At 43.3% G+C, this 72,089-nt stretch overlaps 1 pseudogene; it reads right to left on the bottom strand.

The window, feature by feature from the left end:
• Positions 1–46,395: 46,395 nt before the first annotated feature.
• On the bottom strand, positions 46,396–48,676 carry LOC146785608 (metastasis-associated protein MTA3-like; annotated as a pseudogene).
• Positions 48,677–72,089: the final 23,413 nt, after the last annotated feature.

Genomic DNA, 72,089 nt, shown 5'->3' with positions numbered 1-72,089 from the left:
TGAATAAACATGGAACAACCTACCTGCGATTTTGAGAGCCTCTGCTAACCTGTCAACATTCAGGAAACATCTCAAAACCTGTTTTTTCAAGAATTATTCACAGTTCAGCGATCTACCACTGATTTCCACCTTTGGTGCCAAGACACTCTAGCTTGAGTAGCTGTGCGCTATATCAAATCTGCTACATTCATTCATTGTTTATTGAAATACCATGTGAAAGTAGAAGAACACATACAACTGTGCATATGATCTTCCATGTGCTGCAGCTACCCTACTCACTTTTAAATATAGAGTAAAATAAAAATGCTTTGGGATGTCGGGCCATTTTTCCTCCCTACTGCAGGTGATTGAAAACATGGCTGTGAAACTCATATGCAACCAAGAGAGGTACAGCTCTGCTTCTGCCTGCCTTAAAACCCTGCACTATCTACCTATCAGATTTAGGGCTAAATTCAAACTTCTGTGCCACACACATAGGGTGCTTCACAACACAGGTCCTGTGATCTAAAATGTTTTTTTAAACCCTCGGCAAAGAGGTTCCTCTACATGTAGCATTAACGGCAGCCAAGATATCATTGGCAACTCTTGTCTTGCCATTAGAGTCTTTGAATACATTCTGGTCCCAATAATGCAAATTGTTGTTAAAAAACTGGACACAATAATATGAATCACACACTATAGGCATGGGGATTCCAGGATCCATATGTGCCAGTGCAAGTAACAAGGCTTTCAGTTCAGCTAACGGTGTAGTACAGTCCCCTAAGGACTGTGAGAGTTTTTTGTGGTTGAATTTCCATCCAATATTAAACCAAGTACAGTGGTGCATGCCGCTGAATATTGGTGCTTAGTACCTATAGCAGGTTGGGCTGATCCATCAGTATAAGCAATATAGTTATACTGCTCAAGAGGCAAAATATTGCTGGGCATGGGAAAAACATGCTCATTATGAAGAAACTCTTGTTTCTGTAAAGAGGGATCAAAGACAAAGTCTACATCAAAAGTTGTCAACGATGTTGCCCATAGTATCTATTTAGGATGGAGGGCTTTAGCATTAGGAATGCTAGCTTTTGTGACAACCTTTAAGGCTGAAATGGAAGTAATGACAATAATGTGTGTTCCTGTGCAAGTGGCTTTTCTTTAAGTATAGCCACCTGCACTACAGTAAGTATTTTTTCAGTGCATGAAAAATGCATTTACAAACTGGAATATAAATGCAATTTATATGCAATGGGTACTGTTTCACCTTCTTTAAAGGTGACGTAAGTAAAGCCAATGGCATCCGCAATTACATGGATGACCAGGTTTGTTGTGTTGACACGTGTATGTAAGTGTTGTTTTGTGAGCAAATCAGATTGTAGTGATCTGTGCATGTCTGTGTGTTCTATTGTCCAATGAGAACTGGAAAACTCAGGGTGAATCAATTCATGCAATGGTTTAATGTGCTGTGCATAATCAGGTATGTAAGTTCTGCCAAAATTAAGAAATCCTATCAAGGAATGCAGTTTCCGTAGTGTATTAGGAGGTTACAGCAGAGCACACTTCTCCAGGAAGTATGGTACAAGGCTTTTACCTTATGTGTAAGTTCATATCCCACAAAGAGGACACCCAGAAATGCTATATTACACATTGAATTTATAGCCAGCTTCGGTTAATCTCAAAATTAGGTAATCAACTCTGGCCAAATGTGTGTTTAATTCATTATCCGTCAAGCAGATGGTATCCACATAGGACAATGTGTCAGGGTCAATTTCTTGTAGAATTGACACTATGCCGGCAGCAAACAGTCCAGGGGCCCTTTTATGTAAAGGCAGCCATTTCCCTGTTTGCACCCGGCACACTTTACAAGTGTGCAAGGCACAAACAGGCAAAGTGCGCACTATTACTTGGAATGTGCTGCCCCCAGGACAGTCAAAAACAGTGCTGCACATGCTAAAAATAAAAATCCGATTGGCCGCACTCTGCTAGTCCTACCAGCGTGTTACCCCAAAGTATTGTGGTCCATGAAGTAGCGTCGGCGGGTACGCCTATGCCAAAAGTTTAAAATGAAAATAAGTGTCCCGTTAGCCATCCCTGGACACGTGTTTCAAGGTAGTTGCCTCTCGTCAGCAGAGAGTAGGTATGTGTGTAGGGTTGCTGCGTAGGCTGCCAAAAAATATTCTTAGGTAAAGTACCACTCAAGGCGCGCAGGTGCGTAGCCATGGGCTCGTCAGCCCCACCGGCTCAAGGGAGCCTGAATGTAAACAAAAATCCGATTGGCCGCACTCTGCTAGTCCTACCAGCGTGTTACCCCAAAGAATTGTGGCCCATGAAGTAGCGTCGGCGGGTACGCCTATGCCAAAAGTTTAAAATGATAATAAGTGTCGCGTTAGCCATCCCTGGACACGTGTTTCGAGGTAGTTGCCTCTCATCAGCAGGGAGTAGGTATGTGTGTAGGGTTGCTGCGTAGGCTGCCAAAAAATATTCTCAGGTAAAGTACCACTCAAGGCGCGCAGGTGCGTAGCCATGGGCTCGTCAGCCCCACCGGCTCAAGGGAGCCTGAATGTAAATAAAATCCGATTGGCCGCACTCTGCTAGTCCTACCAGCGTGTTACCCCAAAGAATTGTGGTCCATGAAGTAGCGTCGGCGGGTACGCCTATGCCAAAAGTTTAAAATGAAAATAAGTGTCGCGTTAGCCATCCCTGGACACGTGTTTCGAGGTAGTTGCCTCTCGTCAGCAGGGAGTAGGTATGTGTGTAGGGTTGCTGCATAGGCTGCCAAAAAATATTCTCAGGTAAAGTACCACTCAAGGCGCGCAGGTGCGTAGCCATGGGCTCGTCAGCCCCACCGGCTCAAGGGAGCCTGAATGTAAACAAAAATCCGATTGGCCGCACTCTGCTAGTCCTACCAGCATGTTACCCCGAAGAATTGTGGTCCATGAAGTAGCGTCGGCGGGTACGCCTATGCCAAAAGTTTAAAATGAAAATAAGTGTTGCGTTAGCCATCCCTGGACACGTGTTTCGAGGTAGTTGCCTCTCGTCAGCAGGGAGTAGGTAGTGCACATGCTGATCTCATACTGCCCCTTGCAGGCACTGCTTGGGATCCCTTTCACCCCCTCCAGAGGGTTGCCATGAGGAGGCGCACTTACAGTTGGCCACTTTTAAGGTTAGTTTACCTCTGCGCCCTCATCTATAATACAGCGTGGGTGCAGCGGCAAACGGATTCCCTCATTTGCATGAGGCTACACCACCATGCAAATGAGAGTATGTCCTCTGGAGATAGAGCTGGTGCTTTATGTGCACCAGCGCTATTGGTATTACAGAAGGGGGTGCACAATTGTCTGTGGCCCTTTCTGTAATATCAAACGGCCCCAGGGGCACGTAAAGATTGTCAAACGCCCGTTGTGCCCCCGGGGCACTTCCATAATACAGCCCCAGGACTGTTCTTGTAGCCCATAAGGAGTGGTGGAAATGTTGCTGAAAGGTGAGTGCAAAAAGGCAGTCCAAACTCTGCTTTCAGGCACTATATTTTGGCCTAAAAAAACATTGAAAATGTCCATGATTGTTTTGTTAATTTCCCCGGCCTATAATATTGATGTGTTGTACTGTGAGTATTTTGAATTGCAAATGTGCATGTATGATTGTATAAATGTCTGTAGTCTAAGACTATGTTATATGAATGATCCAGTTCCAAAACAGGAAAAAGAGGATTATTAATTTGTGAGAAACGGAATTAATTTACTCCCCGGTACTCTAACTGGGAGAGCATTTCTCTAACTGGTGCTTTAGCACCCCGTTTTATGGGATATTGTGTTTGCACGTGTGGGCTGGACCTTATAGGTATTATATGATAAAGGCAATCCATATCCCAGCTGTGGGAAAGTAGGATCTGCTACTATGGCTACCCCAGCTTTTTGCCTAGTGCTAAGCTGTTACTGACTAGTCTGACTGGGATCCTGCTAATCAGGACAACAGTCTATCTGCTTTCTCCCTAAATTGTTATGTCCAGTACTTAGGTATAACCCAGAATGGATATTGGGGTACCCTTATAAGTCCCTAGTATATGGTACTAAGGAACCCAGGGCATAGGTACCCCACAGGTCTCCCATGGGTTGAATCGTGCATTATGCCCCCCATGAGAGACCATTAAAAATGGAACTACATACCTGCCACTGCAGCCTGTGTAAGTAGATGCTAGCACCATGTACTAAAGATATAGGTTTCCGATATCTAGGGTCACTGCACTTAAAATCTATGAGTCACCCCTATAGGAGGCCTTTGCAATCCTGCAGACAGGGTGCTTGGTTCTAGGTGAGAGGGTGCCCCTGCATGAGCAGGACACCCCTGCAGCCTACGGATTCCATTTTCCCGGGTTGTCAGTGAAGCAGCCATATACTCTATAGAGGGGCACTGTGTAATTACGTGATGACCATGGTTGCTGCCGACCAGAGACACATTTCTGCCCTCCTGCTGCTGAGCCAAGTTCGAGCAGGGGAAGGCAGAACAATAGGCATCCTGTCACAGGGAGGTGTGACCACCTCCCAGACAGGATTTAGTGTATTGGGACCAGGTGGGTGCTCTTGCCAGTGCCAAAAAGTCTGCATGAGGGGCACATTTGGAGTCCCTGTGCATACTCCAGTTCAAACCAGTCCTGGGAGCCATTGGCTCCCACTCTGGTGTAAAACAGGACAAAGGATATGGGAATAATGTCCCCCCGGTCCAGACCCTCCCCTGGGAGGGTCCCCTGAATTTTCCCAACCCTTTCCCAAGGGTACTTAAGGGCTAACCTGGGTGTAGGTCCCTAGATTCGTCATGGGATAAGATTCAGCTCAGACACCACGTCTGGGCACTCTGGACTTTGCTGGAGTTTGTTTGGGCCTGACTTCATCTCCCTTCCAGTCTGCTGCTTCATCTGTGCCTCTGCATCATACAGAAGCCTTCCAAGGCCTGTGAAGCATCAAAGACACTTGAAGAAGTCTCCTTTGGAGTAAAGGAGTCACTCCTCTGCATTCACAGGCACCGCAACTAAGTTGACCGGTCTGCAGATCTTGAGCTCCTCCGGACTCCGTGGGATCTGCAACACAGGTGGTGGTCCACAGCTCCTGAGGCCTGCCCTGCCCTGTCACCAAGTTTGAAGCCAGTATTCCTTGTGGGGGTTGCAATAACCAAACCCCTGTGCACTGCGTCAAATTGTAGTTGCAAAGGCTTGTTGACTTCTTTCCAAGTAGATCTTTGGGCTCTAAGTAGCCCCACCTCCGAGCATCTCCAGTGACTGGAATCTTTGGCCACACCACAGCATGTGCATCGTAGCCTGCATCTTTTGGTGAGCTGCTTGAGGTCGTCTTGCGACTTCAGTGCCTCCAGCCTGTGGGTCACTTGAGGGTCACACTTGTTTCTTTTGGGCTCCCCAGATTGCTTTGACTCCCCTGCCTTTGGTGAGTCCCCTGGACCCTGCTGGTGCCGACGTTGCCCCTTCTTTGATTCCTGCATGGCTCGCCTTTGCCAAGGCTTGTTGGTGCTCCCGCTGGACTCCGAACCCTTAGCACTCAACATCCTTCATGGAACAGCTCGTGCATGGCTCCTGGTCCTCTTCAGCACCGCCTGGACCTCACAGCTGCAGAGTCAAGGTCATTGTCATCCATCCTGCAACACCCAACATTGCAATCCAGAATGGAATTTCTTCACAATTTTTATGAATTTTGCCCTTAATTGAATGAACATTTACAGCACTTATGGTTGGCACAGGAGGCAACTGATCCTGCCCCGCCAGGTTAGTCCTTGATGAGACAGCCAAAATGGTAGGCAAAACATTCTGGGTTAAGCATCTATATAGTTTAACTAGACAATTGTACAAGTGGTGCAGCTCATTAACATTGAGACCTTGCAGATTAGGATATGTATACCCAGCTAATGCTGGCTAAGTGACTGCTTCAGTACTGAGGATACTCATGCATACTGGTGCAAGTACATGAATAAGGGTGCCTCTGAACTAATTTTGATGTTCCCAGTGTGAAAGTGGACCTTCTAAGGGCAAATAAACTCAGTAATGTTGCTGTGGGGGTGCATTAGTGTATGCATAAAAAGTGCCTGAATTACCACCCACAGTCGTAAAATTGACCCAGGAGTAAAATACTGTCGTGGGCTCCACCCATGAAGATAAAGTCACTGCCTGCAGCGCCAAGCCCATGCAAAGTTACTTGTGCAAAGAGTGCAGGTCTGCAATTATCAGCAATAGTATAGGTTGTAGCTGCGCCATTAATAAAACAGTTGTGGAAAGAAAGTGCAAAACCTAGTATTGGTAATTCTTTTAAAGGTTCAAGCTTGAACATCCAACAGAGAGAGATTAGGAACTTCCTAAAAATACTGTGCAGGATATATCCCAACAGAACAGATGTCTCTGGTGGTAGATGTGAGCATATATGGACACATACAAGCACTGCTCAAGAGACCCATTGAATTAGTACCAGACCATCAGTGGTGGAACCATGTTACAGGGATGCTGTTAAGAAACAGAACTGTGCTTGGAAAAACAAGACGTCAGAATGTAGGGACTGAGTCTCTCTACTACATTAGTACCTGTAGGTCGAAATCCGACTAGCTCACAGTGCCTCACCTGAATTCCTAACTTTCCAGAGTAGCAGGTGATTTCGGAAATCTAGAACATGAACTTCGAGTTCCCAAGGGACCAGTGGAAACCAATCATCACCCTTTATTCTCACTCATGCATGTCCATAGAAACCGAAGAAAGACATGAAGGAAGTTTACAATATTTTTATTGAAACTATTGTAGTTTATTTTGAAGCAAGGGTGCTACGATTAGTAGACAAAAACAACTTAGCAACATAATCAATATTACGAAAAGACTGTACACAATGAAAAGCCCAACCATTACAACTGATATATCTATCTAGGCCTACCCTCACTATGTGAGTAAAGGGATATATTAGTGATCTCTGGGATTTGCACCGGACCCGATACCTGGTGTGTGTAGTTAGGTGGTCTGTATCATAGGTGTAAACTCAGTTTACACAAGGCTGCTGCCTGCATTCCAAGACTGGTCTCCCTGTTGGAATTTACCACCCACTCCCCAAGGGGCTAAGCCATACATTCCATGTTAAGAACTATTGCAGTAAAAAACTGCAGCTGTGCTACTGTGTTATGTCTAAAAACATTAGGAGATGTTGCTGACAGGGAACAAGAACACAGTACACCATGTTGTTCGACCTTGTGTGAAATGTTCAGACTGAATCCCAAGAAGAGTAATTGAATAATAAATGATATGCACAACGTATTTCTAAAACATTATCATGTCATAAAAGCAAATGTATTATGCTTGACTGTGTGAAGCAAAGGCAGCATAAAGCTGCTAATAGATGTAGCCAATCGACATCCAAAGTGGGCCCAGAAGGGGAAATACACAGTAGAGTGGCGTACAGTGGACTAGCATAGAGTTGGGTGGCATAAAGTGGACAAGCCTAGAGTTGAGCGGAATACAGTTGAATGGCATAGAGTGCAGTGACATAGAGTGGATTGATGTGTTGTAGAATAGAGTGGAGTGCCAAAGAGTATAGTGCCGTAGACTGGAGTGGCATAAAGTGGAGTAGTGTGTCATAGAGCAGAGTGAAATGGCATAGAGTGAAATAATGTAGAGTGGAGTAGCGGAGAGTGGAGTTGCAAACAATGGAATAGTGTAGGGTGGAGTGGCATTCAGTACAATGGTGTCGAGCAGAGTAGTAGAGTGGAAGAGCATAGAGTTGAGTGGTGTAAAGTGGTGTGAAGTACGATGGAATAACATAGAATGGTGTATATTGGTCTGATGTATAGTTAAGTGACATAGATTCACGTGGCATAGAGTAAAGCGGTGTACACTAGAGTAGTATAGAGTGGAGTGACATAGAGTGGAATAGTGTAGAGTGAAGTGGCGTAGGTCGCAGTGATGGGGAGTCGAGTGGCATAGACTGGAGTAGCGTACAGTGGAATAGTGCACAGTTGAGTATGTTAAGTGGAATAGCGTAAAGTGGAGTGGCGTACAGTGGAGTTGAGTACAGGAGAGTGTCATACAGTAGAGTGCATGTCATACAGTGGAATGGCATGTGTTGTACTGAAGTGGCGTGTTATACAGTGGAGAGGCATGTCATTGAGTGGAGTGGCGTTCAGTGCAATACAGTGGAGTGGATTGTCATAGAGGGGAGTGGTGGGTTGTACAGTGGAGTGACATAGTCTAGGGTGCTGTGATGTAGAGTAGAGTGCATGGAGTGTAGTGGCCTAGAGATTGGTAGCATAGATTGGAATAGCGTAGAGTGGAGTGCCATAGAGTGGTGTGGTGTGGATTGGAGTGGTGTACAGTGGAGATCGCAGATTGGAATAGTGGTGTGTGTAGGGTGGACTAGCGTACAGTGGAGTGGCAGAAAGAGGGGTGGCATACAGAGGTGTAGCATAGAGTGGAATGGTATGTCATAGAGCAGAGTGGCATTTGGTAGACTAAAGCTGTATCTTGTAGAGTGGAGCGACGTGTCACACAGTGGATATACTCTTATAGTGTTGAGTAGCGTGTTGTACCGTTGAGTAACACACAGTTGAGTGGTGTGTCATAAGGTAGAGTGGAGTAACATGTCATAGAGTGGTGCATGGTACAGTATCGTGGAATGGAAGTGCCGAGTGTGGAGCAGAGTAGAATGAATTGGAATGTCATAGTTTGGACTTTCATAGGGTGCAGTGACATGTCGTATTGTGGATTGGCATGTGGTAGACTAGAGTGGCATTTCATAGAGTGATGTGGCTGGTCGTCAAGTGGAGTGGCATGTTGTTGAGATGAATTTCGTGTGGTAGCATGGAGTGGCATATCGTAAAACGTAGTGGTATGTCATACAGGGCAGTGGTGTAGACTGTCATACAGTGTAGTCGAGTGCTGTAGAGTGGGTTGTTGTACAGTGGAGTGACATCTCGTAGAGTGGAGTGGCATGTTGTGCACTAGAGTGGAGTCTGGTTTTGTTGCCTTGCGTGTTGATTAAAGATAGGTAGCGTATAACTGTCTGTACGGATTTAATTGAAATGTGTTTAAAATATAGATAGGCGTTCCTGTTTTCAGTTTCTATTTTTGGTAAATTCTTGTGTTTTTTTCTTCAGTGTTTTCAATACCTTGAAAAAAAAGGGGTTATCAATGGTTATAGAACAAATACACTATCCATGGGTCTAAAAGGTCTAAGACAGACCATCCAATAGGCAGAAAACCTAGTGCGCTGTGTTGCTGTCGTCAGAGGACACTACCTACAAAGAGGGGAACAAAAATTATTTCTTACAAACAAAAATCCTTTAAAAAGGACGGATTTTTATCACTCACCGAAGTGACATGCTTCATCATCTGGGTTCTCCTTCCTGGTTACTCAATAGTGTAGCCAGGGGCTACAACCATCTCACTGAGAGAGGGGACCTCTCAGATGTGTTCAATATAAAAAGGTGAGTGAGAAAAGCTACAAATGTGAGTAGATATTCTATGTATGTGAGTGATGGATGCAGTGCATGAAAGTGAAAAGTGATATTAAAATTGGTAGTAGAAGAAAAAAGTTTAATAAGTATCTTCTGCTATCCAAATTAAAAACAGTGCAACAGCAGTTTTAACAAATTAAATGCTTAGATGTAACCGGTTCTGGTCAACATGTATCAGCCTTTGGGATATCAATTTATCCTTGGCATTCCTCAGGACCACAATAAATATTTGCTACTCCGTGGTGAAAAATTAAGAGCTAGTGAGTGAAAAATACAAGGTTGGAACAAATACAACCAAACAACCTGATTTTCAGATGTGAAGATCCTCCGCAAGTTACAGGATGCTGTTAGCTCCTGAAATAAAAGGGTGGTATTAGGATACAGAACACTACGTCAAATGCATTTCACATTTATCATTCTACAAAAAGTGGTGGCCTAGTAACCATCTCTTTACATACATCTCATTATGTATTACCAACAACATCTATTTAAAACATTTTGCTTACCCGTGCCTTATGAGGAATGGACCTCACCTGACCTGGCAACAGTTCAGGAATAGAGGCCCTGCTCTGTCAACAAGAGGGAGAAAGTCTAAAAAATGATGTACAAGAAAAGAGTGACTACCCTCAACCGTCCATACATTAACCTCTAATTTGAAAAAACTCCTGCATAAAGTGACACCTACTAGAACTGAGAAGCAAGGAGAGATAAAGGATAAAACTCACATTTAGGATATGTGATTTAAGGTAAGTTCAGATTTGTATACCTATCCATTATACTCATGTTTTAATTGAGCAATAACTGGTTAGTCATCTTAATTGTTGCAACTAGTCATGCACTGCGTCCATCACTCACATACTTAGAAAATATACTCACATCTGTAGCTTCTCACTTACCTTTCTATATTGAAAATATCCAAGAGCTCCCCTCTCTCAGTGAGAAGGTTATAGCTCCTGGTTACACTATTGAGTAACCAGGAAGGAGAATCCAGATGATGAAGCATGTCACTTCGGTGACTGATGAAAATCTGTCCTTTTTTAAGGATTTTCTTTTATAAGGAATACATTTTTTCCCCCTCTTTGTAGGTAGGGTCCTCTGACGACAGCAACACAGTGCACTAGGTTTTCTGCCTATTGCATGGTCTGTCTTAGACCTTTTAGACCCATGGATAGTTTATTTGTTCTGTAAGTATTCTTAGGGGAATATATCCATGCATGGTCTCTAAATATTCCCTCAAACCCTCTATACATTGTTTGGTTGATTTTGTTATCAGTGGTTACACATTTTTGCGCCAATATAAACAACAGAAACTGTGTTTTTCCGGTGTTTGGACTGTTTTGTTTTTATTATTGATTGTTTTCTGCACTGACAGTGCATGTGTATAGACTGTGTCCATACAGGGTATATGAGGTTCAAATACATTTTTACAAATCAAACATATTGTAGTACATCATACAATACCATTTTAGCTTCATTGTCTTCAAATGCCATGGTTGGTGAAGGGACATTTCAATGCATCATTGGAAGCCATTTCTCATGCACTGTAAAATCGAATTTCCCGAATTGCTCCTCAACGTGTCTTTTCTTACTAAGTGGCAAGAATTCTAACATGGAACATGTTGCAGTTCCAAAGTCACTAAAAGTATTGCCACTCTACTCTCACAGAGATGTTTCACATCCATACCAATTACACTGAACACCTGGTAGACAAGGATGTTTTTAAACTCTAGTTTTTGTTATTATGTCCACTGCATCAGTCATGTTTTCAGTAAAAATTTAAGAATATAGTAGAGTGTACTTTTTTTCACATCGCTATCAATATGTGACCTAAAATCCTCATAATTCTTGCCTTTGGCATCATCACTAATTGAAAATTCTGTTAACGGTTGCCACATGGATAATATAGCATTCACTGCCTCTAGGACTGTGAACCACTGGTTAAATGACACAGTTGGGATGACTCTTTCTTTGATGCTACGCAAAGTACAAAATGAGAAATATCTGCATTTTGATTTCCCACGCAAAACAGTGCACCAAAATAGACTGCAAAGTCAATAGCATTCTTAATTAACTCTGAAGATAGTAAAGATGCTTTCAGCACACCATCTAGCAAGGATCTCTTACAGGGAAGCACTTCAGCTCAGGTATCGATTTTGAGAGGTCATCACACAACTTTTTCATATACGTAGCTGAATTACTGCAAATACAAACAATACCACTGCAATCTTTGTTGAACTTGGTAAGAACTTTTTGCAGCAGCATTCCAAGTGACACCGCGTTCCATGATTTCCAAACATATGTTGTCATGTTTTCACCACTTTCTCAGATGCTTGGTGACAGCACTCTTTTCACATATGCTTGTCACTACACCTTTCATTGAATGTTTAAAGCCTGGGTTGTTGTCAATTCACCTACCATCAATACTGACTCGCTAGAAAAGGGGACTGATGTATCAAAGAGTTTTACCCATTCTCTGCCTGTGGGTAAATGTGATGGCACATATTGAGAACATACCTTAGCAAAGCAGCCATTCTATCAGTGAAAGAATCAAACATAGCCAAAATATTAAGACCACAAAACGAAAAAAGCAAAAGGAAGAAACAATAGTTTAGTGACATCCCTAAACAACAAAACGCAAGCAGAATTATGTTAGCCCAGTCTTTCTTGCTGCTGCCTTGTATAACAAAGTACAATTTTATTGACCCCTTCAAGAAGAAATAAAAATGACTCCTTCACTCATCTTTTCCTTTCTTTGAATGGCATTTAGTTTGTGGTTGAGAAGGTGTTTTCAGTGTTTACATGTTTACACTGGTGAGGGCTGTTTCCCTTATAGTGGGGTTATTATAGGTTTCATCCTAAAACTGGATAGCCTAAATATAAATTATGGGGTGTAAAAGGTCCTTTTTGGTAGTACATCTAAATTGTTTCAGTGGCTTTAAAGTCATAGGGCTTAATTAACAAACATAAACCTACACTTAAGGGTAAGCTTACTATTGCTTGCTATTCATAGAGGTATTTTAGGAGTAATATCTTTAAGACTGGGGAGTCTCCACACATAAAATGACAGGCAATGTTGCGGTGTACCATGGTACATCCCAGAGAAAAAACACTTTGACTGTGTTCTGGCTTTTTAGTGTAAATATCGGGGCAGATTTACAAGCCCCTTGCGCCACTTATGCGTCACTTTTTGTAACGTACCGGTGGCACATTTTACTACTCCATATTTACAAGGACAGGAAAAGCCACCCTGCATTACTTTTCCTGTCCTTGTAAATATGGCCCCTTTACACGCAGCACTTTGTGTGAAAGAGGCGTTCCATGGGTGTTGCTGTGGTTGTCCCCATGCAACACCCATGGAACAAGACACATGTCCAGATTTACGAGGAATCGTAAATCTGGAAATGCAAGTGAATGCTACACCACCCCAGGGGAGGCATTGGGAGGCACAACAAGGAGAAATGTATTAATTTCTCCTCAGTTTTTTTCCTGTTTCTATGCGTGCTGCATTCTGTAGCACACATAGAAAGAGGAAATCACCTTTAATGATTGTTTTTGTTCAGGAAGGGTTCCCTTCCTGCTCATAAACAATCATTGAAACAAAGCTGTTTTTCAAGTTCTATGTGCGCTAATGCAGCACACATAGAAGTTGAAAATGGCATTTCAGATTGTTTCTGTGCAGGAAGGGAACCCTTCCTGAACAAAAACAATCTCCACACGATGCAGGCATCCTCGCACCATGGTGCAAGGATGCCTGCGCCGGCGCATGGCAGCAGTTTGTGCGCCAGCGCAAGGGGGAATCACAGAGATGTGACATATTGTTGTAAATATGTCGCATCCCTGTGCTTTGAAAGTGACTCAGTGCGGTGCAGCCAAATGGCTTTCAGCATGCACTGAGTCACTTTCATTGTAAATCGGCCTCATAGTGTTTAAATATTGTATAAATGTAGGGGAAGGAATGAATTTATATAAGTGAGTAAGGGTAAAAGTTGTTTTTTACTGTATATATTTGAAATAAAGTTTGTGGAGTATCTCAGCACTACTATATTGTTTAGACCTCACTAAGGGCCTCATTACGATGCCGGTCAAACCAACCATCCAACTGCGGTGGCAAAGGCCCAGTTTTGACCACTGAGACTATGAAGTTTCCCCGCTGTATTACGATGAATGCAGGCCCAACCTCCGACCGTTGTGATCAGTTTGTTCTCCGCATGGGCTGTGGTGGTAGGAGTAGTCTTCGCATGTGCCACAGCTGTTGGAAAGGTTGCTTCTAGGTACTATGACACCATCAGGGCTGTGGTACAACCACCAAACAGATCACAAGAAAACCATTGTTCTGGCTGTCCCTCGTTGGTGGTTTCACAACAGTGCTAGACCGCCGCCACTAAGGCTGCTGCAAAGCACCATAACAGTGCCCATCGGATGCAGTAAAATTCTGCACAGCTGATGCCCATTGCCAAAGTGGACACACCCACAAATCACACTATAAAATGCACCCCATCCCATACCATGATCCTTTGCCACTACACTGCAGCACAGCAAGATAGACAGCACTGTTGGTGCGAGAAGGCAGCCCTTTTCACACAATCCCAACACACACACATTATTTGCACTATTCTCATCACCAGTCCTTGGTGTAAAGCCATTTTCAGTTTTCTTCACTGTCACTCACTGTATTTAATAAACATGTCACCTGTAAAAAATGTGTGTTTCTCTGACATCGCGTTGTCAGTCATGGTGGATGAAATCATTAGAGTAGAGCCACAATTGTTTGGAGCCCAAGTCCAACAAACTCCTCTTTGTAAGAAGAATGAAATGTGGGACTGGATAGTCAACAAAGTGAATGCAGTATGTTTACCGTGTGCACAAAGGAAGAGGTGGCAGGAACTGAGGATGAGGGTGTAGAACCTGCCTTACAGGCACCATCGGCAGGAACTCACATCCTGGGAGGAGAAGGTGGATGCTATCCTGCATTCTGAGGGCGTGACAGAAATGCCTGGGGGAATGGCGTCTGGTAAGTAACATCTCACCAACTGTTACAACATTTCAATGTTCTGTTTGCATACATCTCAGCCCCTACTATAGTTTTGTCCATCTACTTTTCCAATATGCAGTAGCCAAAGTGTCAGAGACTTGTGATTGTCAGTTACAATCATTAGCCCTGCACATCAGATCACATGTATCAATCTCCATTACCTCCCTCATGTGGAAATGCTTTCTGTAAGTGTGTTACCATCAAATTAACACTCCAGGACTCATAATATGCACAAATATATAATAGTATGGCCCAGCACAATTGCATTTTGCAAACAGGTATGCAACACAAACCCTTGTCAGCCATGTGATTACTGATGTTCACCTCACATGCAGTTAGCCAGTGGTCAAATGCGGGGTATGAGGCATTGAAATGACTACCTCTACCATGAGGCCCTGTAACCTATAACTCTGAACAAGAGGCACCAGTGTGTTTTGTCCTACTCACTTGTCAGCCATGTGACTACTGATGTTCACCTCACATGCCGTTAGCCATTGTTCAAGTGTGGGATACGAGAGATTGAAATCTCTACATCAACTATGAGGTCCTGTACCTCTAACTCTGAAGAAGAGGCACCAGTGTTGTTTGCACACACTCACTTGTCAGCCATTTCACAACTGATCCACTGGTCATATGGACTGAGCACTCTACACAAAATGCTTTGCTCAGGCTTATGTCTGCCTACTCAGCCTGAACTTGCCCTGGTCTCCATAACTGAAAAGAATGAGGCCAGGAATGACACCATACTAAGTGTGTACATGAAATATCAGTTATACATGAAGGTAACCTAGCTGATTAGAATTGGTTGCAGACCCATTGACACTGCACAACACAAATGATTACCAATGCTAAATCTACTTCCAACGTGTGTGTACTCCTTTATTGTACACAACTAGGACTTGGAATGTGCAAATACACATGTAACTTTTACAATGCGTTGGGTTCAAGTTATTGGAAGATAGCATGTCCATTCCTCATTTCAAAATGAAGAATATCAGCACAGCAAATGATCAAGCCAATACCACTTCATGAAATGGATGTCTCCAAATGTCTTGAAAACAAGTCAAATACAACAGGGATAGATCACAATGTCAAACTTCACCCCTTCTGTCCCTCACAGACCTGAATGCACTGTGTCCCAAAATGGTGTGGATGTAGATACCACATTTACAACAATACCAATCTACTCTATGTCTGAACAGGTCGATCAGAAACAACATCTGGCCGGAGTCATGACACCACCCAGACTCCAACTTCACCCCCGGATCAAGCCTCGAGTGATGCAGAATGTCCAGGAAACATAGACGCGGATGACCTACCTGGCACATCTGGTCAGCCTGGCCGAACAGCAACAGTGAGTCTCACTGTTCCCACAACACCTCCCACCCTAGCTGCAGCATCTTTGCTGAGCTCTGCCCTAACATCTGGTGGACCTAGCATGGGCATCAACAAGTCCTGTCCCTCCAGAGGTGAGGATCAACAATACTTTCATTGAGGATGGAGGATCCAGTGGGAGGGGGCAGGCTGGCACAGGGGCACAGGCTTGTGGGGGAAAGGATGGTGGGAGGGAAACTGTAAACCCATCCAGTTCATTCACATTGCGGACTTAGCCAATGTGAAGGGAGACTAGCATGATTTGGCCCAACAAAAACATTGTGTTGAAGCACATGATGACACACATATTGCAATAGGACCACCACATGACAGGGAACAAGTCCAATTGATGTTTTGCATCTTCCACCCTATCGGTGTCCCAGCTGGCTTGGTACCAGAGAAGTACATCCAAAGTCTGTGCCAGACAATCCCAAGAATAATCCACATTCACTTTGTACATTGAAACAGCATCATATACCTGCTGATGTCACAGCTCTGAAATGTTGAAATGAAGCTGACGTGGTGAAGGTACCTAAAACAGACCAATACAAAGAGATTAGCTAGGAAGCCATACAAATGATGCCAATCACAGTCAACTTCTGGAATACACAGTACATGGGAAAATGTCACTCACACACAGCAATATCAGCAACGTGTACAGGTGTCAAGACCTTCATCCACAAACAACTGTGCACAAAGTTTGCCACAGCTGGACATACCTAACATGTATCCATGAACATCCCACTCACAGCATCACAGCAAACTGTAACAGTCAAAGTCATGACATCTCACAACATACTTACACTCATGAGAAGAAATTGTTGATGAGCTCTCAACACATGTCAACTCCTTCCTCTTCACCACTATCATCATTGTTTGGCATTTCAGGATCCTCACCAGGTGGCTCCTGCTGGTCTCCATCTTCTGTGATGAAAGGAATGTTCTATTGCAGTGGAAAGTTTTGGAGCATGCAGCACGCTACTGTGAACTGACACAGCTTCCCGGGTGAGTAGAGGAGGGCTCCACCAGTCCTGTCCAGACATCAGAATCTGGCCTTCAGGAACCCAAAAGCCCACTCCACTGGCCGCTGTGTTCTTCCATGGGCCTCATTTAAGCGGACTCCCCCTGGCATTGTCGGGTTCCTCAGCTCTTCCAACAACCATGGGTGGTTGGGATATGCTGAGTCTCCTAGATGAAAGACAGACATATGTGCAATAATGAGTCACATAATTTCAGATGAGAGGTCCTGACATCACACATACAAAGTCTGGACACATAATACTCACCAATAAGCCAGGCCTCTCCGGTAGTAGTTGGGATACCAGCTGGAGAATGGTGCTGTTCTGCATTACGAAGGAGTCATGGGCAGATACTGGGAATCTGGCACAGACGTGTGAAATGTATAAATCTGGTAAACAGACCACTTGCATGCTATTAAAATAGAAGTTCCTCCTGTTCCTATAAACCTGATCTCAGGCTTGCGGTGGTAGTAAGGCAATATGTGTGCCATCAATAACTCAAACCACATGTGGGATGTGAACAGATCCATAAAATTCATCCTTCACATTGGCCAAATCTTGATGTCTGGGGAATTGGCTGTAGCTGTCCATGTGTCTCATCATCACTGAAAAAACATCACGTAGTATGTGCCTGAACATAGATTGTGACATTCCACCAGATATAACTATAGTGCACTGAAAGGAACACGTGGCCAGGAAATGTAGTGCTGTCGTGGATCTCACCATTGGTGGCAGAGATGTAGGGATAGTTTCTTCAAGAACGTAAATGGGGCTCCAACTGGTGACATAATTCTTGTATGGTCTGCCTACTTCTTGATGATGTCTCTTTCTTCCATTGTGGTAAGGTCAGGAAACATCTGATACACTGGAGGCTGTTGTCTCCTCCCTCTGCCACGGTACCAATGTGTGGAGTGTACATACATATGGATATTTTTCACAGTGTCCACACTAACATATACCAGGACACAACCAAAAGTCATGTGAGAAAACATGCCTGCATATGTTAGCAGTACACAGCAATTCACATCATGATTATATAATATACAATTACATAAATATCAACATTGTGGATGAGCAAAGTGGATGAGATGCCAGACAATGATCTGGAGGAGACATTTCCCCCATTGACCACTCTTGTAGGAGAGGCAATTCCATGCAGGAGATAGCCTAAAGAAAGGCATTGAGTTTCCTGATGAATACGGGAGTTACTCGCCTGATTCAGACCGATTGCCATTACTGTAAATTCCACCTAACTTCCCCAACCTGGACTCCTAATTGTTTGTAACATCACTGTGCACTTCATACATACTTAAATAGTATCTCCCTATTTTGAAAAATTAGATAAGGTATTTGGCCATCAGAATCACGCAAAACATCGACTATATCCCTGAAATAAATCTACGTAGAGTAGATAAAGAAATTGCAGACTCTCTAAAAAATTAGGCGTTTCTCCCTTTGACATTAATAGGTAGAGTCAACTTAGTGGAAATGATGCTGTTACCTAAACTCACATTCTTAATCCAGAATATTCCACTAGCATTTAAGGAGGAGGCTTTAAGGAAAACACAAGCCAAAATGAATTCTTTTATTTGGGCCTGTAAGGGCAAAAGAATTTAGTGGAAAAAACGATGAAGGAAGAAAAATAAAGGGGGATTACGTGCACCAGACTTAATTCTTTATGCATGTTTTTTTTAACAAGGGCAGGGAAAATGCTCTTGAGCCAGCCAGATGATTCAGACACAGGCAAAATGTTTAAAGTAATGCTATGGGAGATAAAAGGAGCTGACCAAGCTTTCCTGTATAAGTTTGGAGACCCACGCTTCTTCAAGAAGGTCCGCTTAAAGACTCTCAGAGATATGGCAAATATCTGGTACAAAGTCAGAAAGATTTTGAAAATCAGTTACTATGGTGCCTCGGCTCCCATATGGGAATCTCCAGGATCACCGGAGTGGACTAAAGATGCATTGGCAACTCCTTTGAAAGAGGTGGGGCTGAAACGATGGGCGCAACTAATGCCAGAGGGTTCCCTGATATCATGGGAAGAGCTGAACAATATGTCAGACTGCAAAGTATCAAAATTTAAGTACCTACAAATAAGTAGTTGGAGCCAGGCAATCGGCATAATGGCAGGTATCTCTGACGATTTGGAGAAAGCACTACTCATGAAAACTCGTAACAAGAAAGAAATAGCACATTTTTACTGGTTATTGATTGATATGGCGGATGGAGATTTCACCTTACCATTCCAGCTCTGGGGAGACTACTTGTCGGATCACAGCCCAGAAGATATTTGGCAAGTATCCTATGATTTACTACACTCTACAGTGTCAGCTGCCAATTTAAAGATGAACCATCTTTTTTCTCTTCACAGAGTTTATTGATCCCCTCTTAGGTTGTCTAAATTTTCGAGGGGACCCACTCCTTGCTGCCCGAAGTGTCAGCAGGAAAAAGCAGATGATATCCATATGTTCTTGAGGTGCCCAATGCTACATACATTTTGGGGAGCGGTCATGGAAGGTATGAAAGCTATGTTCAGTTGCGGCATCCAGGTGAGCATAACTTTGGTATTTTTGGTATCTTTTCGAATTATCAGTCGCTATCTTGGGATGCAAGCAAATTGTCTTTTTATCTAGTCCTGCTGGCTCGCAGAGAAATCTGCAAATGCTGGCTCAAGAATATTTCCCCGACCTTTTTAGACTGGGTAAACATGATCAAATATACAATAAAAATAGATAGGGCCATCTGGAAAAGGAAGAAAGATTTCTGGTTGCCATATATGGGCTGGCTTGATAAGCTGTGATTACAGAGATCCATTTGTCCAATGATTATGCCTCTGCACAGATGCATTGACCTCTCGGATCAGTTGTAAGGGTCATCCAGCTAGAAAAACTGAATTGACTAATCAGGAGAGGCCCTGTGCAAAGTGCTTCCATCAAGACCAGATCAGTATTTGTAAACTGTTGGCGCTAATACAACGAAAGAGAGGCCGCAGAAAGAAAAAAGCTGATTCTGGACACATATAATGGCGTATGAGGACTTAAAAAAAAAAAAACTTAAACAGTATGATGGAGACTGTCATGTTGAGGAGTCTGCATTGCACACATTACTACCATCAGTGCATTGCGGTAATCGTGTGTTGATGCACAGTAATGAACTACAATGTTTGAGTATTCATATAGGCAGAGCAATTGTGTCATACATCAGGTGACATGTTCCAACATATTTGTAGTGATGGAGACGCACTTACAAGATCATTTGTCAATGTGGTTTTAAACACTAGCATGGTGGATTCTCAAACTCGCTAATGGGGCATGCAGAATTTCCCACTGCCGGAAGAAGTCAACCAAGCGGTAGGCGGATTCATAGTCACAACCAAAGGCTAACATTGGATATTGTAATGGTCGCGGTCCAATGGCTGTGTCCTTCTACAGAGTCCCAGTCTGACATCATAGTTATGTATGTTAGATAGCGTGGTCCCTACATAGGACAATCATGTCATGGTTCATGGGGCACTGCACTTTGTGGACCTCACATCACCATAGTGATGTGTAATCAGTCCTTTTTCCTACACCGGTTGCATGCACACATCTAAGCATGTATACATTTCATGTTGTCTATAAAGAATGTGCTATTTAGTTCATGGCAGATGTGCTACGAAATGTATAGGCATTCCCCCATAAGTTGTGTATGCATCCTGTAAGTAGCTGATGAGAATGATGTGACATGTGTACATCCCCACATGTCACTCAGCCCATATCAGGCCTCACCTGACTGTTGTCTGTGAGATACCAACATCTCACAGACCCTTCCAGAGTGACCCACAATGGTAATTTCATGTTTAGGATGGCCAGAAGATGTACTATGTAGGTATGGCAAATGTGGGCTTGTGATGGTCATGTGGGAACAGTATGCTCACCCTTCAGATAGAAAACCCTGACAATGAGTTTTGCCCTGGACGGGTCATGGACCAGGGTGTAGCAGAGCTATTGTGACAATGAAACTGATGAACACACCAAGTACTCTCCCTGTAGATCAGCTGATTCTCAGGTGTGCCCTAAATTAGTGTCACTGGAACAAGAGTTGAGCTAAATGCACCTAGTAATACTACATTTGGAATGGTGCATGATGGGATCACCATATCCAAGACTACTGTCCTTGAACCCATATTGTCACTGTGTGTCATTGCCTGAGGACAGGCTCCTTACTCCCACATGACTGTTTTTTACTGTCCTCTGAGTGATGCCAGCATTGTACAGGAACATTGCTCATGTGAAACATGAACACTGCCGATAGTTGGTTACATCTGAAGTGCAGTTCAGAGGTGCATCACCAGCTGTGTAAGAATTACCAATCACACAGTATGTACAATGGTATGTTGATGTTGCACCATATACACTGCCACATATGGCATACAATGGGTACCATGATCCCAGGACTTCCCACACAAACACATTCAGATGTAGTATAATGTCCCATTGAGTAAATCACGTGTCCACTGATCCTCAGAGAGGGAGCTCTCAGTGACACATATGCAAGCCCTTTCATTGTGACCCAAGTCATGGAATGCAGTCAATGCAATGGTAGCAGTGATGTCTTGGGCAGTATGAATCAAGTCATTTGTCCAGATTGTTCAGGTGTCTGTCCAGTGATGCACAAGTACTGTACTCTTCAAGAGGACACAATGGTGTGCTGTGCTACATGGTAACTCATTTCAGAGCACATGTGATGTGTCCCAGGGCTACATGTTGTCAGTGGGCTGGCCTAGTCACTATAGGCAGGATCAGGATTGAGGGTAGTTCTCAGATGATTTCAACAGTGTGTACTCATATCTTTGTAGTGCTCAATGTGGGCATTACACATGTAGTGTGTGCATTATTGATCAACGGTTATACTAGCTGTCCACAACCTCTGTGACACCCTAGCAGGTAAATTATATATTGCATCTCTACTCAGTCTCTTCCTCTATTGCATCCACATAGCCCATTATAAGCTGTCCATGTGGAAAGCCATCGCCAGGAAGGTGCGGACCCTGGGAGTCGCTCGTTCCTGCAGTGTTCACTGCAGAGAGAGGTGGGAGGACCTAAGACGCTGGGCCCGGAAGATCGTGGAGGTCATCTGGGGTTGTCCTCCCAATGCAGAAGGATACGCTCCAGACTCTGACCCCACAATGGTCTGCATACTGGCAGTGACCTAGCCAGAGCTTGATGGACAACTGCAGGACCAAGGACAGCTACAAGGGTGTGAGTATTGGCCTGTGTGAAATATTTGCTGACCACCTATCTTTTGTTTCAGGCATCTATTTCCCAATCAACTTTGAAGGTGACTCATGTCCCACGCAAAGGGTTAGTTGTTGTTTGTGTAGGTCTGGTAGTAGGTGCACAGTGATAACAGTAGACTGTTGTCTATGTGCCCAGAAACTAAGCAGGGTCAAGTCACATGTCAGTTTCCAGATTTGAATAGACACATGGCTGCCTAATTTCACAGATAACCTACATTATCTTTTTATGTCATATGTGACAGTTGTCCCAAACAGGCCACTTGTCACCCTTGTGTCTGGAGTGATGATCCCTCCCTACTGTGTCTCATGTGATGGTGGACCACTTACATGTGGCATGGCATACAATGCACTCTGGATGTAATCACTGAACACTACTTCCTATTGGTAAGTGGGGAATGTACAGTATAATGAGTTGGCTAACACCAATGGTGCCATCTGTATTGATGCCTACATGCTGTCATGTGTACATTTATGTGCTGTACTGTCATACATGATCTTAGGGTCTACACGGTTTTCATTCTGATTCCATCACATTTGTATGTGTTGGCCAATGTGTACATGGCAATAGTATTCTGTGATGGGTATAGAGAGTAGGTGTAACCATATACAGGGATGTGTAGACATGGGTGGGTGACTCACACATGCATTGATGGATGTCATTAGTTAGGTCAAATTGTTGAGGCAGTGCCCACATTGTGGGAAGACTTCCAGTGCTATCTGGCAATGCGATTTTGCATGTCATTGAGAAAGGTGTATTCAGTTCGGTGTGATGTACTTTTCAATTTATGGAGGGCCATTCACTGGTTGGTGACATACACCAGGGAGTGACATGCTGACATTTTGGGGTCAAATGTATGTGTCTGCACTCAGTACTACATTGATATTGTGTTTGCGAGACAGGAAGGTGCAGTAAATTCTCTTCCCTTTAGGACACTAGCAAGACCTCTTTATGACTGGATATTTCCTAAGCCTCATGTACTTTCACTGTACTAATGGCATTGAGATTTGCAATGTGAAATAGGTGTACTCATCTGAACCAATCCTGGCTGGGGATGTCCTTAGGTAGACTCATGTACAATTGTTCTTTGTGCTGAAATCTCACACGACATTGAGCCACATTGCCTCAGTTCTACTCTTCTGTACTACATGTGACACTTAGCTAAGGTACTCATGTGCAGCTTTCATCAGCCTCATCTGGCAGTGGACAGATGTGAAAATCCCACTTGGGAAGGGTGGACAGTGTGGAATGGGGACTGCCATGTCACCTTCTTTTTGGTAGTCACATATTGCTGCACCTTAGCTGAAGTAGCTGCCCAGCATGTCTACATGTTGTGGGACAGGGCACCTGACCATTTGCTTATTGCCGGGCCTTGTGTGGATAGGTAGTAATACATTCCATGTGGACATACCATTTGATTACATCAGTTAATTATGGTATGCTACGAGGGCCTAAGTTGAAAGGGTGATGATATCTCCAGTTACACACATGAGGATATGTTTGGGACCAGGTCACACATGCAGTTGGAGCAGACTGTGGTCATGACACCATTATGTGTGACTGGACACAGGTCATGTAGCATTCATGCATGTGCTCATGCCAATGTTGGAGCCAATGTGTTGTTTTAGGATCTGTTTGCTCACTGTATTAATGCAATTGCATTGAACCTATTTCAACTGTCATTTCTGCATCAACCCACGGCAGGGGAGGAGACAGGGCTGAGACCGGAAATCACCTGGCCATAGTGTTTCAGGTTGTGGCAGTGACACAGATGGAATCAGTGGCCCAGAGGGTGAGGGGAGTGCCATGGAGGAGCCAGACGACACATCAGCATCATCAGTTTAGAGCTCCAGTGGCCACTCCCAGGTAGTGGTTGACCCCCCTTGACCTGCATCCGCAGCATCCATGTACACCACCCCCTGTTCCATCTCCACCTTCCCTGCTGTTCCCCACCCAGTTGTCTGGGCCCGCTACCCTAAGAGGGGAGCAGTCCCTTTTGCTCCAAGCACCTCACCCCCGGCTCCTGACTTCCCCACTGCTCTGAGTGTGGAGGCTATTGACATCCTGAGACAGATATCTGTGGGTCAGACTGTAGTGCTGAATTTCATCCAGGTGCAAGGCCACCAGCTAATGCAGTTGGTGTCATACCTGGAAGGCATTCAAGCTGACAAGTCTGGCCTACAGCGATCTTTTGAGGCTCTGGCTTTCACACTCACAGCTGCCTTCTATCAACTCCACCTTTCCACACCACCACCTGCCTCTTCCCCATTCACAGTCCCTATTCCCATACCTGTCACAAGCACACACACACAACAGCACGTATCCACCTCAATATTCCCATGCAGCACAGAAACATATGAAAATAGGCATGCAACTACTCACAGGCACTCCCTAGCCTCACCACCACATCTAGTGACATACACTCAGACACCACACCCACTGCACCACAAACATCCACTACACACATACATCCAGACACCACACCGCCAGATGCAGCAACTACACATATACATCTAGACACCAAACTACCAGACACAGCAACCACACACATACATCCAGGCACCACACCACCAGACATAGCCACTATACAGTTCATACCCCCAAACAACGCACCACCAGACCCTGCCACTACCCACATCACACAACCAGACACCACTCCACCAGCCACATATGCATCACACATTGCCAAGAAACAGAAACGTTTAACAAACAAACAAAGATCAGACACAAAAAATATGCATGAACAGCATTTGCAGAGACACCTCACATTTCACATCCCTCTACCTCCCAACCCAAAGCCTTGTCTTACCTCCTCCTCAGTCTCCCAAAGAACTTTGCCAGTTTTCCCTTGATCTTAGCCCTGGCACAGCTCTCAAAGAAAGAAGGTCTTATTCCCCACCCCAAACCATCCCTTCCACTTCTAAATCCACCCCAAAACACCTGCCCCCCCAACCCATCACTACCCCTGCCAAGACACAAGGTGCTTGCATCAAAAGATGCAACCGTCTCAAAACCGACCCACCCCTCCCAAATCCAATAGGACTTCTTTCCTATCCCAGCCCAGATTTTTTAAGGCCCAAAAACCCCTACAACACATTTTCCCCCTCTAAAGGGTTACCCTTCTTGGTTACAAGATCCCACTGATGGTGAAACACAGCCCTCCCAATCCCGAGACCAGCCTTACCAATCCCAAACCCAACCCTCCTAAGGACAAAACCAGCACTTCTAATCCCATCCCCAGCCCACCCAAGCAACATCATTGAGGTTCTTGGACTACCCACTAGATGCCTCTTCCTGGGGAGGTTTCCCTGGCAGTATTCTGCAAGACAAGTTTGGTGACACAGCAGTGTGCTGGCCCACAGACTCAAACTTGGACTGGTCATTGGCCTTTTCTTTTGGTAAATCACTTTGTTCTAGCTAATAAACAAACTACTTGGTTTTGAAACCCCTTGCCCTGCCATTGCTACTAATGCTAATTGTTGTTATTGGATAATTTGGGATGTGTGACTATAGTTGTGTTTGTTTCACTATGATTTCTGATCCATTTGCAGTGGTATATATAGTCAGACCTTTGTACAAGTTACGGAGTTACAGAAAACGAGGGTCAATATTCAATGGATGTATATGTGGGATGAGTCCCAATCGGGGCTGACATTGTATTGGGTGGTATCTGCTATTGTAAGTATTGCAGCTTGCCTTGGCCAATGCCCATGTATTTTGGCTTGCAGTACTACCTGTGATGTAGGTTGGATATGTGTTTAATGTGTGCAAATTAGGTATTCGTTCCTCACACATGGGGGTGTTGAATGGTCATACCAAATTGGTACTTTGGATGCACATGTAACCATTTTCATGTGTTCTTACCACATGCCTTTACAAGATGTCTGATGAATGCTGTTGCTGCTGTGCTTTTTTAGAACTTACACATTAGTCACATGTGCTTGACACTTTGGGACAAAAGTGGTTGTCCCTGATATACCTCATGCCACAGGCCCTATGCACATGGAGACCTGAGGAAGGTGCAGTAAGGACTGTGGCCTTCAGCCGTAGCCTTCCAGAAGTTCCTCTTGTTTGGGTAACCAAAATCTGCATTGGAGTCTTTACATTGTTGCCTTTGAATGTTTGACACCTTGGTGTTTGGGAATCCCATTTACCTGACTTTTCTTTTTCATATGGGTGATGTGTGAAGGCCCATTACAGTGCTTTAGCAGTGAAGGTGTGTTTTATTTTCTTGACACATCCATACAGATGTATGTATGATGTCACAACAGGATCTAGCTTATGAGCAATATGAGGTTGTCACAACAGTTAATTGCTATATTTTTCATGAGGAAGAGCTTTTTGGTGACACTGCTTATTGCACACATCAATAAACCTGCTTCTGAGATGTGCACACATGTAGAGTTTGTGAGGGCATACCTGTACATTGTCAATGACCTGGACACATAGGGCATCATGCAGATGTGATGGGACCATACATTCTGTGATGTTGCGTACAGGGGCCCACAAAATATGCTTGGACCAGGGCTACAATGCCCCTAGCCTTATCCATGGTCTTGTGGCTCCAGTGAGAGGTGTATGTTGTGTCACAACCCATGATTGATGTATCCTGTAGGACATAGTTGGCTAGGAGTGCTTTCCGTCAGGTGATGTGAAGTGTCTTTAGATTTTCACCTGGGACGTTTTTCATACCCACACTGCAACATACATACGCGCTCTGGATTTGATGTTGTGATGGACTTGAACAGTGTTGTGAATTTTGTGTTTCATTGTGTTTTTCGTGCCCTCCACAACAGGGCTTTGAGTGGTATGACTGTACAGGGGGGGGGGGGTATCTCAAAGGGGTGTGGCTTATGTACATGGGGCATAGCTTACAAGCATGTAAGCTGTACATCTGTGATTGGCATAGTGTCCCTCACATATGGTATATTACTACTTCTGTCATTGCACAATTTCCAGATAGCTAATAAAGTGAATTACATTGTGCCTACAACAAGCCAGGAGTATTGGATTTGCCAATGGTTGTTAGATGCATTATATATATTGCAGCAACAACTGTGGCTTCTTTGCATAGGCTTACGATAATGCTTCGGTTCTGACATGACGAGACTGTGAATGGACTATTACGAGTCTTTTTTTTTATACAGGTGATAAAAACAACAAGATTTCATGCATATCACATTCTAAGTGTGCCTTCATTTGTATTTAGAATATAAAAAATAAAAACCTCTGTGTAACCAGTTAGAGTAATTGAACATCATGGTGAGTGTGTATCAGCTCACCTCTTAAGAATTCAAGTGCTGCTTCATCAGACCGCAGCGGAGTTTACCGACACTCAACGTAGTGTCGCTGTTTATTAAAAGGAAAAAACAAAAAACAAGGTATGCTGGGTGTGGGCTTGTAGGCACAACGATTAGTTGCTAAAGCCATGACTCTAGAGCATTAAAAGTGAAAGTGGGACCCGTATAGATTCAAAGAGGTTGTGTACGGTGAAATACACCCACTGGAATTAATAGGATCATGTACCGATATCTCCATTTGGTTTTTTGATCCTTTTTATTTGTACTCTAGATTGGCTGCTTTTCTCCAGGGGAACATCCTACAGAGAGAAGAAGTGGTATGTAGAACCACACCACACACTGTAGATAGTTTTCATTTAGTCACTAGGTCCTGAGGAATCACCAACTGATCTATTAGAGAAATTTTATAGGCGACAAACATGTTGACCACTAAGGGGTAGAGCGTAATTTTTGTCAGATTAAAACATAATAGTCGCCCTCCTTCTTTTTTTTACTTTTTAATCAGGTTGTAACCTCTCCAGAAATAAAAATAATTATAGAGGATTCCCTTACCTGTTTTAACCCACACACCACATCTACATCTTTCCAGGCCCCTCACACCCACGGCACCTATACAGCAAGGAACAAAAGATCTCCGATAAAGAGCCCCTTTATGGGTGCCCGTCGAGCATTGCAGTGCCGGCTCGACGAGGAGCAGGCCCATATGATGAAGCATGACACCTAGCATGCTGGGTGTGTGAGGGTCCTAGTTCCGAAAGGAGGTATTTCCCACCTCCCCACCACTCTGAGTACTCACCAGGTGGCCAACTTGCCTCCCAGGAACACCGTACATCTTTTGTCTTCTAGTTCTACCCAGGGCAAGTACGGTGGACCTTTATCAAGCCCCTATTGTCCCCCTTGCTGTTTACTACATTTACAATTGCTCACAAACCTGCGCAGAAGGAAGACTGAAATTTACTATCCAGTACTAAAGTTTATTAATGTATTTTTTTCACATGTGTACCTTTCGGCCCTGCTGCACCAAAGCATGCAAGATGGGCATGTCGAGGTGGAACCCAACCAAAATGGCATGTCGAGGTGGAACCAAACCAAAATCATACAATTCTTTTGCCATCACCCAAAGGAGGACAAGTGCTGATTTTGTAGAATAATGCAAGTTCAGGAGAGGTGCAACATTCTGTGTTAACCTCACTATAAAAATAATAATAATAATAATAATAATAATAATCTTTATTCAGCATATAAGAAAATACGACCATAAAAGATACAATTTCATCAACACATCAATCAGAAAACAGTGATCATAAGGGTAAAAAAGAACTCTCAGGATAGAATAATACAGTAAAAACAGTACTCAATATTTACTAAAAAGCATTAAAAGACTCCACCACCTATCCTAATTAATACATAGATTCAATAGGTGGTCTTCCGCTTTTATGATCGCCAGGTATTTCTTAACTTTAAAGCAGATCTTAAAAAGTTTGAATCACAGAATAAGGTAAAAACATCTGGGGCAAGTTTTAAAAATAACAGGGTCACACGGGCCTGTTTGAATCTGAGTTTCTTTAAAAGCCATTTTAGAAACACTTTTCTTGGGAATGAGTAATACGGGCATAGAAGAACAAAATGTGGAGTATCCTGTGGAGACCTAGTGTCGCAGCCACAGGGCCCATTTTGCTCAGGATGTGCCACGTTGGCTGGGTACAGCCAGTAGATGGTGAAACGGATTCAACCTGAACCTCGTAATTAAAAATATATCATGTGCACTGGCTATAAGGGTTAGAAAGGGTTCTATGCTTTGTGTCAACACAACTAAAACATAGTTTCTGACCGTGGGTTTATTCAGTTTGATTTCCTCCCTTTGCGCCACAGTGTATTTAAAAAAAATAGATCTTTAATAAGTGCTTTGTCTCTTGCACACACTGTATCTGGATTGGAGAACAAATCTGATCTACCAAGCATAGTGAAGGTGTTTTTTATGTACTTCAGCCACGGGATTTCCAACGCATGCTCCAGAGAGAGACAGTTCTGAATTATTTGCCTGTTAAAACTTGTCTCATCATTGGACCATATGTTTGCCCAACACAGAAGAGGCTTCACCACCACCAAGTCAGAAATATACTTTGATCCAGCTCCTCATGTACAATAAATGCAGGGGTTCTCTGGGGGACTTTCAACAAACTCCAAAGATAACAGTTTTCTTCATTTTGGAGTTTGTTTGTCCTCGCAAACCCCAAGACCTCACTTTCAAATAGGACTTTAGAACTACAAAAGGAGTTATACAGTTTTTAAATTGTCCCCAGCGACCATCTACCTAATCTGTGGGCATAGCTTGTAATCGCTCCAGTAGACTTTGTCAAGCCGAGACACTTGCCCTCTAATAACTGTTTAAAACTGAGTTTATCATTGAACATGCTACCGATGACTGCTGGTGCCCAAGCGTCTCCAACGAGTAGCTTGTAGTCCAGCCCAGATCTTGCGGGAGACCGGAGAGAGCAGCAGCTGCAGTGGAAGCTGCGGCGGCGAAGCGGCAGCGGGAGACCAGGAGAACAGTGCCCCGTGCAAACCGCGAGCCGTGAACTGCTCCAGAAGCCGTACCAGGAGCTGCGGCGAAGGTCGAAGGTCACAGCGGGAGCAGTCCCCGTCTAGCGGCTTGAGCTTTTTCGGGAGGTGACTGCTGCTCGGGTGGTATTTTGGTGGCCCAGGTTGGAGCGGTGGATTGCGAAGCAAGTCGGGCGCAAGCAGAGCAAGCAGAGCAGCAGGGCGGGAAGCGGCGGGAAGCGACTAGCTGCCTTCCCGCATCACCTGTGACACTGCCCCACTGCAGAGGAGCTTTAGTGCCTTGAGCCCGAGCCTGAGCCTGAGCCCCCCTGCCCCCCTGGTTCTGCCGAGTCGCTCCGTTGGTGAGAACGAGAGTGAGATCGAGGTAACGGAGGCAGGTGGCTTTTGTTGAATCTGTGGCCGCCTCCTCCCGGAGCAGCAGCAGACAGCGCAGGCAGCGCGAGGCACCGATCCCGGGAAGGACTGGGCGGTACGTAGCGGCTGGCTCAGGAGCCCTGACTCATCGATTCACGGTGCAAGCGGATGTAAGAAGGGCGGTAAGACACCGGAACGGCTCATCCACCGGAGCAGGTGAGCTAGACGGTCTAGGTGGACCAGGACCCTTCTGAATTCAAACCACTAGGCGGAAGGAAGGAGGGGGAAATTTTCTGGTTGCATTAAAGACCCCTGCAAGGTTTTGTTCAAATTTTAATCACTGAATCATCAATTTTCATATTAATAGGATTGGTTTAAATTTTAAAAACACCATTACAAAGCAGGCAAGCGGTGAAAAGTGAGCCCCCCGATATTGAAGCCTTAACGGGGCATGCGCTTTTATGACTACAGACCATCTGCAAAAAGTCAAAGGTAAAGTCTAAATCTAAACCCAAGCCAAGTTCAAAAGGAAGTCTAAGTTATAAAGGAAGTCCCAGGTTAGTTATAAAGTAAAACGGGAACATAAACTTACTTACGTCGCCATCCTGATAAACATGCTAACTTAGACCTACACGGTTTAGGAGTTCATTTACCCCCGGTTTCTAAAAAATCTAGCAGTTTTACATAGAGCTGCTCCTAAGCACGAAGATCCTTGCTCTGGCGTCAGGTTCTTTGGTGCTAGTTCAAGCAAGGGGCTGCTCAAATGAGATCAGGGACAATCCGCCAAGCGGCAACAGGCAGAAAAACAAGCATAAAATCTAAAAATAAAAAACCTAAAGACGAGGTTTCACTGCTTAATCATTCAACAAAGGAAAAAGGTTCAAGGGAGAGGCTGGTTTCTGTTCCAATACCAACAATAACAATGCCAAACCTAAAAAATAAAACAGGGATCCGCAAATTCTTCCTGTTGAAGGACCCAATGGCGGCAATATACGCTCCAACAATTGAAGCCGCTCAGCTGCCAAGACCAATATGCCCCGACAAATCAAGTGCTAACCCCTTTCGGATTTTAGAAGACTCAACTACCGCCACGCATAGGGACCCATCCGCACAAAAAAAGAAGGTTTGTCCAGAAGAGGGAAAGTCACTAACTACAACAGCGCAGGTCCATCAGACAACGCCTTCAACTTCAGTTACCACATTCACAAACAATTTAGAAATGCTCATTAAAGCTCCTCACTCATACATACTCAAGCAAGTGGATAACGCTGTACTAGAGGGGGTACCGAGATCCTTACAGATAGGAGTGCCCGGTTTTACCCCAACACAAGCTCTGCAGCCCACCATCCAGCCACGGATTGCAATATACCGTCAGCAGGTCCAAAGGTAGGAAAACATTCGGCTTTCCTTAAGGAAGAAAGTTTCCTCAACTCAAAAGAGTCATTCGCTTTAAAGGAAAAATTAACAAACACTCTTGTACAGGTTCGCTCCATGGAAGAAGTACCTGCCAAACTACTTTCCTTGCTAAATGACTCTAACTTGGTGGAAATCTTGGAATTACTGGAACCCCAGAACCAGGAAATAATTCCTCTAGGAAACAATTTGCAACCAGATTCAAGCAATAAAACTCCACAAGGAACACCCACAATAGCCGCATCGACACCTCTAAACTCACCTGGTAAATTAGCAAATCAGAACTTAGGACCTGTGGAAGATTTCCAAGGCTCCTCCAGAGCAAGTCATCAAAATTTCTCACCACCAATAACTATTTCTTCAGTTAGCAGGATTGAGCTGGGGTCGGAAATCTCGACGACCCATAACGAAAATCAGTCAAACGCACATTGGTCCCAATCGCTAATTCATTCTTTGGATCAAGCTATAAGGGTTCTTAACTTCCAATCAGACAAATTGGATGTTAAAATTGACCTTGTTAACCTCATTGCAAGTCATATTTCTGGCATAAATACCAAAATGGATTTAATAACATCGTTATTAACAAGTAGGGGAAAGAAGGATCAGCAAACAGATAATAACAGCCAACCTTCTAGCTGTGGCTGTGGTTCTATTATAGAGAAGCTGTCATCCCTCCCAGAAATCCTAAAGGACATCTTAGGGGAAGTAAAACAATCTTGCTTTAGTAAACAGTCTTTCCAACTGCAAAAAACTGTTGAACAAGAGGCAAAAATAAATAATACTAACCAATCAATAGCGGGAACCAAAAACGCAAATAATACAGAGAGAGCGGATCACCAGACTCAAATAGATCTAACAGATCCCCATATAGACGCTCCCCAAATCCCTGTTAAGGCCTTGGGGGGACCGAACCCCACAAAACGAGAAAGAAAGCGTGCAAGGAAGGCTCGGCCTAAACAAAACAAACAGTTAAGTCCTGTTCTGAAGAACACCACATCGCAAGTTACATTAAAAGCTAGTCAATAGAAAAAATTTCTCATTTCCTCTTACGGGGCAACACATCCGGATTCAGAAAACGCAAATGCCTCCCAGGTTCTTAGCGAAACACAACAAAGCACTATCCCTCCTGTGCTTCCCCAAAAGAAAGTTTATTTCTTTCAAAAGAGTAATAGGTCCTCCTTGTAGATGTTTTGAAAGAACTCCTGAAATGCGATCCCTATTTCTGTGGTGGTGGATCTGACCCTGGCTTCCCGACCATTTTTATCTCCTTGATATATTTCTTGGCCTGGTCAGCTTTTATTTTCCAGGCCAAGATTTTCCCGGCCGCCTCTCCATACTCAAAATGTGAAAGCTTAGATGCCTCCCATCTCTTGGCCACCCTGTCCTGAAGTAGGTTTTCAAGCTTTACTTTCAGCGCTGCCCGCTTTTCCTGTTCCTCTAGTGAAAGTGACCCGGATTTCAACTCTATCTGCCTGAGTTCCTGCTCTATGTTGGTGACTGCTGTTCTATAAGCTTTACACCTATACGAAGCTCTGTTTGTTATGCAGCCTCTTAGAAAAGCTTTCAATGCTTCCCATACAGTGACTGTTGAAGCTGAGTTTATATTGATGTCCAAGAACATGCATACCTCAGCAACGAGGAAGCAGATTTCCTCTTCTTCGAGCAGAATCGTCCGATCAAAGGACCTGGAGTTTTGCCTACTCTGCTGATGGTGTGACAGGGTGAAAACAATGGCAGAATGGTCAGAGAGGTGAGAGGGGATGTATGTTATGTCCTTCAAGTCATCCTTCAGGTTATAACTGAAGAAAGCGTAATCAATTCTTGACTTGTGTTTGTACTTGTAATTATGGAAAGAGACCCCTGGAGTATTACCCTCTCTCTGCCTCCATTCATCCACCAACCCCAGATTCGACAAAATAGATGTAAGAGTTTACCTGGATTTAGGGGTAGTTATAGCTCTTGAGTTAACAGATTTGTCCAGCTTGGGATTTAAGACAAGACGAGGGGTACCAGACAGGGTTGTCCGCTTTCCCCCCTCCTGTTTAATATGTATATAGAACCTTTAGCTCAAATACTGAGAGATGATAACAACATTCCCTCTTTTGAGTTCGGAGGTTGGGCTAAGCGGATAGGACTTTATGCGGACGACATAATAGTCTACACATCGGACCCTGTGCAGGCTCTCCCCGTTATTATCAAGAGAGCTAAGGAATTCGGGCAGATTTCGGGATATGAAATCAACGAAGGAAAGACTGAGGTAATGACCTGGAACATCCAAAACCCAAACCTGGCCGTTACTCTATCTATGCGCTACCTGGGAATTAGGATCACCCAGGAGTTAGGTAAAATCGCTTACACCAATTTGGATCAGGTTTCACGAGAATGTCGGGCATTGCTAAAAGCTTGGGCCTTTCTTCCATTGACAATTTTGGGGAAAGTCAGTCTAGTAAAAATGTCCATCCTTCCCAAGTACACGTTCATTTTCAATACCATCCCTCTAGCTTTTGATCAGAAACAAATTTATAAATGTCAACAAGACATAAACTCCTTCATTTGGAATTATAAAGCCACCAGACTAGCCTGGAAAAAACTGAGAAGGAGGAGGGAGAAGGGGGAGCTCACACTCCCAGACTTACAATACTATGCCTGGGCTTTTCAGTTGTCGTACTCGAGGATGTTGTTGAAGGCTCCATCAAGTGCACCGATTGGTAAAATGTTTAAGGACATGTTGAATGGGGCTGATTTGCCACCTGACGGTTTTCTATTTAAATTTGGAGACCGGAAATTTTTCAAGAAGGTGAGGTTAAAGATCTTATTATCCTTGGCCAAGGTGTGGAAAGCGATCAGAGAAAGGGTGGGGTTGCCTTACTATTCTCGGTTTGCCCCAATCTGGGACTCGCCGGGGCTTCCTCTGTGTCTGAGGGACAGTCTTGCAACACCGATTAGAGAGGCAGGGATAGAAAGTCAGCTGTTGGTGGACGGGGCATTGGTGGGTTGGGAGGAGCTATATGAGAAGGTTGGCCCAACAGTTTCCAGATTTAAATACATCCAGTTAGCCAGCTGGTCCCGGGAATTGATCAGGAAAAAGACACACTTGGGGAGGAGTTGCCTCCTGGAAGAACAGTTGGTAGAGAGACAAGTGGGGGGGAAAGAGGTAGCCTTTTGGTACTGGGTCATCCTGGAGGAGGTGGATGGGGACTTCACTCTACCCGACGTACAGTGGGGAGGGCCCACAGGGATGCAGTGTGAGGGCATATGGATAAGATCTTTCACTCTCCTGTATAAACTGGTTAAGCCGGCCTGGTTGAGGCGGAATCACCTGTTTACCCTCCACCGAGCTTACCTATCCCCTCAAATACCAGCCCGGAAAATCATGTAATAAGTGTAATCTTCCTGCAGCCTCCGATGTTCATATGTTCATGGAATGTCCATTTATTAGCACCTTTTGGGAGGAAGTTAAGATCACTTTGGACTCTATCCTTAAGAAGAATATTCCTATTACTCTGCCGTTAATCATATTTGGGGTGGACGACAACACCACAGGCCAGGCAATGAGCTTTTTGTTTTATGCAATTCTGCTGGCTAGACGGCAGATTTGTAAATTCTGGGTAGACCAGAAGGCATCATCACACGCATGTTGGCTAGAGTCTTTATATGACACATCAAAGGTGGATATGGCAGAACATGTCAGCAACGCAACCTCTCCTTTTGGAATCTGTTGGCCCAGTGGAAATAATTGGCTCCGTTGAGCCTCCGGGGTTTTTTTTTTTTTTTTTTTTTACCCGGGTCCGATGATTATGCCATCATACTCCAGGTGCCTTGGTGGTCTCTTTCGAAAGGCCTTCCAAGTTTAAGTTGGAGTTCCGAGTGGTTGTGAGCCCTCGCATATTTTTTTTTCCCTCTCCTCCCACAACATCATTCTCGAGAACGTCTCTCGCCGGTCTATACTCTATTGATGTCTGGGTTTGGGATGGAATAGTATCTAGTTCCAGACGACATCTAAGGGGAGTGGCGCTTCTCTTGGAGATTGTGGGGCAGGCTAATGAGGACAAAAAAAAAAAAAAAAGAGTAATAGGTCTATAGAGGGCAAGGCATGCCAGGAACCTAACCAGGAAGTGCGCCAATTGGAAAACAACGAAACCATACAAAAAGAGGGCCCCGGAAATACAATTCAAGTGTCGGGCAAAAGTGATTTTAGCCGAAAAAGTGGCCCAAATGTGGATACACAGGAAATGAAAAAAAGTCTAGTAGTGGAAGTTCGGTTTCCGCCGCCAGATAGGTTGCCTCAGGCACCAACATCCCCCAGAGCCCAAAAATTCACCAACGAAATAGAGATCACAATAAGTGGAACAGCCCGACACTGCAAGCTCCACCATCAGGATCTCGGCCCAGAACAAAATGACACCAATATGATTAGTAAACTGGGCCCGTTGGAACGGACAACGGAAGAGAAAAAAGCTGATCCGAAGGTCAGCGAACTGCGACCTCCTAAGGGCCCGCTTCTAACAACCACCTCAGAGCGGGGAAGCAAGGAAAATTCACATTCTCACTCCAACGTCCTAAATGAATCAGATGGGTCCGAATTGAAACTGTTATTTGTTCCCGAATACAAGTCCACAGGACCTCAAGACATATTAAACAGAGGGAACCTACTGAGGCTATTTAAAGAAATTCCAGAATTAAAAGGTATCCATTCTGGAGATCTAATAGCCGTGGAATTTAAACAAAGGGCGGGAGTCGAAGAGACCTTGACAACTTGGGCCTCAAAGGGCCTGGTGGATAGAATTCATTCAACTAGCACAAGGTTTGGTGCATGGGGTATTATGTTGAAGGCTTACAACCACCCAAGATATCCGCATCCTCTCCTTAAAAATTCTAAAGACGCGGACCCGCCTGAGAAAATCAATCTCACATGTGTGCGAGGTGCACGTTCAAATTCTCCCGTCATGCTAAGTAATGATGACAGGTTAAACATAGTAGGAAGCATCAGAAGTCCGGTAGGAAGCATCCTGGAGTTCAGAGATTGGTCCTGGGTGTCTAAAACATTAAATAACAAGCATACCTAATGAAGAAAGGAAGAACTTAATAGGAGAAGGGAGGCAGGTCTCCAGGCAGGAAGAGGCACACACAGTCAACATCTCGATTTGTTCATGGAATGTCCATGGCTTTAAAGACATGGGGCAGGACAACGAAACACTAACTTTCTTTACCCATCATGACAGCATCCTGCTTCAGGAAACTTGGAATATGTCAATAATTTTCCTTCCAGGATTTATAGACTTCCACATTCTAGCCGAAAGACACTAAAAATTTGGGCACCCAAGAGGGGGCCTTTCAACCTATGTAAACCAAAACCTGGATTGGTCATCGGAAGTACTGGACATGGGGATTGCATGGGTCCAAGTGACCAAACTAAGCAGCAGATACTCGCCCGAAGAACATATGCGGCAATTATTAGCAATCAATGTCTATATCCATCCGGAAAGGAAAGAGCAGAATGAAAATTATATGACCCTGATAACTCTAATAAAAACACTGCAGAAAAGTCATCGGTAATGCCAAATTATCATCTCGGGCGATTTCAATTGTAATCTAATAACTAGCACCTTGCATGATAGCAAAAGGCAAGATAAACAGGGAGCTAAAATGTTAATAAACCAACTTCAATCTTTTGGCCTGATAATCCTGAATGGAAAAACCCTGGGTGATATTCCAGCGGCAGTCACATTTCTGAGTGGAAATACTGCTTCAACGATTGATTTTGTTATTCTAAGTAATAACCTGCTCCCGCAAGTTGATACCCTCAAAGTTTTACCCAGAGTTGAGAGTGACCACCTTCCTCTTATTGTAAAAATGAACATCAAAGCTAAACTTGCCCAAAAAACTCAAATCCATAGTGCTTTACCCAGAAAAATGTAACCTTCGAAAACTTAATTGGTTGGGAGAATGTCCACAACTCATTCAAGAGACAGCCAGGCAATTTTTGGACATTGAGGTTACTCATCCTGAAGCAGGTTACGTTAAACCCTGGGAACAGCTGGTCGAGTTATTAGTTCAAAGATTCCCAGCTACGAGGGGTTGCAACTCAAGGCCAGTTATTAAAAGAGAGCCCTGGTTTAACTACGAGCTAAGAGAACAAAAAAGAGGGATCGCTCGAGAGGTGCGTTCTCAACTACGTGCAGGAAAAACAGGCAGGAAATCTGAAAAATAGAGGTTGTGCCAACTGAGGAGCAAATACAGGAAGAACTTGATAAGCGCAAAATCAGCGTATAAGAGGGGCATTTGGTTACACCTATTGATTGCTAGCAAAAAGTCTAACAGCAGCGACTTCTGGAGCATCATAAACAAATTGTCATCAGCCCCAAAATTACAGCAAGAAGCTGGAATCAGTCAAGAAACATGGGTTCACCACGTCAAATCCATGTACAACAATACAGAAATAGGCTCCACAGAAGAGCAAAATGGGCAGCTTCCTGAACAGGAGGCAAAACAATTAGCTCCTGAACTGGTCAATTTTGTAGAATCTGCAGCAAGCTCAGAAGCATTTAGCCACGAGCTAACCAATGAAAAGGTGCTAAGATCTTTCATATTAAAACTTAAAACCAAGGGAGCGGTAGGTCCCAATGGACTTCCAAACGCGATTTTCAAGAGCGACCCAGCCTATTGGTCTGTTCATCTTACTCCCGTCTTCAATGAGATCTATACACGATCTAATGCTCGGGTCTCCTGGAAAGGGAATATTATTCACCCTATATTTAAAAAGGGTGACCCCCGCAATCCGGGTAATTATAGATTTATCTCATTGATAGACGTGGAGGCTAAGCTCTATGCTTCTTGTCTTCTGGTCCATCTTCAAGATTGGATGGAAGAGAAGAACAAAAATTCCAAAGTTCCAGACGGGCTTCAGGCAAGGGATGGGCACCCTAACTAACTTGTCAATTCTAGCCCTTTTAACGGAAAAAGCACAAAGAAAGAATTCACGATTATTTGCATGCTTCGTGGATATTAAATCTGCCTTTGATCGAGTTAATAGGGGCCAACTTTGGAAGAAACTCAAGGCTTGGGTATTGCCGAGCATAATGCTTAGCGCCATAACCAACTTATACTCGGATACTTGGGCCAGAGTAAAGCTGGGCGACGGATATAGCACAACTCCTAGGATTCAGACGCAGCAAGGTTTGAAACAAGGATGCGTTCTAGCTCGCAGCCTCTTTAATTTGTTTCTTTCAGATATTGCACAGCATCTGGAGAAAGCCGATTGTCATCCTCCTAAAATGGCCAATGAGTCAGTCACCATTTTACAATATGCAGACGACATCTTATTGCTGAGCCAAACCCCAATTGGTCTACAGAGATCCATAAACAATTTAGTAATCTACCTGGAGCAGGAACATCTTGAACTTAATAAAGAAAAAACAAAAATCATTCGACTAGTGGATCATAAAAAAGCGAAATTTAAATGGTCGGCTAATGGGGCAACAGTGGAAGAACAGCATTCCTACAAATACCTTGGTGTAACAATAGGGCAAAATGCCTCACACAAAGTTCAAAAATTGGCTCTCAAAGCAAAAGCTCAATCATTAATTTACTCGTATAAGCTTCTACGTAAACAAATTGACTGCCCGAATTACACGTATTTGTTAAAAACAATGGCCGCACAAATTTTGCCTAGTCTATCGTATGGTTTGGTCACCTGGTGTGTAAAGGAAGCAATCTTGCTAAACGAGCTATTGTTAAGGATTTATAAGGCGATCTTTGCATTGCCTAAATCCGCATCTCCAGCTCAGGTCCATCTGGAATTTGGCCTTTAGCACCAAAAATTCAGAGGAATGAGCGGTTTCGTTAAATTGTGTCATAAATTTTGCTCTTCTGCATCCGACTCTATGAACAGACTATGTTGGGATGAAATTAGGGATCAGATGAACTTTGAAACACCGATGTCATGGGGCAACTTCCTGAAAACATCCTTGGACGAGCTGGAATTACAAACCGCATGGGAAAAAGTGGACGACAATGCTACTTTCAGCAAAGCTGCAAACGCATCAGCAAAAAGGAAATCTCTGCTGGCAGATAAAAAAGAACTTAGCAAACGCCGGCACGAATGGACAGTTATTAACTCATATAAAACCTTAAGGCCTCAAGCTTATTTATCTGCTCATTTTAGCCAGCATATAAAAAAGAGTTTTACGAATTTCAGAATGTGAATGCACGATTCAAAAGATCTGTATCCAACTTGGAAAAAGCCCCTTTTATCTAAGAACTGCCGACTATGTGGTTACAAATCAGAAACATTAATCCACTTATTATCTGCTTGTCCAGCAGTTTTGCCTGAAAGGAGATAGTGCTTAAAACTTATTTTTAATGCCTTGGAAATTCGTTCGAGCAGGCAAGCGGTAATAAGATGGCTGGAGGGGACGTCCATCATCTTGGCCTGCCGCGGCGTCAAATACATGATAATGGTCAGAAAACTTTTATATCTCGCTGACGCCGTTCAATCTGGACTGTAGCCATTTTTTTCATAATCCTTTCACCATATTAATTAAGTGGGCAGCAAGCCACGTCCCTTTGTAAGCTGAAATACACAGTAAAGTCAAACAAAGTCATTAACATTAGGGTTTCGGCGTGTAACATAGCCGCCACGTAAGCACCGACTAGAAGGTTTTTGCGAGCAGGAATTATCGTAAATGTATTTAACGTAATGTAATAGTACTTTTGATACTCCTTGTAATTTTATCGCGATTTTATGTAAATATGATGGGGAATTGTAAAGATTTTAATTAATGAAACAATAAAAAAATGAATTGAAATACATTGAACATGATGCCTAAGTATGAGAATGCCGGTACTTTCCCCAGGGTATGTGTACCTATCTTATAGGTGTTTGGCTTCCTGCTCTTCTTCCCTAATTCCATTATATAAGATTTTATTAAATTAGGGTACAAATCTAGCTTGTTCATAAACCCTACAAACCCATCTAATAAAACCTGCAAGCCCTTAGGTGTACGAGCAAGGAGGACCGCATCATCCGCATAAAGTAAAACAGGGACTGATCTTGGGCCTACTCTTGGGGTGTCTGCCTGAAGTGCGGTTAATGCAGAATCCAGTCCATTAATATATATTGTAAATAAAAAAGGTGCTAAAATACATCCCTGTCTGACCCCACACAGACACTTAAAATATTCTGTTGTCTTCCCCTCTTGCGTGTATCTTACTGCAGCAGAAGTGTTTAAATGTAATGCCCTTAAGATATTAATTAGGGCCGGATCCACGCCCAGTGATCCCATGATGTTCCAAAGTTTACTGCGATTAACACGTTCAAAAGCCGCAGTAAGGTCCATAAAGGCTAAGTAAAGGGCCCCAGCATTGACTATTGTATACTTTGCAGTAACAAGATAGAGATTTAAACATTGATCAACCGTAGATTTACCCGCACGGAACCCATACTGCACATCCATTATTATGCCTTGCATTTCAGCCCATTCTGCCAACCTGTTAAGTACCACTCGGCCCAAAACATTTGCTGTCACATCAATAAGCGATATTGGGCGATAGCTATGTGCACTGTCCCTATCCCCTTTCTTGAATATTGGGACAATGGTGGCTGTGGACCATGAGGGAGGCATTTCAGTTGCAACTGCAGCATTTAGTTCCCTTACCAGAATCGGCGCCCATACCTCTGGGTTGCTTCAAAATAGATCAGGTGGAATCCCTTCTGGTCCCGGGGCATTTTCCGCACAAGACAGCCTATTCCAAGTCTTACCTCTTCTAAGGTGAAAGAGATAATGTCCCTGCTCTGGTCGAGGGATAATGTCTGTGGCTCGTCCACTCATACAGCCCCTCAAAATGAGCCTGCCATTGCTCGGGTAAAATGTTATGGGCCAGGCATGGAATGTTAGAATCTTTAAAACATGGGCTATTAATGACCTTCCAGAAATAAGTAGAGTCCTTTAGTTCAGCAGCCTCTTCTAAATCCTCCCAAGCCTTCATTTGGAGTTGACGCTTCCATGTCCTAACTGCTTGCTTATATCCTTTGCGGCAGGACACGATTCATTCCCTGTCTCTAGGTGATTTTTTAAGGGCCCTCTTTAGAGTTCTAAGGGCCTGCGAACACTGCCCATCAAACCATCTTTGCACATCATTAGAGCATGAATGAGCAGGTGCTTTTAGAAGGCTATTTACTAAATGTGCAATGTCTATAAAAGTTTGAACTAGGTCTCGTCCCTGTATTTCTAGATCTAAACATTTCTGTATCTCTTGCTTACCTCTGGTAAAAAGGGAATTATTAAAAGCCGCAGTGTCAATCTGTGCCCAACGCAACCGTCTACCTTGATCTATTGCTGAGATCGTTCCCCCGTCAAGCTGAATGATGCCGGGTGACATCGTGGGGCCACCAGTGATATAATTGCGGGATTATGATCACTATAATTGCTATAACAGATATTAAAAGAGGTAATGAGCCTCCTATCTATATGAGAGACAAAGATAAAATCAATAAAAGATGCACATCCTCTGCCCTTATAGGTAGGGGGCACAGTTGGATCTGGATGATGGGGAATCAGATCCATTGTGTGGGTTAGGCCAAAAGTATTTAGGAGCACACTCAACTCTAGTCCTAACTGGGTGTGTTCCATGTGTGGCCCCTTTTTTAATGTACAAGTCTGCCAGTCACCATCCGTCACCCTAAAATTGGGACACAGGTGGCAGTTAAAATCACCCGCTAGTATTAGATGTGTCTGGACTTGGCCCTCAAGTTGCAATTTGTCCAAACGAGTACTTAATTCGTCTAGGCACTTTGATCCTTGCAAGTTTGACTGTGCGTTATAAAAATTAATAAGTGCCAGACGATATGTATTGCTTACAAATGTTAGGCCCTGTACTACATCCAACTCCCATCGCATGGGTTTCCATCTCCCCTGAACCCTTAAATCTACAAACATTATTAAGCCACCCCTGGCTCTCCCTGCACTAGACCTTTGAGCTGGGCAAAAGAAAGTTTTGTACCCTTCTAAAAAGAAGGTATTTGCTGGCTCCCATGTTTCCTGGATGGCAATTATGTGAAAGTTTCTAATATAGCGGAGTCACTGCTTGTCCTGAAACTTACTCGTCAAACCTGCCACGTTCCATGAGATTAATTTCAAATCACCCATAATTTGCCTCACGTGAGGTCCAGGTGATTCCGTAATAGCCCCATGATCGCTGGAAGATCTCAATTCCCCTTCCTCCCTCTGCCCGTGATCAATTTCACTGGTTATCCCATCATTAATCTCCACTCTCCCGTTTTGTACCTCAATGTGTCCCACCCCTGTGCCAACCATTCTTGCTACTCTCGCCCCCTCTGAGAGTCAATCTATATCATTCAAATTCCTCAGTGGTGCGAATGGATTTGCGGAGTTCAGATTTCCCCGACTCCAACTAGGGCCCACTTCCTGTGTTGCCACATAAGGGGGGGGACAAGGATGTGGGCGGTGGTCTGTAAATGAAACCCAGTGGAACTGGTTTAATCCCAGAGTCTATAGTAAATGATCGAGAAGATGAAAACAAGATCTTCTGGGCCAGTGCAGGATACCTAAGTGTAACAATCACACTATCCCCAGGGAAAATTTTCTTAGTCCTGCCAATCTACACCACCCTTCTAGCCATCAGGATGTGTCTATAGTCTGAAGTATTTAACCCAGCATGTTTGCCCAACCAATGGATTACCTTATTTATCAACTGGTCACTGAACTCATCCTGTGTACAGTCTCGTCCTGGGACTCCCACTAAGACCACCGTGTAAGGACAGCATGCTGGAGGGAGGTCTATAACTGGCAAGTTTCGGGTATTGTGGGCTAATTGAGTGACACCGCTGGCCCACTGACCATGATGTTGTGACCCCCCTGGGAGCCTCTTGCATTTGGCTCTGTATTCAGGTTGGTCAGCTCACTGGTCCTAATCATCCCCTTGACCTGTCCCCCCAATTCCCTCCATCCCACCCGTCCATTTGTACCCATAGTCAGTGATGGGTTCTGGGACTCAGTGCATGGCTCTACCGGTGGATTAAGGTTAGGGGTTGATTGTTGTTGGACATTAAACTTCGGTGCAGTACACTGCGTAAGTTGATTATCTGAGGGCAAAGATTGTTTGATGTTCAAGAGTGAAGCTTTAATGTCAATGCCAGTTTTGGATAACTCATTTAGAAAATCCTTCAGGAGACCAGACACCAGCTCCACTATTTTTTCCTTGAGGGATCCCCATGAGTCTTCAACATCCCTAACAGGGTCCTTGACACCCCTAGCGTCTGGGCCTCTGGGGTTTTCTCCCAGCTGCTTGGGAGCTATTTTCCTCTGTACCTTGCGCTGTCTCTAGGGGGCTGGTGGGCCATTCTGATCCCCACAGCTTGTGATAAGACAACGTGGCACTGCTCCGTTTCCCCTGGGCAGCCCCCGCCCTATTTAAACTGGTACTGATGTTCTGATTTGGGCCCTCACTATCTTCTGCTTCATCTCCCTGATTCAAAATGTCTCCTGCTCCATTTCCGGCCGCATTTTCCTCGACCAGTGCCATATTCCCATCCTGTGGCAATGCTGGTATACCAGCACTGCCCCGTGAAAGCCTCCTCTCGGCTTTGTCAATTTCTTTCGAGATAGCTCCCACTGCCTTTGTTAAAAAAGAGTCAATAGTGCCTTTGGTAATGTCCGGTGATGAGCCAGTGGCAGCGCACTTCCTATTCCCCATGATAAACTTGTACAACAGTCTTATCCAAATGCTCCCCTACCAAAAGCTGCCAAAGCAGGCCAATTGAAAGTTCTTGCTGCCACTGCACAGCACCCCCGGGGTCCCTGCACAGACTCCAAGAATTAATTATGAACTAATCATTACTCACAGTGGAAGTCTTGTAAGATCGGAGGTAGTGATATCCAAAGGCAGATGTTAGAGATGTGGCTCTGCCCGGCCACCTCCGGTCAGTGAAGCTTGAGCCGCGAGTAGCTTTATGCGCCTCCGGCCGTGTGGAGTAACACCTTCTGGCGCGAGAATAGGGCAGTCTGGGGGCTGAAGTCCCCCTAGTGCAGCAGGTGCCGGTGCCAGTGTTTTGGTGCGCGGTTCCCTCACTAGCACTATGTAAAGAACAATACTCTAACACTCCTCACACTTTGAAACAACTAAGGGTGGGCAAAATTGCCTTTTTTGCATCAATTGAAAGCAGATGCCCATCTGAGGACAATTTTTACCATTTGAACATCTGCTTTCCACAGATTGGGGAACAGGGAGCAATGCAAGAAATATGGTCTGCAAAACAAGTCTTCTCCATTCTAGAATTTGAGGAATGATACATTTCTGATACTGAGAGGTACCAGCTATTGCAATTAAATTAATGGTAATTGCATTAAGTGAATAACAATGTCCAGCCACTGACAGAGCTCTTCAAATTAACTTCCCCAGCACAGGAGTTTGAGTTTGGACCAGTCCGCTAGGAGGACCCTGCAGCTGAGCCAGAGCACATTTGCGCTCCTAGCAGACATATATTTTTGTCATTTATGTGGGTAGTGCAAATAGACACTACAGCCCGAATCTGACATTTAACTTGCATGCCAAAGGTTAATTTTCTGCACCATCTACAACAGTTTTACAGGACAGATAAATAGAACAATTGGGTGAAATCAATTTTAGCATTCCCAATTTAGACCGGAGCATATTCATGGCAGCACTGATTAGCACTGTCACAGGGAACTGCGTGCAAATACCAGCAAAAATAGGGTCCAGAAATGGGCGAAAGATGGGGGTGACCACACAGAAAAGGTACATTGCTGCAAGGATCATAGCTTGAAAATTTGGGAATTGTAGCTTATCTCTGATAAATGGTACAATCATCCTTTCTTAATTCTTTGTGCAATTGGCACAGAAAAATAGGACTGACAATAGGTCTACATGTTGACTTGACACTTGATACTTGTGCTGTGGACATAATCATCAAGACATGACTTTGAAAATTGTAATCCTTAATACCTCAAGATTTATAACTTGCATAGATTCTGTTGGATCTTCAGCCATATAGTAGGTGTGGCACCCAACTGGAACATGACTTTGAAGTTTTAATATTGGCTATGAGACAACATGCCAATTCATGCAGATTAGTAGTGAGTTAAGTGACAGTATTATGGTAATTGTTCACAAATGAAAGCATGTAGGACATGGCAAAGCAGCCATTGCCAAAATGCATACTTTATCCCAATGTCACACTGGCTAGATTGTTGAAATGCCAGAACGTTGTATTTCTTGCACCAAGGAGTTCTTCCACTACTCTGGTGGTTAACACCATGTTACTTTGACTTTTATCTAGTACATCCATGCACAGTTGGTTGCAATCCCTCACCAGATGAGCAGTGCATACTATATGCCATTTGGAAAGCTTTTGGTGACAAAACCATATTCCAAGAATCAAGAGTGCAGCCCATATTGAAGATTCATATCCATCTCTCTCTTCTCTAGACACACAAGCTGTACATAGTGGATGTAATAATTACTATACCCGAGACAGATATTCGCGTGGTTGTTGTGAGCCGCACTCGGAATGTTTATTGCAAACAAAAAAAGACAGACAATGATTGGAGGCACAGCACATAAAGCTAGAAAGGTAAAACCAGCATACATTCTGCCCTAATGGCAGCACAGTTTATAGGGACAGAAGGTTGTTGTGTTGCTTGCCGCAACCGCAGTGTATTTTTGCAGTCCTGTCGTGCAAGTTTTGTTAAGTTTGTCGCAAGAAGAAAGAAAGCCTGGTGGGCCTTAACTGACGACTTTGGACTGCCAGTGTTACGGATTGGCATCCCTCGTGTTGCCTGCCGTGACATATGGCCTCGAACACGGGACTCCTCCGGGGGTTGGTTTGGAGAGTGTTTCTCTTCCTCTGTCGCTCTTGGCATTTTGAGACCATCATATGTCTTCCAATAAATCCAACAAGATGCACATAGTCTACACTGCATGTTAGGTGGGCCCCAGGGATACCACTGTTGAGACTGGTTTGTGTGCAGTTTTCGCACGCCCGACCTACAGATGGTTTTTGTGCTTGGAAGGATGGACCAATGGCAATTACTCCATTCAATGCACTTGGTTTTCCATTATTGCTGGAAAGTTGATTGGGATTCGGTTTGTTGTAAGTGGGGATGTACACCTGTTTCTGTTTACTCTCTGCTTCTGCTGCTTTCAGCCTTTTCTGCTGAACATATCTGTCAGTAGTTTCCACATATAATAATATTCAATTATGCTTGTTAGGGACTTCCAGGGAAGAAAGTCTTGACGACTGTCACTGGAGTCTTTGCCATACTTTTCAAGTGCATCCTCAAACAAACTGGCTTCTGATGCAGACCATTCTTCCATTTCATCTCTGCACAGCACCTGTCCTCTTTGGGGCACTCAAATGCTTATGGCACTGCTCAAATCGTACTCTAGTCTATGTAAAGTGTCCATGGCATGAAACAAAGTGATATCTCGTAAAGCAGCAGCTGCACTCATGTGTAAACTTGTTTGTCTAACAGAGCTACTGCAGTCCAACGCTCGAGCAAATGTTCCAACGGCACGTGCAACAACTAAAACTGGTCAGTTTGCCCATCACTAAGGGGGCTAAAGGGATCCCATCAATTTCCTCAAGCTTAGATTGATCACTGTCATCAGGATCCTTCTATTATCGTGAGTGGTTGTAAGTCGTTACAACGCATTCCGTTGCAACGCATGCCTTTACCACGCATGTGTTACAACGGAATGCTATTTCCACGCATAACCTTTACCACGAATATTCCTTTACCATGCATACTTTTACAATGATTTTCGTTGTAAATTCATGCATGGTAATGGCATACTCTTGGTAAAGGTTATACCCCTCCCCTTACGTGACCCACCAGCCCCCAATCCTTATTATAATTACCCCTGCCTGTTACCCTCAATCCATATATATATATATATTTTGTAAACTTATATTCCCCTTACCTCTTCACTTCGTCTCCTCTCCTTGATCTTCCTTGGTGACGTCGTACGTCATAAAGAGGAAGCGTCATTCCGTTTCCTCTAAAACGACGCCGATTGCCTCCACTTCCCGACATTACAACAGGTTCTGTTTTTTTTGGTGGGGGAGACCCCAGAGACCCCTTTTTTTCTCACGCATTTTTTTTTATTTTTGGGGGGAGACCCCCCAAGTCCCATTTTTCTAGTAGCGTGTAACACACGTCTTCGCCGACAGTAAAAAAGGACTCAACCGGACGAAGAAAAAGACGTTCCAGTGCAGCTTGCGTGGTAAAGACGGTCGTGGAAGGCATACGCGTCGTAAAGAGGTTTACGTGGTAAGTGTACCGTTGTAAACTTAACGCGTAGAAAAGCCTTCGTGGTAAAGGATGTTTCCCATCGTGAGTGGTACATCTGCTTGATATCGAGGTCCCTTGCCCGCTAAAAGAGTTTTCAGTGAGGGATCGTACACCAGTGAATAAAAAAATGTATCTTCTCTATCGAGGTATGATAAGACTGATTGCGTTTCATTCAGAAGAGCAACACTGCATTTCCCCATTATGTGGGTGGCAGGGAGAGATTCATATTGTCGAGAGAGAAACAGTTCTCTGTGTTTCAACTGATGCTTCTGTTTTTCTGTTAAATCTTCTTCTATTGGATTTTCACATTCGTCTTCAACTTCCTCAGCATGTTTGTCAGCCATCATAATAAGTGTGTTGGAAATATCCTGTCTTCTGTAGTAACACACAACCTTTGCTTCCACATTGCCATTAGCAGTCTTATTCTATGCATCTAATTTTTGCTTCCACATTGCCATTAGCAGTCTTATTCTATGCATCTAATAAGGTAAGGGTTGCTGGAAGAGTTTTCAAAGAAGACATAATCTCCGACGCGGTACATGTTGGTTGCCATGTCTGCCAGGCTCCAGGAGTAGGGGGGGTTGGGGCACTAATTGAACAGGTGACCTGCAGAATTACAAATGGCATGCAGTTGAAGTAATATGAGTGCAGTCTATTTCTCACTCATCCTTCCACAAACAGACCACTAACTATATGAGCACTAGATATCATTATGGACATACTGACATAGACCTTGCCAGTCTGCCCTTTACTTAGCCAATACATTTGTTTAGGTGCATTGCCGCAATATATTAGGTTGATACATAAACTACAAGAACTGGCATGAAATATGCTGATGAAGAAAAAGTGATATGTGGTCAATATTATATATGATGACATGAAACCCTTAACTTAGCACTGCAACACAGAACTCAGATGTACATCCCAGATGGGCACATAGTGATCAATATTTCAGCTCAGGTGACATAGTTATGCAGAGGCATTGTATTACATTGAGGGACAAGAAACATAGAGGGGAGTGAATTATACAATAATCCAGGGTACAGATTGAACAACTTGTGAGCTGTTTGGGCAGAAAGAATCCTGGGAAGGGTGTGAGCAGAAGGTTTAGGTAGCAGAGAGGGCCATGTGTGAGCACTATTCAGAATATGAACATTTATTTTATAAAGGAAATTATAGCAACTATTATAAACTGAGATTCATGACAACATTTCACAAGTAGATCTAGCCAGCACACACCTGTCCCACCCTAAAATCATTCAAATTACTATACAAAATGGAATCATGTGACCCTGGTACCACAAATAATTTTATAACACAGGCTTCTGGGCCACAGAGGTCTACTACACATTTGAAAAAGGCAGTCCCAAAACGTCTAACCTAATATGCACCAGATAATGTGAGTTTGAAACTCAGAATTAAGTATTCAATGCTCTAGACATGAAGGTTCTACAGCAACAATGAACACAGTCATTGTGCGAGTGGCACCCCATGTTCTTCCCACCTGTCTTGATATGAAAGGAGGCATTTGCTTACATGTTTATGTTAGGTTTATCAGTTTGATTACCATGAAATGTGCTGGTGTATTGCAGTTTGGTGGTGTCTATGTCATGAGTTCTGCTAACCAACTCAGGGCCTAGCACTACTGCCACTTACTCCTCTATAGGTATCAGCTACTGCTCGGTGTATGGCCAACTGGATGTTGCCATAGCAGTACTCATGTTCTGTGTCAACTTCTCCTTTGTCCTGTGCTCATTGCCATATGACGTATTCCTATATTTTTACACAGTTATGCATGTTGATACCACTGCATCGACCGACCAAGAACTGCTTTCCACAAGGCAGCCTTCTTCACCTGTGGGAGTTTAGATGTAACAGATAACTTTCTCATGATCTATGTGATTCAAATGTTCACTTCCTCCTAGGTGAACCTCAGCTTTATCTTCCTGGTACTCTCTTGTATACAAGCCTCTGGAGTTATCCTTCTTGGGTTGTTACCTTCTGGCTTTAGCACTCCTCTCACTCTTGGCTTTCCATGATTGCAGAATATTTTGGATGTTTGGAACTGCCTTGCTTTACTTTTTAAGTGTTAGAACAACACATTAACATTTTGTGGGGCTCAGAGTATGTATGGCATCACTTTCTTTGAGCTCCAGTGTTATTACACAGTCTTGCATAGTACATATGCCAGGAAAAGTGACGTACACACTGCAGCACTAAGAATTTTTCATGCAAAGCATTGCAGCATCAAATTTAGTAAATTTGGTATAGAGGACACAAAAGAGATGAAATAAGAAATTCACTCATATGCCAACCAACCAAGAGAAGTAAAATGTAACTATCTACTAGGCAGTGGCCACGTTCTGTCCACTAAAAGTGGACCCTTCAGACCTTTCTAGCATACTATAAAAAGAACGACAAGGCAAACATCCTGAAATAGTCAGAGCTATCTTGGGATCCAAAAAATGCTAAGAGAAGACACTATGGGGCTCATTACGATGCCGGTCGAATGAGCGTCTAACAGACATCGTAGCTGAATTGGGACTGACTGAAAAGTAATCTTAGGTCCCACCCGCCTAAATATGATTAGGGGTCCCTGGTTTTATGGTATTTATTATTTTAACCTTTCCGTCTGTATTTATCCATATTTATTTTTGGACCATCTTATTGGTATTTATCCATATTTATTATGTGTTTTAATAATAAATGTAGCTGTAAAATGGTATATTTCTGCATTTATATAACTCTTTGACATGCACTCAAACATTGATGCCTGTCACGTTTTAGCAAACTAAGCAGCCCTATATAACAAAAAACTTAAATCACATGTACATATTAGAATCATACTACAAATATATGTTAACATATGCCTGTATTTAAGGAAATATGATTCTGCATTTTAACCCTACATGCTGTCTGCCTGCTCAGCTGTTGTCTAGAACTCATAAAAAAAGACAGCATTGAGAGTTTCTCAAAAGAAGCACCATTTTCAGTATTTTTCCGCTTTTAAAAATAAATACAGACAGGAAACACATTGTTTTCTGTCTGTATTTACCTGTAAAAATCTGTAAAAACGTGTAAACTGGAAACCGTAATTATGATGCGACCGCCTAGTAGGTGGTCAAAATCATAACTGTTTTCAATTGCGACTTGTGCTGTGGCCTGAAAAGGGCGGCAGCACATGCCACAATGGAAAAACGAATGTTTACAAACATCCATGCCCATGTGCCAGGCACCATGTGGTGCCTGGCACTTGGGGCATGGATGTAAGGGGGGACACAGAAGGTGCCCCCTGGGCCCATAGCGGAGGCCCTTTTAGGAAGGGGCCATGCTAGGTACCCCCAAAGTCCTATTCTGTCTGCTTTATTATGGTGGTCGTACCGCCATGAAAAGGCAGTTGGAATGGGCCATGTGATCCCTATGGTGGTGCCTCAGGAGGCACTGCCCCATTGCAGGGTATTATGTTCCGACCAATGGTCAGACGGGCTCCTTGAACCCATTGAGGAGTCGTGGGTCCCTCGGCCTGTTGACTCCAACCGCCGCACATCATAATGTGGCAGCCGGACCTAGGCACCAGATGTTGGACAGACCGCCACGGACAGGCCGTCGGTGGTGGTCCATCTGACATCAAAATTGGGCCCTATATCCCTATGAAATGATATTTCTGTAAGGCACAGCACCAACCATCATTATATGATCTGATACCAAATATGTATCACTCAATTCACTTCCTCCCTGCCCACAACTGCAGATAATTTGAACTGTATCCACATCACTGAACCAGAGAAAATAGACACAGCAGATGCTCAACCACCCAAGGACATCAAAGCAAGAGAAAATCAGATATCAGTGAGCCTACCCCGCCGGGATCATGCCATACAAGATGTGTGACCTTAAGATTGTTTGAAAATTATCGATTGTTACAAATATTGTGTCAAAAATATTGTGATGTCAAGAATATTGTGAGACAGAATATTGAAAGCAAGAATATAGATTTTTTAAAAATATTTTATATTTTTTGATATAGTTGTATACATAATATTGTTTTTAAATAATTTTTTTGCATTTTATAAATTTTCCTGCTGAAGGTTCCTATAAATTTAATGTTAAGTATGCATAATTATTTTTAGTATAGATATATATTTTTGTGGTAATATAGGTGAATATATTTTCATTTTATTTGAATTTATTTATTGGCAAATTCTTAGGTTTGAAGGGGAATAGCGATGAAATATTTTTCAATATGTATTTGTTTTAAACAGTTTATGTCTTTTATGACATTTAATTTGATTATTAGTAAGGCAAATTGTTTTATTTTTATAAACGATTTCATTTTTAAACAAATGTTTTAAAAATAATTTTTTAATTGTAACTCATACATTTAGATAAGTCATTTTGTTGATTATTTAATTGTTTTTTAATAATTTATATTAATTACTTGTGTAATATTTCTGTTTTGCTATGTTTTAAAAACGGTTTACTATTATCATTTTTAAAATAATGTCAATTATTCTTTTTCAGAATAATTTTAATTTGTTGTGGGTATTGAATTTTTAGGGTAATAGGGTGAGGAGGGGTTTACATTTGTTTTCTAATATATTAATGGGTAGATAGATTTTAAATAATTGTAATTCTAATTTTAATTATCAATTCATTAATTTTTAGCTTTTACTTTTTTAATGTAAATTATATGTGAAACATATTATACAGATTTATACCTTTTTGAAATATATTTCATATTTTTTTATTATATCCGTATGTAGTTATCATTTTTCAACTTATGAGCATAAATAGTAAATCTGAGCGTTTCAAAGTACAACACTCTCCCCACTGCATCTTACGTTGGAGGGAGGATATTGCCCCCACTTCAAAGTCCAACACTTTCTCTACTGATTTTAGGGTGAAAGTGGGAATAGTAAATCCTACTCACTGCCCCGCCCCAAAGTCTAACATTTTCCAGATTGTTGCTTATGCTGGAGGAATACTAAACTTAACCTCCACAAATTCTAACACTTTCTGTACTGTTGCTTACGTTGGAGTGGGAATAGTAAATTTAACCCCTTTAAAGTCTAACACTTTCCTAATGTTGCTCAGGTTTGAATGAAATAGTAGATATGATCCCTCCAAAACCCCACACTTTCCCTACTGTTGGTTACCCTGGAGTGGAAATATGTAATCTGACCACTCCTAAGATTAATATTTTCCCTACTGTTCATTACGTTGGAGTGGGAAGTGTAAATATGACCCTTTCAAGTCTATTAATTTAAAAAAAAAATAATAATAACATATAGTTTTTCTGACATTAATAGTAAAAGTTAATTCAGTTTACTTGTTTTATTTTATCCTTTTTTGGAGTCCTTTTATGTTAGTACTATTATTGTATATGTGTTTGAATAACTTTTAATATCAAGTGCTTGTAATTATTATTAGTATTTTCTTGTGTATATTTACTTACTAAATATAACAATTCTTGCATTTATTTTCAAGTATGAAGGTTGTTTTGTTTGCAAGTTGTAAACTTTTTTGTATTTTTTATATTATATGCATACATTTTTATGTGAGTTATTTTTTTTAAGTTCATATAGTGTTTGATATCTAAAATTTGATATACTTACCTATGTTCTGATTATATTTTGGCCAACTATGTTTTTATAATTTACACACCAAGGGGCCGATTCCGATGTGAGACGAACTCTGGTCCATCCGACATCGGTCAGGAGCCGTAACCAACCGACCTGCTGTCGTCGGTTACAGACTTGCAATTACGATGCGACCAAACTCGTATGCTTCACAATGGGAGCATGCATTCCGAGCGGATTGCATGCTTGCATTGTGAAAAGCAGAGGTGCAATTCATCCCTGCATCCTGTGGCCGGCACCCCAAGATGCCCCCCACCAGGTGCAGGGATCAACAGTGGGGCACCATAGGTGCCCCCAGGCCGCCATTCGGCAGCCTCGCACCCATTGGGGTCCTACTGGGAGCCCCCAAAGACAGTTTCCGACTGACTTTTTATGCCGGAAAGACCGGCGCGAAAAGGCAGTGAAAAACTGCCATCGTACTCCCTCGGTCGTGAAGAGGCGGCCGGGGGAGTACTGAAGGATTTCCAGACGTCGGACAGGCTCTCCTAGCCCGTCGGAAGCCATCCGGAAATCCGAGTTGGATTCCTTTCTGACCGAGCCCATCGGAATGGCTCGGTCGGAAAGGAATTCAGCCGACACGTTCCGATTCGGTCGGAAGGGCTACGACCATTGTTCGGAGCCTTTCCGGCCGAAATCGGAATCTGCCCCAAAGTATGTAAAGCCAATATATTCTTCTCAAAATTGTTTACCACTATTTTGTATTCAAACATTTTTGTTGCCGATTTCCTGTCATACAGTCGCCATACAAAACATACTTATGATTATAACACCCAAATAGAACCAGAAAAAGTAAAAAAAACTCTCAAACCTTACGTCGACATCTCATTCAAATACATGTTTTAAGAGCAACATAGAAATCAAAACACTGATCAAATGCACTCTCCTGGTACAAAGTTAGCAGACTTCACATGCAAAGAGAAGCTTGACCTGCTGTTTCTTACTGAAATTTCATTAATCAAAATCCCCCAAGCTGTCATTCAGGATCTTACGCCCAAGGGCTAAAACATTGCTCGGCTAGATCAGACAATTAGGACATGAGGGAGTTAGCAGCGTTCCTCTAGGATGGAGTTAGTAGTGATCCACCAAGTTACATTCACATGCACTGTTCTAAATGAAGACTGGTTTGAGGATACCAAGATCAACTCAACACAGCAGGTGGTAAATCTAAGCTGAATACTTTCCAAAATCAGAAACATTCACGCTGAAAACAACTCTCCCTGGTTATTCCTCATTCCAGTGAAAAACCTCATAATTGCATGTTGCTGTAGTGGTGTAATCTAGGAACCCTTTCACCCTACAGTTTGTTATCTGACCCCAAGACTCTCCATGACCACTATGATTAGCAATGATCCTGTCTAAAAAGAATTTGCAAATTATGTGAACAGTAGCCTTATTTGGTTCCTCCTAAAGTGGGTAGAGGTATTGAATTAGTTAAAGATCCCTTGTTGCTATTATCAAGACCTTGCAACAAGAACACTCTATTTTACTGCATAATTTTATGGTCTTGTATAATACTCTTAACTAATTAATAACTCATGACTTTAATAGAATCTTAAACAGAATAGGTCGTGTAAGAACTAAGGGCCTGATTACGAGTTTGGCACAGCAGCGCTGGAGCAATGCCACCTCCGCTGCACCAAAGCCGCACAAGGACCGCCGACCATATTACGAGTTGAAAATGTGCAACTCGGAATACGGTTGGAGGTCCTTTGGCAGTTTCCATGGCGGTGCCTTAAAAACAGGCACCGCAATGGGAATGGCCAAAAAGTTCCAGCACGGCATAGACGGTGACATCCATGCCATGCTGGAACCGGGGGTATTACAGACAGTGGGGCACATGTTGTGCCCCGCTGAATATTTCCCCATGGCATGGGGGACAGAGCCACCTTTGTTCTTGCACTGCCAGCTTTTTTGTATGGAGGGGCTCCTCCATGAAAAGGCTGGTGGTGCAAGAACTCAAAATATGCTCAGCTGGACTGCGCCAGTTCCTGCTCAGCATAATGCGTTGCGGCGCTCCTGCGCCTTTGCCAGGGAACAACGGTAATGAGGCATCTATCCACCAGACTCGTAATCAGGCCCTAAGATCCCACATGGTTGTAAAAAAAATAATTGAACATGAATCAATTCTTAGATAAAACTTCATAAACATATGATCATTGAGACCTTGCCTTTTGGACGACCAGAACACTGTGTGGAGGCTCTTGCCCTTCTTGACTTCGTCGCTGGATTTCTTCGCGGAAAACTCTACACCTTGCAGGACCCGCTGCGCGGGTCCCGCTGCGCCTGCACCTACTGAGAGGCTCGTGTGGGGAGCTGGAAAATTCCTGGACCATCTGCACTCCGGCAGGGCTGCGAGCAGCCTAGCAGGGACTCCATTGCCCAGGAGTCCCTGCGTGTCACACCTGTGGCCGCTCTCCCTGCCGGCCACGCCCCCTGGCTGAATAAAAGTGCACAAGATTCACTAGCCTGTGGGAGACCTTGCCTTTTGGACGACCAGAACACTGTGTGGAGGCTCTTGCCCTTCTTGACTTCGTCGCTGGATTTCTTTGCGGAAAACTCTACACCTTGCAGGACCCGCTGCGCGGGTCCCGCTGCACCTGCACCTACTGAGAGGCTTGTGTGGGGAGCTGGAAACTTCCTGGACCATCTGCACTCCGGCAGGGCTGCGAGCAGCCTAGCAGGGACTCCATTGCCCAGGAGTCCCTGCGTGTCACACCTGTGACCGCTCTCCCTGCCGGCCACGCCCCCTGGCTGAATAAAAGTGCACAAGATTCACTAGCCTGTGGGAGACCTTGCCTTTTGGACGACCAGAACACTGTGTGGAGGCTCTTGCCCTTCTTGACTTCGTCGCTGGATTTCTTCGCGGAAAACTCTACACCTTGCAGGACCCGCTGCGCGGGTCCCGCTGCGCCTGCACCTACTGAGAGGCTCGTGTGGGGAGCTGGAAACTTCCTGGACCATCTGCACTCCGTCAGGGCTGCGAGCAGCCTAGCAGGGACTCCATTGCCCAGGAGTCCCTGCGTGTCACACCTGTGGCCGTTCTCCCTGTCGGCCACGCCCCCCGCCCTACCCCAGCTTTATATTAAAGATAGGAGTTACCGCTGCGCGGTAGCGAGCGGGAGCGACCGGGGCGAAGACCGGGCAAAGAGCGGGCCGTTTGAGGCCGTTCGAGTACGTGAGAGTCCGGTCCGGGCCCCTCCTCTTCCATTTTCACATTTAGGCCGCTCAACCACCAGCGAAATGAGCACCAGGGAAACCAGAAGTAAAACATCTTCCCTAGCCGCGGCCGGAGCTGTCAAAGGACCTATTGACACCTACTTTGCTAAAGCTGGCTCTCTCCTGATCGAGGAAATCGAGGTGCTGGAGCGAAGAATCTCCCAAGAAATAGACTGGGTAAGGAGATCTTCAATGGGCCCAATGGCCCAAGCCAGAACCCCAGAAGCTAGATCCTGCCTATCAACTAGTGGTAGAATTGACCAAGCACCATGCTCACTCCCTGGCACCTCAAATACTAATCCAGAGTTCACTATTGAGGTGCCGAGTTACCTTGAGGACATGAGCCTAATGGCCCTACCTAGCACCCAAATTACCCTACCAACACTAACCGAGAACACTGAGGCAGTTAAAGCTATAGAACCTAACACAGATAGAGATAGGGGGGTGAGAGAAGGGGCAATACAAAAAAAGAAGAGGGGGCCCCAAAACAAAGAAAATAATAGGATAAAATCCCCCAAATCCAAACAACCGAGAGGCAAAGGGGGGAAAGGAGCCACCTCCGTCTCTATGCTAGAGAAGTCGGGAATGACAACTCCCCCTAGAATTAATAATACAATTCCATTACCACAGTCCACCAATACCGCGCCAGTGGATATTACCTCTGATGATATCACACTGGAGGACATAGGCACACTCTTAAGGTCCCTACTGAGTCCCCTTGAAGCTAGACTGATCAAAATCGAAGCTAGATTAGTTAGCATTGAGAAAGCCACTGTACAACTTGTTGACGCAAGGAAACTTGACAATAGTGGAATTAAAACTACAATAGAGGGTCTAGAACCAAAGCCCACTAAGGGTAATGGACCACCTATTGCTACAAATAATAAGCCTCCACTCACAAACCCCAAAACCCCACAAGTTGTACTAAATAAGACCTTGCAACCCTTAAATGATAACAAGGACCCAACTCCAACCCAGCCTATAGTAACTGTCACTCCAAAAATAACCCCCCCGCTTAAAGCTACTGCTATACCCGCAACCAATAACAAGGGTGATTCGCCACCTATTACCCTAACCGCAGACAAAAGCCTGTAAACCTCCCCCCAGAAGCAGCACCCTACACCTTAGTTCTGGTAGGGGTCCCGGAATTAAAATCCTCAACATTCGAATCCACTACCTCTCTTAGGAATAAAGTCATCAACTGGCTCTCAATTAATAGACCCCTTCCGAGAGGAACAACCAGTGATATCTCCATGGCCACGAGGGCAACGTGGGTGGGTTACACCAGGAAATCTATTAATGGGGACTGCTTTCTGGTCACCTTTAGAGACCCGAATACAGTCGCATATATCTGCACGTGGGTTTCTGACGAGGACTTTGGCAGTAACATTCAATCACTTCCTCTTTCATTTTTCTACCCTTCGAGCCCCTATAATTCAGAGGACCAGAGATGGGGGCACCATCAAGAGTTGCTGGAGGATTGGGAAAACTGCCCCAGGGAGAGCAATGTGCCCCAATACCATAGGGGAAGACCTATACATCATTTCCACCAGTATGGGGGGGAGGCTGGTTGGGAAACTGTTACACGGAGGAGGGGCGGGGGTGGAGGATATAGGAGAGGAATCCCAGGGCCACACAGAACACATTATCCAGCCTATTTACCCACCCACAATAGATACAGCAGTCTGGAAATGGTAGACTGACAGGTGGATGAAGTGGGGAGTTCTCTAATAGTATCTCCCAGGATGGAGATCAGCATACCCCCAGTCCCGGATATACATACTAGGGCAATTGACATAGTCGAACACAAGCCGGGTCTTGTATTAGGCATGACGGATTTCATTCTGTCTCCCATTAATATAACCTCTGTCACAAATTATTCCCCCACTAGCCAAATGGCGCACACTGAGCTTAACTCTAATAACTTTGTCTCCGCTGGCCTAGACACCACCCAATCGGCGCATATAACTGTGATCTCTTGGAACGTGGCAGGCCTAGCCAATAAAATAGACTCCATAGAGTGGGGCTCGTACATTAGCTCCAAAAATATACTTCTTTTCCAGGAGACTTGGCCACGTGAGGAAATATTATTTCCGGGCTTTTCCTCCTTCTCTAAACTCGCAAAGTGGGGGGGAAGGGGCAGGCCGTCGGGGGGACTTACGACCTGGGTAGCAACTGACCTAGGTTGTCACGCCACTTGCCTAGAGACCGCCTCGGATTACATATTGGCTGTCTTACTCGAATGGTCAGACTCCACTAAGCTGTTAGTCATTAATATATATTCAAGGCCTGTTCCTATGCTAAAAGAATCTTGCACTATAGATGAATTATCCGGGTTCCTAGAAGGCATTCCTTGCGAACTTGCCTGCTTGGTGGGAGGTGACTTTAATTCACAGTACGAACCACTTTCTGGACTACGTGACGGCCCTTCCTATGAGGAACATTCATGTTGGATTGTTCCAGAAACTGTGGCCCCACCACTTAGGGCCTGGACTTCCTTGGCCTTGCAGATAACTGCCCTCACTCTTAATCAAGGCCTAAGGGCTTGCAATGGCTGCTGCAAATCGGACATCCCTAGCATGTATACCTATAACAAAACAGGTGGCGAATCCAGACTGGACTATATTTTGGTCAAATTGTTCATGTGGCCATTAATAGTCGATTTCAAAGTCACTGAAAGAATGGACAGTGACCATAACGCTTTGGAATTGACTTATTCCCTGCCAGGGGGAGAGGACACATCCTACGGATCGGATAAAGATAAAGCAGGGCTCTTACTTGAAAACAATCGGCGGAGAGTCAAGTGGGAGAAATTGGTCAATAGTCCAGATAGAATACCGCAGTTATATGCAAGGATCATCCCATTGCTGGAGAGGGCCTTTCAGATTGGAAAGGAGGTGCAAGATGATCCCAATAGAGGAAAGCTTGCACAAATTCATGCAGACATAATCATCACCTTAGAGCAGGATCTGTTTTCATCCTCAGGGAAAAGGAAAGGCCCCCTGTCCCAAACATCCTGGTATAACGCCACTTGCAGGGAATCCAAGGCCCATTTGTTACTTGCTATAAAAGGACGCTATGGCAAGGAAGAAATCCAAGCTAGGAGAAGATCCTACAAAAGGCTCCTGGAAAATGCGCGGGCGGAATGGGACCAGGATTATTGGGCAAACCTTGTTAAAACAATAACTAACAGAGACTCGCGCAAAGTTTGGCGCATAGTCGCCAATGGTACTGAGGATTTATCCTCGGCAATAGAGCCCAACATAGCGCCCACGATATGGCAGCGCTACTTTGAGACGTTTTATGCTGAGGAAGGGGGAGAACAAAATACAGTTGGTGGCATAAAGACATCTAGTCATACGGGAGCTCCCTTTACTGAAAAAGAGGTGAGGGAAGCCATCAAGGGTCTAGCTGCGGGAAAAGCCCCGGGACTCGATGGGGTGCCTGGGGACTTGTTCAAACAGGAACCAGGGATATGGGTCCCATATCTTACACTAATATTTAATGCCACTCTGGGGGGAATGGAGGTCCCTGATACTTGGCTGGGAGCAGAGGTGGTTCCAATTTTCAAAAAGGGTTCCCCTCTGCTCCCAGCCAACTATCGTCCTATCAGTCTCATCGACATATCCCAAAAACTTTATGGAAGACTGATTTTGGACAGGCTTCTGGCCTGGATAGAGGAGATGGACATCCTGTCCCCCTATCAGGCGGGCTTCAGACAGGGTGTATCGACAGTAGATCAAATTTTCCGGCTGAATCTCCTTTACTGGAGAACAGCCGTAATCGAGGGCGGTACTTTGTATACTATTTTTGTAGACTTACGTGCCGCCTTCGATTTGGTACCTAGGGCACGGCTGTGGAGAGTCATGGAAGAGCTAAACGTCCCTGGTGATATTCTGGCAATCCTGATGAGACTTCATTATAACAACTACGCCCGCGTAAGGTGCGGCAAAGGTGGCAAGTTAACCGATAGTTTCCCCGTTCGCAGAGGGATTAGACAGGGTTGTGTCCTTGCACCGACCCTGTTTTGCCTCTTTGTGAACGGGGTAGTTGCCCACCTGAACAGGATTGCCAACACCGATGCCCCCAAGTTGACAGGCAGCAGGGTGCCTGCAATCATGTTTGCAGATGACACCCTGCTGTTGTCTAAATCCCCTATGGGGATCCAACGCATCCTAGACGGTTTTTTAGAGTTCTGCTCTGAGCGTGGATTGGAAATTAATCCTCAAAAAACTAAATTTATGATTTTGAATCCCAATACCCAAAACCGAGCTCCACCTAGGTTAGGCACAGTCCAATTAGAACGTGTGCATAATATCGAATACTTGGGGATTACTATAAACGAACATCTAACGTGGATGTCACACTAGACTAAAGTGACTATCAAACTGGCTCAGTTGGCGGGTGGCACTATGCGTCTGGCGAACAAATCTTTCTATCGCCCACTAACCCCAATCATTCATATTTACAAAACTCAAGCCCGCACAGGTGTCACATAGGGGGGTGAGCTGTGGGGACACACTAATCTGTCTAAACTACAGTCAACGGAAAATAAATTTCTGAGACAGATTGTTGCCCTACCGCAGAGCACTCCACTACTGCCCCTAAGATTGGACATGGGAATTCGATCGATAACCGAGGAGCTAGGTCTTAAACCCTTGACATTTTGGAGACGCTTGTGGTGCAGCCCAGATCTCATAAACTACAGAGAGGAGTTACAGGAATTCCTGCACCTACGGAATGCCAAGAGAATTCCATGGATGATTTATGTTAAGGGAATGCTAGAGGAGATTGGTTATCCGGAACTATGGACGGATCCTACAAACGCCTGTTTAAAGACTCCAAAAAAGGTTCTTGTGAGAGCATACCAAGAACTAATGCTCACCAGAGCTATCGATGCCAGACGAGAAGGATCTTTGACCCATTTGTTCCTAAAAGTAAAAGATTCTTACCATCTTGAAAGTACTCTAGATGCCATGTCTCCTGTACTAACGAGGAAATTATTCTTACAATGGAGATACGGAACACTTCCCTTAGCATCGTTCACAGCGTCCTGGACATGCCGCTCCTCCATAGAAACTTGCCCAGTGTGCGCACATCCAAAGGAGAATGACATTTACGTTGTTTTCTTCTGCAAGGGCTATGAGAGGAGCAGGAAATATTGGTTAGTCCCCCTACTTAAGAACTTGGGTTTTAGATCCTTTCAACCTGCTTATAGAGTTCTAAAGACAGACCTCTCCCCCACTGTACTCCTTGCCCTCTCGAAATTTTTAACTTCCATGTGGTACACCCGAAGCCGATGGGTAAAAAGACTCGTATAAAAAGACTCCTTGATAGCTACAGACTGAACTTCATGCACCCTCTTTTAATACTGTTTTAACTATTGGATCACACCGTTGTTTAATTCGTTTTTAAAAATTTTTGTATTAATGTTATGCATCTTTTATGATCTGTGATCGAAATAAAGATTTCTGAAATGAAATGAAATGAAAATGATTCAATAAAGAAGCATGTGTATCTTGTTACTGTCCTGAAATGTACAGCATTTATTAAACCACCCATTTCCATATTTTTCTTCGAATATAATGGAGCCTCAGATTGTATCACACAAATATTGCACAAAACTATATAACACAACACGGGCTATAAAAAACTGGCCTCACCACAATAAGTTAGGCAGTGTAAACGAACCTAAAAGGCATCCAGGTATGCATGAGTAAATGGGACCGTAAAAATATTGCCTTGTCACGGCCGGAAAGGGCCATTTAATAGACAGGAAAGTTCAAGCAATGAGAAAAACATTTTTCCTCCAGGGTATAACTATATGGTAGATCCCTTCTTGGTGTAATTGCCTAAAGTATAATCAACAATACACAGCCACATCTTTCCCTTCCTCAAAGTGAACTTTGAAAAGAGCAGACTTTTTTTCTATTCTAGTTTGTTTCAGGGTTCCTTGAAATGGTGTGTATCTACATCGACCATTTCATTTCAGGCTGAGCTAAAGTGCAACAGGAAAATGTGTGTTTTTACTGGCTCGTGCTTTGGTGGAAAAAAACGAGAGCTATTGTATTTATGCAGAAGGAGGATTTCCTCTAGTAAATATACCACTAGGAAGCAATTAGAAATGACTTGTGAATTCTATATCCCAACTATGTTCTCGAACAGAAACAATGAAACTAACAATGTTATTGATAGGAATAGGGATGGGGTCTGTTAGATACAGGCAGAAGATTTGGGACCATATCACATAGACTGGGCATTGGAAGTTCTCATTTAAGACACTGGGTGGTATCAGGATGAGCCTCCTGGCTCAGTGCCCATCGGAGCTCTCTTTTTTTATTGCCTGCAGTGTGAAGAGTGAATTGATTTAATCCAAAAGACGACACAGCTGAGAAAACAGAAAGAGGGAAACCCTACTCGCCTTTTCCCAAGCTGTATTTTCTGGAAATCAAGCCCTAAATTGGCGAAATATCTGATTACATTAATTCACTTTGCACACTTCAGGCTCATTAAATCAAGCTCTCTGCTCTTCTCTGAACCAGTGAAGCCCATCACGATATGGCCCATGCTTTATTGCACAAAGTGCAGCAGCGGCCCTTGCAGGTAAGTGTACGGTGGGGTGGTAGGGCTGGGTTGGGAGGGGGAAATCCAACAGATGACCATGAAGGCATTTTTTTTATATATATATTTCTTATTGGACCATGAAGGTAAATTAAATAAATGATTAATTTTCCCACGTCCTCCCACCCAGCCCAACTGCTCTTACCTGCATGGGCCACTGCTGACAAAGTGGAAACCACTAAATAAAGACCTAGGGACAGATGACAAAACATTTTTGATTGTCACTATTCCATGGTGGCAAGTTAAGGCAGTGCTTACTCAAAACATCTTTTACCACTGTATTATGAAAGCAGGATTTTGGAGGTTATATTTTGTGACACAAATATTTGAGCACATTTGTTGAGTGGCATTGTATTGTGGTGGTGATGTGTTCCTTGGTTGCTTTTTTACTGCTGTGTTTCGGTGCAGCAATATTGCAATATAATTTTGTTCTGTTATACTGCGGTTGTGGGGTGGTACCCTGTATTGACCACTTTGTTTTGATGTGTCACATTATGTTTCATTTGTGTTTTAAGTGTGTATGTTATATTTCAATGTTCAGCTATTTAAATTGAATATGTCAACAAATGCTGTTACATTTCAAGCCAAAAGCAACACACTCCTTGAACGCTCCTGTGACAAGCAACAATTTACCACTGTTTAAGGACATATAATAGCTCTGCTACATCTCATCAGCTACTTAGAACACCAGTTATCTCCAAACTGTGGCAGAGACTCACAGTGGGTCGTAAATATTCACTAATGTGCTCACTACACGATTAGGGCCCCAGTTTCTGCCACTGTATTGGACTGACTGATATTGCTCTACTCTGCATTACATCTCCTGACATTTCCTTCTTTCTCATGGATGTGCAGCTAGTGCTGTCTGCATCTCAGTCACCTTCAAAACAATGTTTTATTTAGGGCCCTTTCTTGTTGCAGGCACTAGGCCTACCTACACAAGTGTAGTACAATTCTTAGGAGACATGCGGGAATATAGAATAGTAAAACATTTGTTATTACCAAGTGCATTTCTATGAATTTGTGACTTCTATATGTAAGGAATTGTGTAAGAAAGAAGGCGTTTTAATAAATGTCCTCTAAATCACATGGTAGTATAGATACCCACAAATTCTGAGATGTACAAATAACCACTGCTCATACACTCTGTATCCAGTGTCTATTTCAGAAATTCATAGGCTTCATTGATACCCATTTTTCACTCTTTATATTTTACCTTATGAATGGCTCTATAACGGTACACAATGCAAAACTATTGTAAGGTGCTGTTCAGTTGTTGGCTCTAGGTACTTCGGGCTCTTGGGATACTTACAAACCCTATATATCCTGCAATTAGAAGGGGCTAGCAATCATATTGTTATATTGCTTTTGTAAATTTACCATCATGACAAGAAGTTACAATTGAAAATGTTATCACAAATAGCCTTATTTCCTACTCATTTTCAATATATTTTTTATTTCAAAAGTTAGATTCTTTGGGAAATCCTTACGGGAGCTACACAAATGACCCCTAGCTCAATTTAGAATTTTGTTTAGTAGCTTTTCCTGATCACCCATGGGTTTCACCCTGGTTTCCATCACAAACTGGAAGCAGGTTGTAAGCACAAACATTATGGGCTCCACTGAAAAATGCCAAAACTGTGGTAAAAAAAACAGTTTTTTGATTTAACTCTGCATGTTCCTAAAATTTGGGGAAATGGTGACTTTAGCACAGCAAGCCTTTTGTTGATGCAATTTTTAGAGGAAAAAACAGAAGCTATTTTGTGCAGCACATTTTTCCTATTTAAATTTTTTTTGCTATATTTTAGATATTTTCTAAGTTTCCTCTAGAGGAATTCACAAACCATGGGTACCTTTGGAATCCCCACGATGTTGGAAAATAAGGACACAAATTTGGCATGAATACCTTATGTAGAAAAAAATTTGTTATGGAGGCGGAAGAAAAAAGCAGTGAAAGGATTAATTTATAATGTATATACCCAGCACTCCTGTTAGAAAGAGGAAAACTGATTGGAAAAGTGTTCAATACAAGGTAAATAGGAACAACCCGGCAGGCTATTGTTAGTTCATTAAAGTCGAAGGATTCAATCTTAAACACACAGTTCCAGATTTATCAAAGGATTGTATTTCCCTTGCCTTTGCATCCTTGCATGGCTCTGCATTGTTTGGTAAATCTGGAAAAATACAAGGCTGCACAAGTCACTGCCGTCAGTTACTCTGCCCTGTGAAGGCATTACATGGTAGGTGCGAGTTATAGATGTGTAATGAGGAGAAAATCTTTATTTCTCTTTGTTGTTTCCTCTTTCTTAGTGTTCTTCATCCTATAGGGATGGTTTTTGTGCGGGAAGGTGTTCCTTCCTGCACAAAAACAATTCTGTCTGCAACGCAGTCTCCTGTGCATCATGGCGTAAAGGTGACTGCGATGGTGATAGGCAGCATATAGTGCACTTGTGCAGTTAAAGAGCAGGAATGCACCAAATCTTGCTAAATATGGCACATTACTGCCCTCTTCATTTGATGCAGTGAAGCAAGTTGTCTTGCTGTGTTGCACTGCATAAATAAATAACATCTGGCCCCCGTATTGTAAAGGTTCTGATGTTGGTAGGAATAATAAATAACTGTATGAGTGGCCCGTTATGTCATGCTGTAAGAAACCAGAACTTTATTTACAGATTTGCTCCTCCCACTCATTAGCTTACCTATCTTTTTAATTTAATTCTGGTTACCTACCATCTGTAGATAACCCCTTTCCCTCGTGACCCAGAATTTAAGGTCTGTATGTGGCGCCAGTCATAACATTGTGTCTCTCCCCTTAGTTTGTAATATATTTTACTATGATTTCACTTTAGAATTTTGACATTATGGTACTTGTGATTTAGGGGTTTGCATGGTTTATTACATAATGATTTTAAGTAATTGATCATGAATAATAAATAAACTGAAACGGAAGTGTTTGTTCGATTATGTATGGTTTCTAATGCTTTTTCCTTAATGAGTCTCCCCTTTGTAATGTTGCTAATGACTAAAACTCTTATGAGCTATTGTGCATCAATGACACTTTTTACATCACAATTGGCCTTATTTAGACCATGTGTTGGGATGAGAATGTCGCCTGCAATGAGAATACAGACATGCAAACCTCCTTTTATGAACCTAGCTGTAGATCATCTGGTATCCTGACAATTTTCCAACCCACATGCTAATCCTGCTGCTGCTCTGAGGCCTAGGTCTAGTAACTGACCATGGCTTTGAGGTCTAAGTAGATATAATGCACTTGTAATATGGCAGACAGGATATCCGTACATATGTGCGGGAGTAACCCATCTGTCGAACTCTAAATGAGACCCTATATCTGTTATAGTATTAATTTTCGTAAGGGATTACATTATTTGTATACTCATTATTATCATTGTATGTTTTTCATCTTTTGATTATGCACATTCACTAGAAGTTATATAGATGTCAACTGCTCTCTGCTATTTATTTCACAGGTAATTAAAAATAGCAAAATATAAGGAGGACTCTCACTTGGGCCTAGCAGTCGTGGGCGGACAAGGTTACCTCTGTTGTTGCTATTTAAGCTGTTGTGCCCCATCCAGCGTTCATCAGCACACAAGTGAAGTAAGATGTTAACTTATAGCATCGACAAAAACATGTGAATCCTTACTGAACATAATTGAACAATTCATTAAATTATGAAATTGTCCCACTCAATTGTATATGTAGGGTGTTGGTGCACGTGAACTATAGTAACATAATTATATATCAAAGATAATACCCCAGTGTTCTTCTTGTTTCGAGTCTGAAACTGCTGCTGGTATTGCACCTCTAGGGCACAGGTATGGAGCTCCATCATGCATTTGTCTCCTGCAAGTTAGTACACATTTCAGCAATAGCTTGTGGAGAATTCCTTCTAGGCCTCCTGCTAAAAATTATGCCCTTTGGGACAAGAATTCATCAGTTGTTCTGAACATCTAGACCACACCCCTAGGTGGAGCAATGCTGTTTCACAAACTACACATTGTTTTCAAGCAGGCAAGGGATACTGGCATTAAAACAGTTGTCTTTAGGATTACAACAAGAAAACAGTATAATGAAACTTAGTCCAATATTCTCCTTTTCTGTTCTTAAGAAAAGCCAACCATTGCATTACTACAACGCACATATGCTCATTTAAAGGCAAAATGTGGGTAGACCGCGCTGCAGCCATTTCACTAGAATGGGGAATAAGGAGGAGAGGTGCTTCCTAAGATCATGGGCCAGATGTATAAAGCAGTTCACTTGTTGCAAAAGATCCATTGAGCCGTTTACAATGGTAAAATGCTTTTTGGCATGAACTAACCCTATCTTGTGAATCGGTAACCTATAAATTAGGGTTTGCCAGTCGATATTAGGAAGGGGCATGTTATGGGCATCCCTTCCTAATAGCCAGTTGCACTGGTATGTAGGAATGATTTTCAAAAGGAAATGTGGTCTCAAAACATTCACACTTACCACCTACTTCAAGTTGGTGATAATCATTTGCAAATGGGAAGGGGTACCCTAGGGACCCCTTTCTTTTTGTAAATGGGGGAACCAGCATTTTTTAGAGTAGGCAGTGTTCCCACGGACCACTGCCTGCCCTTAAAAAATGAAAAGAAAACTTTTCAATTATTTTCTTATAAACGCATCCTCTTTTTCTTTAAGGAAAACAGGCTGCATTTGAAAAAAAGGTGTTTTATTTAAAAAGCAAACACAGAGACGGTGGTCTGCCGTCCCCAGCAGACCACCATCCCTGTGTTATTGCCCATTTCCGAAAGGATGCAAATTGTGACCTGCCTCATGAATATTAATAAGGCAGGTCCCTTGCCAGCCACTTGGGAATCACTTATATGTCTGAGACACATTAGTACATTTAATTTTGTGAGTCTCTAATTGTGAGTCACAAAAAAACACAATTAGAGACTCGCAAAATGAAAAGTTCGTACATCTGGCCCCATATGAGAAGCATCTTCATTTTTCTCTTTTACAGGTTCCTGGCTCAATTTCATTTTATTTTGCTCAAGGATTTTCATTTTTTGGTCCCACCCCTATTTATATCTATTTTCTTGACCGCATGGTCAAACTTGCCCCTGCTGTCTCCATGCTACTGTTTTCTTAAATCCTCTTTTCCTCTTGCAGTTTGTGTATTCTTAATTTCTCCACTTCATGTTCTCTTGTTGGCTTTCCTCGTTTTCAATGGAGAATGTATTCTCCACCAGAGCACTGAAAATATTATCTGCTGTTAGTCTATACATAGTTGGGAAGTCACTTTTCTACCACCTGGCCTCTGTACATGCCCCCCAATTAACTTAATGTTCCTTTTTTATTTTGGAATCATATATTAATTTGTTTATGTTACCATCCAATATTTCCTTGTAACAACCAGGAACTTGGCTTATATTGGTTTTGTTTAGCAAATTCCACTTTTATTGATTAGATTTTTAATTTAACACTCCAAACCAGGAAGTGTTGGCAGCCATCTTGTGACTCGTCAGAAGCGAGTCACTAGAAAACAGAGAAACAAAGGTATAAAACAAGAGAAGGGGGCAGGGTAGAAACACCCTGTCCCCCTACGCCTGCTCAGGGGGTCCCAGGAGGACTGAGTGTGTGTGTGGTTTGGTGGGGGATAAGACTCTGTGCATAGATGTGTGAGTGGTTGATTGACCGGGTGTATGACTTTAAGAGTGCATGTGGAAACAGTTCTATGGGTGAGTGAGTGTGTGTATGGATGTGTTGGTGAGTGACTGGATGTCTCAGTGGTAGATGTCCAAGTAAGTACAAAAGTAAAAGGCAGTGTATATGAGAGTTGGAATATATAAATGACTATGGGCCTCATGTAGGTAGCTAAATACCGGTCGGTAACGGCCGAAATTCGGTAAATATCCCGTTACCGACCGGTATTTAGCTATTTGAGATGTAGGAGGCATCATTTCAGGATTCGGTAAATTACCGAATCGGTAATACCGAATCCTGAAATCAGATGTAGGGAGCACTCTAAAGAATTCGTTATTTACCACCAAATACAGGTTGGTGATAAATAACGAATACGTTGCAAAAAGTAATATTTTGCAGATTTAAGAGTGCCATGTGGCAGACATACATGCCCTTAGGGCATGTATGTGCGCCACATGTGCACACATGCAAGATTCAGGGGTGCAACAGGGTGTCAATGTGACACCCTGCCACCCTTGAATATGCTCCCCCCATTACCGAATCGGTATTTACCGAATCGGTAATGGTGGCTGGCTTCCCATTGATTCCTATGGGCCTCCAGGCCCATAGGGATCAATGGGAAGGTATGCCTCATTACCGAATCGGTAAATACCGATTCATAATTACCGAATTTTTCCGATTCGGTAAAATTTACCGAATTATTACCTACATCACATTTACCGATTCATAAATACCGAATCGGTAAAATTCGGTATTTATGAATCGGTAAATGTGATGCTACCTACATATGGCCCTATATGTGAGAGACAGTGATTGTGGGAGTGGCTGTATGGATGAATGTATACTTGTATTAGTGATTATATAAGAGAGTAAGTATGTGTTAGTATCTGTATGAATAAATGAGGTGGTGTGTGTATAACTGTGTAGGTGAGTAAATGGAACTGTGATTGATTCTTTGCATGACTGACTAGGATAAGTGCATGACTGACTAGGATGTGTGGTGGTGTGTGAGTGTCTGTATAGGTGTATGAGTGCATTTGATAGTGTTGTATTGATCAGTGACTACATGTATGAATGGTTGTATGGATGAATGAGTGCTTGTGTCTGTAGACCTAGGAATTAGTGAGTGTGTTTCTAGTAACCGGTATTGGTGTGTCTATGGTTTTGAAAATGGTAGTCTGTATTTTACAGGGGGTGTATCAAAGGTTATATTAGGGTGTGAGGAGGTACATCAGATTGTCACGTGGATGATGTCATCAGTGATGTCATCAGTGATGTAACTGACCGTGTCATGAATGATGTAATATGTGATGTCATCAGCAGTGCATTGCGGGGGCGCAAGTTAGCTCAACTAACTATAACAGTTTGTATGAGTGAAATGTCCAACTAACTATAACATCTCTGAAACCTATGTTTTTTCCAGTGAATTTCAAAGGTTTTTTAAATGCTAATTTGCAACTATAACGTCCCTGAAACCTATGGTTTTTTTAGTGAATTTCACCAGTGCCAAAGGTACTACTAACTCAGTGCACCTTAAGTCATTGCCACGTGGCCTTATTGAGGCAGAATTCAATAGACAAAAGACATTGGTCCGAGTGCGGTTCCCCCGGACCACGCATGATCGCAGGGTACGTACACGCTGAGCGCCAAAGGTACTAATAACTCAGTGCCCCATGAGTCATCGCCACGTGGCCTTATTGAGGCAGAATTCAATAGATAAAAGACATTGGTCCGAGTGCGGCCCTTCCGGACCACGCATCATCGCAGGGTACGTACACGCTGAGCGCCATAAGTCATCGCAAGGAAGAGTGAACAGTTTTATGTCAGCAGTGAGGCATACTATCACTCGAAAATCACCCAAAAATACTTATAATGTAGAGGAATCATCTAGGTCTTGCTGCGGCACGAAATGGAGTTTTGAAATCTGTACAAGAAATTGAATACTAGGCACCGAATGAACCAGAAAGTACAGATATTCTGAAATCAGATATGTTGGATACATACTATCCAAATAGAAGTACATACCTAGAAAACATGTCTATATGAAATACTGCAAAATTATTGTTTTAAAAAAAATGTTACAGAAAAATTAAATGAAGGAAAATATGCTGTAATTGAATCTGATGGATGTTTGGTAAAGCATGTCAAAGGAAATTTGATTATTCACAGGAAATTAAGTTGTGACACTCCAGATAAGAGAGAGTTTTTCTATTTATCTCTTCTGAAACTCTTCAAACCTTGGCAGACTGAAATGGAATAACTTGGAGATTTTGACTGCTATGAAGATTCTTTCAATGCATATAAAGTTAGCATTGCATGAACAATTTTTCCAAATGATCTCCAAATGTTGAATGAAGAGATTAATCAAGGAAAAACTATTGCAGCTGAAATTGCTAGAGATAGTTCACAAATGGAAAGAATTTGCTGCTTATCTGTTTGTGGAAGGTCGTTTTGAGTTAGGTACTGTACAATGTATTTGTAAATATTGTTACAATAAATTAGAAGAAAACAAAATGCCAGCTAGAGCTGTCCATCATGACTTAGAATTAGCAGCTATACCACCTGAACTTAAAGTTTTAAATACATATGAGGCCATCCTTTTTCCATCTGTGCACCCTTTTCAGGCTATAATTCGTATGGAGCCTAAAACAGTCAAGATGCCTCCAACAGATCTACAAAGAGGTTTAAAGAAAAGAGTTGTGTATTTACCTTTTGATTTTAAGAAACATGTTGAAACTGTTTGTGTACAAAGAGAGGATACTGAACCTGTAGTCATTCTTGTTAATGGTGTACCCA

This window comes from Triturus cristatus, chromosome 11, assembly GCF_964204655.1.
Source record: "Triturus cristatus chromosome 11, aTriCri1.1, whole genome shotgun sequence".
Lineage (NCBI taxonomy): Eukaryota > Metazoa > Chordata > Amphibia > Caudata > Salamandridae > Triturus > Triturus cristatus.
This window is presented reverse-complemented; position numbering and strand designations above follow the sequence as displayed.